General features: G+C 37.4%; 3 protein-coding genes across 4 annotated transcripts; 1 reads left to right on the top strand and 2 right to left on the bottom strand.

Moving 5' to 3' along the window:
• Positions 1 to 8537: 8537 nt before the first annotated feature.
• Positions 8538 to 9482, bottom strand: EMB3137 (Ribosomal protein S13/S18 family). The gene is made up of 3 exons (XM_079035944.1): positions 9306 to 9482; positions 9013 to 9237; positions 8538 to 8856 (listed from the first exon to the last, which is right to left on the bottom strand). The coding sequence occupies exons 1-3, from the start codon at positions 9426 to 9428 to the stop codon at positions 8689 to 8691; spliced, it is 516 nt and encodes a 171-aa protein (XP_078892070.1). The 5' UTR covers positions 9429 to 9482; the 3' UTR covers positions 8538 to 8688.
• A 41093-nt stretch (positions 9483 to 50575) lies between these two features.
• Positions 50576 to 55833, top strand: LOC145098299 (protein CHUP1, chloroplastic-like). The gene is made up of 7 exons (XM_079035940.1): positions 50576 to 51667; positions 51746 to 52606; positions 53509 to 53640; positions 53757 to 53938; positions 54027 to 54138; positions 55259 to 55402; positions 55512 to 55833. Exons 1-7 carry the CDS (start codon positions 50891 to 50893, stop codon positions 55590 to 55592), a joined length of 2289 nt encoding a protein of 762 aa, XP_078892066.1. The 5' UTR covers positions 50576 to 50890; the 3' UTR covers positions 55593 to 55833.
• Positions 55834 to 56342: 509 nt separating this feature from the next.
• On the bottom strand, positions 56343 to 59417 carry LOC145070823 (putative receptor-like protein kinase At5g39000). 2 transcript variants are annotated; one of them, XM_079017789.1, is made up of 4 exons: positions 58288 to 59417; positions 57754 to 57831; positions 57448 to 57655; positions 56343 to 56633 (listed from the first exon to the last, which is right to left on the bottom strand). In XM_079017789.1, exons 1-4 carry the CDS (start codon positions 59218 to 59220, stop codon positions 56623 to 56625), a joined length of 1230 nt encoding a protein of 409 aa, XP_078873915.1. In that variant the 5' UTR covers positions 59221 to 59417; the 3' UTR covers positions 56343 to 56622. The 2 variants fall into 2 exon arrangements, with proteins under 2 accessions (XP_078873915.1, XP_078873908.1); XM_079017782.1 differs by lacking the exon at positions 56343 to 56633 and having other exon boundaries at positions 56979 to 57655.
• Positions 59418 to 72089: the final 12672 nt, after the last annotated feature.

The raw sequence follows: 72089 nt of genomic DNA, 5'->3' as shown, positions 1-72089 counted from the left end.
CCCTTGCGCCGTCAGTGAAGATGAGCAGATGCTCTCCTTCATAGTTGCGTTGTTGATGTTATTCACATCATCCCTTCTCCCCTTTCATTTCAGTGCTAGAACTTAGTCACGTCCAACCGTTTGCCGTTGTTGCTGCTGTAAGAGTCATTGTTGTCGTCGATGGTGCTCCTGTTGCCATCACTATGCACCATCGGGGGTGGCTATCATCCCAAAACGATTTTCTGACGCCGCCTTGATCCACCAGGTGGGTGGTTGGCTTCCTTTTCAGAGCAAAGAAGTGAAGTTGTGCGTGCTTCAGTTGGTATGTGTGGGTGTGTATAGTTAAAGTTCTCGGAAACGGCATCACCACCACCATAAGGTGGTGGCTGCCACCAAGCGCCACCGCCGGCGACCACGGTGTGGCTGTGTAGGTGTGTGTTAGAGTAGTTAGTGTGTGTATGTGTGTTTATTTTTTGATTAAAAACTTGTAATTGTAATTAGTAGAAAATGTAATGAAAAGTACCATAACCACCACTGTAAGGTGGTGGCTACCTCTGCGTGCCACCATTGAGCAACACTACTCGAGGTGGTAGTGGGTGGTGCCCCACTAGCGAACCCTAATGGGCTTAGAGATTAGTTTTGGGCCTATTGGGCCATGTTTAGTTGGACACCCCTAATTGTGAGTATTTGGGCCTTGGACTTATTTGGACCCACTTTTTGAGCCATTTTGATTGGATTGTGTATTAAGCCCAATTATCACATATCACTTATTTAGTAGAGTAAAGGACTTAATGGGTTAAGTGAGAAACACATACCCCTAATTGTCATTTTATGTGAAACCCTAATTTCACTTGCACTTTGAGTTGGGCCTTCCTATTAGGCCTTGATGATTATGAGATGTTGGGCTATGAGAATGTCAAGTGTTGGACCAAGAATGAATGATTGGGCCTTTGATCAAGACCATGTAGAGACTTGGGCCCAATTGGGAAAATTGGGCCATAGAGGGGCCATAGTTGGGCCTTTGTCCATTATTAGACTTTTGGGCCTTGGGCTTGAGTCAAGCTAAGATAGGGGCAAGCCCAAGTGTTATGTGTTCCGGGGCAAGCCGATGTATGCTAGTTTATATGTTATATGTTATATGTTATATGTGCCGGGCTTCGGTCCGATGTCGGGGCAAGCCCGATGCAGATTATGTGATTATGTTATGTGATATATGTTATGTTGTGTATGTGTCGGGGTAAGCTTGATGTCGGGGTGAGCCCGATGCCTGATGCGGTCGGATGCCGGGATGAGCCCGATGCCAGGCAAGAGTCCGATATCGGGTAAGTCGATGCCAGGATTCGTCCTGATGCAGTTGGGAGTAGTCCTAGAGTTATATTTATGTTATGTGTTTATGTTATATGCATTGTGGATATGTTTATATGTGTACCAGATTACATCTGATGTCGGGCAAGGCCCGATGCAGTGGGCTAGGCCCAAGTTATGTGATTATGTGTATGGTATGTGGTAGGTTGGGGAGACTCACTAAGCATCGTGCTTACAGTTTTTAGTTTTGGTTTCATGTATTCAGTTTTCAAAAGAGGTGTAACACCGTAATTTTCAAAACAATTTTTCGCATTTTATAAAAACATAATTCATTCATTATTCATGAAAACATCATTGTTTAAAACTCAATTCATAACATATATTGATCCCAAGATCTCATAACATAAAAATCCCGTGTGTGTACTGATCAAGTCGGCGCCTTCCCGCGGTCCTCACTCGTACCTGAAACACATAACACTAAACACTGTAAGCACGAAGCTTAGTGAGTTTCCCAAAATACCACACATAACACATATTAGCCTCTTGAGGCTATAACTCTGTGGATCCGTGGACCCTACTCTGTGAACCTTCCGGTTCTAACTCTGTGAACCTTTCGGTTCTAACTCTATAAACATGCACAACATAAATCACATAGAAATAATGCAGTACAACATATAACATACAAAGCACACAAATACTTTGTCACATAACTCTGGTTACCTACTCAAGGTAAAGTATAGTGAGAAGACTCACCTCGGATATCTCAGTAAATCTCTGACTCGGTAAACTTTGGTCTAGCCCCTGCCTATTCACATGAAATAAATACTCTAATTAATACAACCCTCAGGGCTAGGCTAATCTATCTCTCTCTCTCTCTATATATATATATATATATATATATATATATATATATATATATATATATACATCCTCTAGGAAGGGTAAAAGACTATCCTACCCTTCCGATGACTCTAAGGTCCAAACATTGACTAACCCTAAAAGTCAACGAAGTCAACTGTCAACCTTGACCAAACTCGCCGAGTACACAACTGTGACTCGGCGAGTCCACACGTGTTCTTCACTCTCCTAGTCCTCATTCGACTCACTGAGTCAACCTCAACTCTGCAAATCATCACTGATCACAATCTGTGAAATGTCCCGACCCAACTCGCCGAGTTCGGCTCCTGACTCGGCGAGTACCATCGTGTACCTTGTCCTCTAGATTCCCTTTGACTCACCGAGTCGCTTCCCCAACTCAGTGAGTCACCAACTGTGTGATTATCGGGAAAACCCTCGCCCTACTCGTCGAGTCGGCTAATGGACTCGACGATTTCATGTTATGCTCAAGCTGAACTGACCTCCTGAGGTCAGATCTGCTTCTCTAAACCATAGGTCCAGCTTCCCAAAGCATTATAATCACGTAAAGCTAACATCTTGGTGCTTATGCAAAGGCTCAAAGGCCTTATTTGAAGATATGACCTCTAGAATGACATCCTAAGCTCATAACCACCATTACCACCCATAAAGCTCAAGGGAAAAGGGCCTCTGGATCTCTTTGGGTCCAGATCTACAGCACCAACACGAGAAGGGACCAATTACTCCATATAACCATCCTCTAAAGGGGCTAAAAAGCCCTAACTCTAAAAATTACACCATAAACTGAAGAAGGGTCGAATGAATACCTCAAAATGAAGTCTCTGAGCCCTAGAATCACTGGATTAGCACCCTCTTCAGCCTCCTCTTGTCTTGGTCCTCTTCTATTTGCAAACACACTAACAAATGATCAAGAAATGACTCCTTTCCTCTCACAAACGCTCTAGCTCACTTAGGGTTTCTCTCTCGGGTCTGGTAGCCGCAAATGACTGCCATAAGGCCCCTTAAATAGGCCCCAAACCCGAGGAATTAAGGTTTCATTAAACAGCGTGGACTCGCCGAGTCCAGACGCGAACCCGCATACAAAAACCACGACCCTACTCGGCGAGTTTAGACTCTAAACTCGCCGAGTCTCCTCACAACACCCAATAATAAAAGAATGAAAATAATATCTGGGAATCCGGATGTTACAAGAGGAGCTCGGGAAGATTGCAATGCACACACCATTTGTTCAGCCTGAGATGTTTATACTTTGATATATTTGACAGATGTTATGTTATTCTTGAGATACACCATTTATGATTTTTATATGTTGAAAGATAATTATGGTTTTATTAATGAGTTAAAAACGAAATTTTTGGCTTGTATTTTTAGGATGTTACACAAATTATTTGTAAAAAAATTTAAAAAAAAAATCTACTTATAGGAAAATTCATGAAACCATCGATGAGAAATCATCCTTAAAATGAGTTAACTACAAAAACACTATATACATGAAACTATCTATGTGAAAAATCAAATAGATGATTTAGAAGTAGAAAACACAAAATTAGGATCCATCATTATAATCCTTAAACATATAAGAATCAAATCGGTTGAACAAGATTATTTGTTATTGTCTTTTAATTCATTGTGCAACTAAAAATTATTGATCACAAAAGGAGTATCGAATCAGTTGAATAAGATTATGTTGTGCTTTATTAACAAAGTTAATAGCAACAGTCAATTTCAAGTGACATTGATATCATAAGAATTTTGTTTTTTCTAAAGTTAATTTACATATTTATATTAAATAATGTAGCCTTATGAAATTTGTCTGATTATTAACATATTTTCACATTTTAAATATTTGTCTGCAGGCACTTGAGAACAAATTGATATTGATTTAAGTATATTGGTTTAATCTAATTTTTTATTTGAGAACGGTAGTTTAGTAATATCATTTGATATTTTGGATTTTTAATAAATTTTACCATATTAAATTAGTTTAACCCTAATTAAAATATAGTTTGAATATAGATATGAATTTTATAGTTTTATGTGGATATATATATATATATATATATATATATATATATATATATATATATATATATATATATATATATATAGGGATGAGCATATGGACCGGGGAACCGGTACCAGAACCGAAACCGGCACCGGCACCGGAACCCGATGGAACCGGTCGGGCCGGGACCGGGACGTTATTTTTGTGGATTTTTGGAACCGGGAACCGGTAGGAACCGGAACCGGAAGAACCGGCAAAAACCGGTAGAACCAGCAAAAACCGGAACCGTATGATGCTATTTTTTGAGGATCGGTTCCAACATTTGAAGACACGACAAGAACCGGTAGGAACCGGGAACTGGTAGAACCGCCGGGCCGGTTCGGTTCTTGATTTTGGCCGAAGCCGGTTCCCGGTTCCGGTCCGGTTCGGGCCGGTTCGGTCCTTTTGCTCATCCCTATATATATATATATATATATATATATATATATATATATATATATATATATATATATATATATATATATATATATATATATATAATTTGTAAGGACATAAAGTAATATTTAAAGTTTCTAAGAATATGAGTGAAGTTATGTCATTTTTATTTTACCAAGAAAACTGCTACATACTTGAAAATTGGAGAGTTCATGTATGCTCCAAAAAGAAGCCGTGCATACCTTTTTAGGCATGTAGTCTTCTGAAAAACAAATAGTCTGGAAATGAAATGTGTGCAATATATATATATATATATATATATATATATATATATATATATATATATATATATAGTTCATGTTCGTTCGTTTAACAAATTACATTGTTTATGTTCGTTCGTTTATGTTCGTAAACAAGTTAAACAAACAAAGATAGAAAAAAAAAACATAAATGAACATAAATAAACATATAATCTAGAATGTAATCAAATACGATTAAACATATATGAATATAAAATAAACATATATGAACGAACATAAACAAACATAAACGAACGTTCACGAACATAAATGAACGAACGAGACTAGTGTTCATGTTCGTTCGTTTAACTAAACGAGCGAGAATTTATATTTGTGTTCTATCATTTATTAAATAAGTGAACATAAACGGATTTCCTGCAGAAGGGTTCATGAACAGTTTGTTGAACGTTTTGGTTCGTTTATATATATATATATATATATATATATATATATATATATATATATATATATATATATATATATATATATATATATATATATATATATATATATATATACTAGCCGTCTACCCGCGCAAAGTGGCGGGCGACGAATAATTTGATCTCTTTAGAGTTAAAACCATTTTGCGTTCACTTCGAGAAATGAATATTAAATAACATTTATTTTTCAAGAGCATTACCATACCATATTAAGGGAGTGTTTGGCTAAGCTTTTTTAAAACAACTTATTAGGTTACACATCACTATAAGTTAAAAAAGTGTTTGGATTAAAATAACTTATTCCGGTAGGGAACCTCTAATACGTCGTTTTTTAATTCATAAGTTACCCTACACTTACTTATTAACTTATAAGCTAATAAACTAATAAGCAATAAGTTTTTTTTGTCAAACACCTCCTAAATGGTTATTACTTCCATTTATACATACCCAAACCACTTGTACTGTTTATCGTCCTCTTTTTTTTCATTTTCCTTAATTCCTTTACTAATTTAATGTCCTACTAAGTAAAATGCTAAAATATATAAATAATAGTTTATAAAAATAAACCTTTAGAATATCAGGTGTTGTGATTCAAAAGTCGATAAATAGGCCTTTGAGAAGGCCAAAATACTCAGGTGTCAACTTGTTCATTGTGATTTTAAACCAAGTTTGGTCACAAATTAAAATATTTTCAACGATGGTATGTAATTCAAGGATTCATATTGATTTAGGTTCTCGAAACCTTAAAATATTGAACAAAATCTATATAGAACCTTATAATAAGGACAATAATCACCGTAATCAGGAAGTCCATGTGATGAAACTTGATAGTATAAGGACCAATGATGAAAAAGGTTTCATTTTTAGACTAAACAAGATGAAAAATATACAAACTACCTTAATCATGTCAAATCTTGTGTTTAACCGTTCTTTATTGCAAAAGTAAGATGTCAAAATATACAAACTAATGATAATACAATGCTCTAACTGGCCCTCTTGGTTGAGTTCTTTGAACCTGCAAAGCCAACACATTAAAGAAACATAGTAAAAACCTTTTTAGGAACAAACCTGATATAATAAAGCCTTCACCCAATATATTTATAAGATAAAAATACAAAAAGTTAAAAATGATGAAATCAATTACAAGTAAGGATTAAAATAAAAACATGTTAAGAAAGAGCCATCTGCAAGAGGGATATTTGAATCAACATGTATTTTCTGATGGTTTCAAATTTTGAATTATCCGAAATTCAGGGAAGGAGATATAATTTGTTAAGAAATTTAAGGATTCAAAACACAGGTTAAAATTTAATATTATTTTATTGATGACTACTTGTACTATTAGCTTAATGATTTTAACGTCTTAAAAAAATAATATTATTTTTAGAAATAGTGGGATTTCTTTTATAAGATAGTAAAGATATACACACAATGCAAAAAAAAAGTGGTTATGAAGCTCTTGAAAAAAGCAAAATTGATGTCCTATTGACGATCAATTTCATAGATTTCATAGATTGAGGGTTGAATGATGGCTAATTCAAAAATTGAGTGTTAATTTCATATATTAATGACGTTTGATTGTCAATTTCAGATATTAGCGTCGATTGCCGGTCAATTTCATTGATTAATGGTTATGCCAAGTGCTTAAGAATGAAACAAAAATACAAAATAAAAAAATGCTACAAATGAATCATATGAAACAAAGAGGCGGAGACGCAGCTTTTTAAGGAATAGATTTACCATTTCTATAATTTAGTTTTTTGTGCTTTATATTTTGAATGACAATAAATGTTCATTTTATACACTTACCATGAATTACGAGTCGAGAATGTAAGTTCTTGGATGAAAAGACTGGGGGAAATGTATGAAACCATTTGCCTTGGGTATATTTGTTTGTCTAAAAAGGCAATTGCAAATGTAGAAGGGTGTAAAGTGTCGATTTGTTCATAATAACGTGGTTAAAATATGAAAGCGGAAAAGTTTACTATTGATAAGGACGATGGTTTTTAATAAACGTATATAGTATATTTTCAACAACATAACGATATTTAATCACACATCATTAATAACGCAAAATGCAAGTTGTTCACCTATGTCCAACCAAAGAACTACGAGCCCTAGCATATCCTTTTTATTTTATTTTTTGATAAATACAATTTAACCAACAAATTATCTCATAAATTTAAAAAATAATGCGTTTGATACTACAAAATGCTTATAAAAAATGTTAGTAGATATTTTGTTCTCATATATTTTGTGACGTAAAAGTATTAAACGTAAAACTTACTCGGTCGTTTGATCCACAATATTTTCCAAGGAAAAAATAAAATTGAAGCTGCAACCAGATCACTGAGCTTATTTTTAAAAACTTCAAATATATATTTTATTAATTATAATAAAAAATTCAATATTTTATACATCATTTTATAACTTTTACATGTTTCAACAACATTATCATCTACTTTATGGAAAAACATCATTTTTTTATATGTTGATTGTTTTTTAAATTATCACTAGTAACTAATTTTTCAGCTAGCAGCTAGTTTTCAAACTAGCTAATAATATTTCGGCTAACAGTCTGTTTTTAGTTATCAGTTAGTTTTTCAGCTATTTCGACTAGTTTCCAAGTTTCGACTAGCAGCCAGTTTTTCTGTTATCAGTTAGTTTTTCAGCTATTTCTAATTCATAGTGTAAAATATAAGGACAATATTGATAATGGTAGTTAAATTTCACAATTGTTCTACCGAGTTCATTCACACTTTTCTCAAGACGTTTAAACAATCAATTTTCAATTTTGTTTCATTGTAGTCGAGTTTTTAATTGCGGGTTAAAAATCATAACATCACTAAACACTAACCCATTTATATCGGTTAAAAATCAAATAGCGATTGCAATGGTATAGCGATTTTTTTATATTATGTAGAAATTTATATATCAAAGTATTAATATTATATATAATTAATATCATATAAAAACATAACATAAGTATTAATACTATTTTAATACTATCTATATACTATTAGAGTATCAATACGATATAGAATTAATTCGCATAAATGCCACATGGATACAATTCACAGCTTTACATACTAACATTCACACTTCACAATCAATAATTCTCAATCAAAATTCACAATGAAGATCATAAGCTCATAATACGAGCGATTGAACTAATTCAAACATTTAAGATATTAAGCATTGAAGTTGTAATTTTGTTTCATTGCAATTCTGAATTTAATCATCGAACCCAAAATGTAGTACAAAAAACAAGGTTAATTAATCTAACATTAAACAATAATCTTGATGTAAACATGAACAATGAACAAAGTCACAAACCAGAGATTTGAGTCTAACGAGGGGCTTTCTTTTTGCCAGCAATTGCAATCTTTTTGCCCTTCAAAGTTCTGCAATTGTTCTTCGTTCGCTGTCCTCTACAAGGGAGTCCCTGAATGTGGCGTACACCTCTGTAGCACTGAATTTCTTTCAATCTCCTAATTGCTAGCGCATTGAATCGCCTCTGTGAAATCAAAATCAGACGAAAACCACATTCAATCATACAAATTGGGGATTAAGAAGTTGAATTTTGGAAGGATTATGTTTGAAACCCTAAAATCGGATGGAATGAGAAGAGAAATTATGGATGAAATTAAATGAGAAAGGAATTCGAGCATACCAGGTCTCCTTCAATCATGTACTTAGAAACTTCATCACGAAGAATAATCAGCTCTTCTTCCGATAAATCTTTTGTGATTTTGTTGTCCATTTTGAGGTCGTTGAGGATCTCAAGAGCTCTGGTACGCCCAATTCCATGAATGTACTGTAGCGAATACTGAACTCTCTTGTTGTTCGGTATCTCAACTCCTCCAACACGAGCGCATCTTATGCTCAACCCACCAACCTGCAAATTTACGATTCATTCGTTAACAAATCGAAAGAAAACCCAGTTTTATCGACATTCGTTGTTACCTTTGGAGGATTGAAAGTTGAGAATGATAGAGAGTTTGAAGCGGATTTGGATTTGAAGGAAGATGAGGTTGTGCAGATAAGAGAGAGTGAAGGTGCGACGGGTGTTGCTAGCGCTTGAGCCATTGCTGATGTACGTCGAGGACTGTCTATGGTGTGGTGAACGGGAAAGGCTTACCCAAATGTTCTCTTATCCTATTCGTTGGAAGCAACTTTCAAATTTCATCCCTGAATTGTTTGTATATTAGCGAATTTAATCCCTGCCTTTTGGTTTTAGAGAAAACTGCAAATTTGGTCCATGGTTAGTAAAAATACAGTATTTTAGTCCAAAAAAGTTTGGTTGTTTTTTGTTTATTTTGGAAAAGTTCTTTTTGAGCACTAAGGTCTATTGATACAAAAATATTGCATCTTAATGTTTTCGTGAATTGTTTGTTTTTTAGAAAACCATAGATGTTAAAACGTCTACACGTCTTCTTTTCTAGAAAGACATGTACCAAAGTCTACAGACTGAAAGACATTTCCTGTAGACATTCTAGGTCATAAATAAGGATTAAATTGTTTTATATGATTCAAGATGCTTCGCTTTTTTCTTTTATATTTCTGAACGACTATATTTTAATTATTTTGATATATAACAATATTTTATTACTTTATAATCCAAATATAGAATATCATAAACCAATTATGTTATTTGATGACATTGCATGAATTAAGCATCTATTTATCATATAATGTATGTAATAGGGTATAGTCTAGCCTAAATCTACACATATACCCTCGCTATGTCGAACCAGGTGTATACCAGACTATGTATATACCAGACTACTAAACAAAATGTATACCGAACAAGGCATGAGTATCAAACCATATAAAGTCACGACTAAAGTACAAGATGACGTCACAACAGTATCATAGTACATTGAACTCAAAGTAATATATCTTATGCCAAAGATATCTGACTGATGGATCCTTTTACCAACAAGAGACAATTGTTAAACAACTAGTAAGTACACAAGAGTGTACCTTCGGGTATATGACCATTAATGCAACAAGATAACATACATGGTCGATACATGAATAGGTCGCAACCTCCTATCATTAACTATAAATAAGTGACAATAACCACTTTATAAGGTACGTGATCATATACACATATTTTTATTGAGTCTCATTCGACCGACGACATACTTTCTTAAGGTCATCATTGATTTTATCATCAGAGTGTTGGTATGGGATCTCCCTATGGCGACTCAGCTTATGAAGTTGTTTGTCGTCTCCAATTTAATTAATCATAAAGGGACCGTGAACTCTCACAACCGATGGAAGTTGAACCCAAGGGCGCAACAAGTGGCGCTATCTGTGGGACCTCACGTCAAATAGCCAACAAAGAAAATCAAATCGTTGATGCGAGCCCCATCGCGAGAATATGAAACCTCAAAGGAACTGAAGGAAACGCCACATATTACAACGGTAATAAAAACAAGAATATGACATTGGAAAGGTCAGGAGGAGAAGGAAGAGAGATAAGTCAAAAGAATTTAGAATATGAAGAATTAGAAATGCGGGAATTTGAGGCTTTCAAAAAATTTAGAGACATGAGAAAGAGGAAAATGGAAAGAAATGAATGAAAGATCCAGATAGAGAAAGAATGGGATTTGTTCTCTATTCACACCAGTCAGACGAATGATTCGAACAAGACGGGGATAAAAGACAAAAGGAATGAAGAGAAATTAAGCAAAAAGGAAGTAATCTCTGGCCCTTCATGCTCTAAAAAAACAAAGAAGAATTCTCATAAAGATCGGGAAGTGCCACTAGAGATAGTAGAGGCAAAGTAGTACAACCAAGCCTTCAAAATTTTGAATTTCCATTTACCCTTTATGGGTGATATCAACAAAGCACCCATTCAAAAAGGACTATAGGGACCTAGTGTGCCACCATACAATGGAAAAGGGGACCCACACGACCATGTCTTGAATTTCTAATGGGCTATCAAGATGCTTCCAATGGACCCGAAAGTTATGGAGTTTATATTACGCATGAACTTTGGATAGATCTGCTAGATACTGGTTAGCTTTATTCAGCAAAGGAGGTTCCAACAACAGACGTATGCGATATTTACATGTTGAAAACATGAAGGAGAATCCAACAAAGCCTACTTCGAGCGATTCAATGAAATCAGTTGAAAGATGCCAACGAGAGATGACCTCAAGATCATAGCGACATTTACCTACAGATTCTTGGAAGGAGATTTGTTTCGCAAGTTAGTAGGCAGAGAATGAGAGAATACAGAAGAAATGATACACAAAGTCAATTACTTCCTAAGGCAAGATGCAGAAAGTGTAAAAAAAAAAAACAAAACTTGAAGGAAAAACTGATGGGTTTTATACAAACAATCATATGTGTGCATGCAACCCTAGATTGGATCTATGTTTTCTCTATTAGACATACAAGAATTAAACACAAAATAGAAAACCCTAATATGCATCTAATATTTCGAATATACATAAGATAGATTAGAACACATACCTTTGTTTCTATATAGTAATAACAACCAATTCTCGAAGATCCTTGCAAGTACCACAAGCGTAGTACCTCGAATGGCTTACAAACATACTAAGGCAAGAGGATGAATATGAGAGAGGAGAGAGGAGTCACATGCTCAAAAATTCAACTCTTCTAGGGTTTCAATGAGGTTCCCGAATTCAAGAGCCAAAGGGCTCTATTTATAGTTGAGGCTAGCTAGGGTTTTAAGGTGGAAACCCTAATTCCTTAGCTTAGGGCCTAAGCAAGTCCATGGGCCCCTTCCTTAGGGCTTGGACGAAAATCTCTAGAACCTTCTAGGGATTTTCGGTCCTCCCTAATAAGGGTGATCCAATGGCCCAAACCATAACTATCAAATAATTACAAACCAGCCCCTTCACTTTTAATCAGTTCCTTTAATTCCAAATTAATTTCTGATTAAATACTAATTAATAATATGATTTCTAATTAATATATTATTCTTATAATATATTAATAAAACATTTTATGAACCAATTTATTATTCTAAATAATAAAATCAGCCTCTCTCTCTCTCTAATAGTTATCCTGTCTAGTTGCCTGATGTGTGTGAAACGAACTAGTTTTAATCCTACCAACTTAAACACAAAGACGAACACACGAAAGGCAGTGTACCTATCGATTAGCAGTTTAGTTCAGGTAAGTAGGGTATCGAACACAGGGAACGGTAAACAATTAAAAGAAATGCTAATATTATATAAATAAAACAAGTAATAGAAAGGGGGTTTCTCTAGTTTTGGAAGACTAGAAACTTAAACAATTAACTAAAACTTAAACTAAGAAACTAAGAGCTAAGCAAATAAAAATCAACTAAATTCAATGATAAAGAGGACTTCTGTTTAGGTTCGACTCATTTGTTCCCATGGATGATTTCAATGTATCGGATTAATTCTTCATTGGCTACCGACTAAGATGATTAGTTTCACATTCGCTATTACTAATCCTTAGGAAACAAATTAACTCAAGCAGTGGCCAGTTGTCTAAATTAACGGATTTCCTAGTTATTGATTCGGGTTAAATAAGACTTGTAATGGTTAATTAAATTGGCCCTTCAATTAACCTCTTGCTGATGTTCATCAAACAAGCTCACACATTAACTTACCTATCTTCTAGTTAATTCTAGTTTCACATTCGCTATTCCTAGACATACAACTATGTGGTCACAATAAATCATATGAAATTAATAACTAAGAGATGTTCATACAACTTAATTACTGATTTATTAATAGAAGAATAGTTATTGTTAACACATAAGGTTCTTTAACAAGCTTAATAAAACATAATCACCAATTAAAATTAATCCTAATCAAATAATCAATCCATGTTCACAAATTCATCTACCTAAACAGAAGTTATGAGTTTTAGCTCATGATTACAGCAGAAACAAGCTCAAAAATGAAATCAGTTGGTAAAAACATAGTTCAAACAAGAGATTAGGTAAGAGTAAACTTGATTTTGACTTGATTCTCCTTAAAATTGAATGTAGGTTTGATTCCTTAGCTTCCCACGCTCCAGCAGCACCATTAGTCGACAATTGGCCTCCAAGGGTTCATCTATCTCCTAGGGTATCGATCTGAAAGTCCCTTTATATAGATTTTCACAAAACAGGGGCTACTCAGCGAGTCCAGTGACCTACTCGGCGAGTCCGTCACTTAAAACCCGTGTACGGCAAGTCAGCGCGTCCAGAATCGCGAAAGCTCGAAGTGACTCGTCGCGTTTATGGTCTACTCGTCGAGTCCGTTTGGAATCAGCATTTTCTCAAAACACAAACGTCATCTGAAATTTTGTCTAGTTTTCAGAACATTTTGAATCTCGTCAATCGGATTTACGGTTCATGAGATATGGCCAAAACACTGACGAGGGGTTAAGCTGTCCAGCAACATCCTTCTTTCTTCAAAATCCAAGATCCAAGCTTTCAATCGCTAGTTCCGCTTCCTTTTCCAGCCGAGCATGTCATTGTTGCTGAAAGATGAAATTATAAACTAATTAAGCACCTTTTTTTCATTAAATGAGACAAAAACAACATAAAGTATTAAGATAATGCATGAATTTTATAACTAAATATGCTCATATCATTGCCAGTGTGAAAGAAACCCAAAAGGATCATGCTACTATCAAATCAAGTACATACCAATTATATTTATAGGCTTAGACACCAAATCCAGTAGTGTTCCAATTGTGTGAGTATAAGAACTATAATTGCAAGTATGACTTCAATTTTTGACTAGCAATCGTACCTCTCAAAAGCCGTTGTCGAACTCTGACCCAGTCAGTTACAAGTCCTTAGATAATGGATCATATAATCCTCCATTCTGAAAGATAGCATGTAGACAAAGACATGGAATAGAATCATTCTCAACGTCCAATAGTTTGTTTCCCGATTTCTAATTTGTATGATAACAAACTTAATTAAACACATCAATTCGATCTTGACTGGGCCCGGAACATAAGTCAACACAAAATTATCGAGGGGCCCAAGATATTGCTTTTACCCCTTGGGATAAAAGGAACAGATAAAATTTGACTTATATGCTTGTACTATTTACTTATTAAATCGTACACAACAATACGTTTTATAACATCAAGTTACTGATGCATTTACGCATTATCAATGCACAACCAACTCGTAAAGAACAACTCATATGTCTTGGTTTAAAGATTATACGATATTATCGTTTCACAATTACTCGTGATAAATTCCATGTAGTAATTCAAATGAGCGTGGATTTAATCCAATACTTAAATCTCATTTCAAGAGTACTCATGAACGTTGCAACAAACATTTGTTATGTATAAACACTTAGACAATCTACAAGCCAATTCATAACAGTCTTAATTCAATACATACATCCAAAGTATGATTGACTATGGATGTTTTGGATAATCCAAATATTCAGGAAGTAAAACATGCGAAAGTGAAACACAAAATAAACAATTGACAAGAGACAGTAAACAATACTTATAAATAAATATCCATTATTTAATCATCAAATGTCAATTACATTTACATTCTTACAAGTTTCTAAAAGTTTATCTAATCACTAAAACTAATATCATCCTTCAGGCCAATGCTCCTTGCATGTTGAAGGTGCTTAATCCTACTCAGACTATTTGTGAAGGGATCTGCATGATTCTCTTCAGATGATACCCTCTTGACGATGAGGAGTCCTTCTTCTACCCGATGTCTCCTTTATGGCTGGTACAACTCCAAGGTCTCCAATGAAGTTCTTCAACCATATAGCCTCCTTCGATGCTTCGCTAGCAGCTATGTACTCTGATTCACACGTTGAATCAGCCATGGTCTCTTGCTTGGAACTTTTCCAAGTCACAACTCCTCCATTCAGGGTAAACACCTATCCGGACTAGGAGAGGAAGTTATCTCCGTCGTTCTGAAAGTTGGCATCATTATACCCTGCGACTCTTAAGTCATCACTGCCACCAAGCACAAGGACCCAATCGTTAGTCCTTCGTAGATACTTAAGAATGTTCTTGACTGCTATCCAGTGAGCTCTACCTGGATTCCCTTGATATCGACTTACCATGCTTAAAGCAAAAGCCACATCAGGGCGATTACATGTCATAGTGTACATGATTCGAGCCAACGGCAGAACAATATGGCACTCGACTGATTTCCATTATCTTTAAATCAGTACTTGGACTCTAAGTATTACTCAGTTTGGTATTACTCTGGATAGGTAACTCCATTTTCTTGGAATTCTCCATGCTAAAACATTTTAGCACTTTATCCAAGTAAGTACTTTGACTAAGTCCAATTAGTCTTTGACTCCCATTCCTCAAGATCCTTATTCCCAGAATATAGGCAACCTCTCTTAGATCCTTCATAGTGAAACACTTTCCAAGACAGGACTTAACCTCTTGCAACGTTGGAATGTCGTTTCCTATGAGTAGTATATCATCAACATACAACACTAGAAAGCTAACTATACTCCCACTAGCTTGGACATATACATAGGACTCATCCTCACTCCTAGAGAAACCAAACTCTTTGACTTTCTCATCGAAGAAAAGATTCCATCTACGAGATGCTTGCTTCAATCCATTAATGGATTCTCAAGCTTACACACTCTATTGGGGTATTTAGCATCCACAAAACCCTTTGGCTGACACATGTAAACATCCACAGCCAGCTTCCCATTAGGGAAGGCGGTTTTGACATCCATCTTCCAGATTTCATAATCATGAAATGCAGTTATGGCTAAGATAACCCTATTAGACTTGATCTTGGCTACTAGTGAGAAGGTCTCATCATAGTCAACCCCTAGGGTTTGAGTAAATCCATTCACAACTAGTCGTGCCTTGAACGTGTGCACCTTACCATCCATGTCCGTCTTCTTCTTGAAGATCCATTTGCACCCAATTGTCTTATGACCTAGTACATTGTCAACCAAGTTCCAAACTTGATTGTTATATTTGGACTGAATCTTGTTGTCCATTGCCTCTTTCCACTTGGCAGACTCAGGGTCTTCCATGGCTTCCTTGTACTTAGTAGGTTCATCCAAATTTATCGGTGTACTATCACTGATAAATGTATCACCTTCTGCAGTTATATGGAAACCATACAACACAGGTGGAACGCTAACTCAACTAGAAAGTCTAAGAGGTAATGACTGGTCAACTAGTTTAACATGTTTTTCTTCCTCTGGTTGAGTGCTAGTTTAATAGGTTTTGTCATCCAAATTATCCTCCCATTATCCCCTTGTCATATGAGTTCTCTCTCGCGAAAGACTCCCCTTCGTGCTACAAAGACCACATTCTCACTAGGTCTAAAGAACAAGTATCCAAAGCACTTATGTGGGTAGCCGATGAAAATACACCGCTCACTTCGAGGTTCAAGCTTGTCGTGAGTCTCTCGTCCAACGAAAGCTTCACAACCCCAAACCTTGATATGTGCCGATGAAGGAATCTTCCATGTCCACATAATATGAGGTGTTTTGGCAACCTTCTTCGTTGGAACTAGAATAAAGGATATTGGCGGCAGTCTCAAAGGCGTACCCCCAAAATGTGATTGGTAGTGAAGCTCGACTCATCATGGAACGAACCATGTCCAACAAGGTTCAATTATGCCTCTCAGTCACACCATTAATTTGTGGTGTCCTAAGAGGTGTTAATTGTGAAACAATTCTACATTCCTTAAGATAGTCATGGAACTCGATACTAAGAAACTCATCACCTCTATCAGATCTGAGCATCTTGATCTTCTTGCCCAATTGATTCTCCACTTCTTTCTTAAACTCTTTGAACGTTTCAAAGGTCTCTGACTTATGTTTGATTAAGTAGATATATCCATATCTGCTATAATAATTGATAAAAGTCACATAGAAGCAATTTGCATCCCTTGTGGTGGATCTGAAGGGCCCACACACATGTAACATCCCCCTCTGGCACGTATCACAATATTGTCCGTTTTGGGCTCCCGGCGCGAAAACTTCCCAGGGGGTCACCCATCCCTGAATTGCTCCCGCCCGGGCACGCTTAACTACAGAGTTCTTATGGGATCTGCTGCCCTCACGACTTTAAAACGCGTTGTAACAAGGAAGGTATCAATACCCCCTTAATAGGAAATGTTTTGTTCTCCTTCCAAGACGATGTGGGATCAGGTGTACCCCACTTTCACCCCCTATTATGGGTTCGACGTCCTCGTCGAACACATAGACCTATGCCCTAGCTCTGATACCAACTTATAACATCTCAAAATTCTGGACCAAAAATTTCATTTTTAATATAACTAAAACATCATTGTAACTTTGTTCACACATTGAGAAGTATTTTAAATAAAACATTTATTAGAGCTCATTCCCAGAAATCACACATTGCGGAAAACATAGGTGTGTGCGATGCGATCGTCCCAAGCTCCTTTATCTGAAAAATGGATGTACCTGAAACCAAAACTAAAAACTGTAAGCACGACGCTTAGTGAGTTCCCCAAATACCACATACCATACATATCAACATGATGCCTAGCATATATGGGTGCTGACCTACCCCTTCGGTCTCTTTCAACCGAATATTGTCTAGCATATAAACATATAAGTTACATACTGTCATACATAACCATGAGCCATACATATCATTCATATATCATAATCAAATAAGATGTTGTGTGCTAATACATAGTCTTGTCATTATGCCACGGGCCGCCATGTGGTAGGAAGACCCGGGGGTTAGCCACGTGCTGCCACATGCTTGGCAAGAAAGACCATGTGGCGGCCCGTGGGATAATGTCAAGACTATGTATTGGCACATAGCATCTTATTTGATTATGATATATGAATGATATGTATGGCTCATGGTTATGTATGACAGTATGTGATTTATGTGTTTATATGCTAGACAGTATCCGGTTGAAAGAGACAGAAGGGATAGGCCAGCACCCAGATATGCTAAGAAGTATGTTGATATGTATGGTATGTGGTATTTGGGGAACTCACTAAGCTTCGTGCTTACGACTTTCAGCTTTTGTTTCAGGTACTAATGAGCTCGAGGTGAATGCAGCGCATCACACTATGTTTTCCGCACTATATGATCTTTGGGATTAATACTCTGATAATTGTTTATTCATAATGTTTTTCAATGTTTTGATCAAGGTTACTAAGTGGTTTTTAATTAATCAAAAATGAAATTTTTGGTCTTGAATTTTGGGATGTTACAAGTTGGTATCAGAGCAACCTCTTCAGTGATAGACCACTTCCCTTGATATCCCAAACACCAAGACTGAAACCATCGAATCCTGATGATGGTAGACAACCACCTTGCACCATGATCGTAGACAAGGAGATAACTCATACATACTCTTACCTGAGACCGAGTCAAGAACAACCATAATACATATAGAATCGAAAAGAGCAATTGATACATACCTGCAACATTGCTTGCTGTAATCTGGATCTCTCATGAATGTCACTGCAAAGTCTGAATCCTCTCTGCTGGGGCTCCTGTCCTACCCTCTCATCCATCAGTAATCCTCAAAATGTCTGGAGCAAACGTTCTTATTACCCCTCCCCTCATCGTCGGACATTCGGCCTTCTTGTGGCCCACCTAATCGCAGTGAGAACATAACGGGCTTGCCCCCTGCGGGCAGTCGCTGCTGACGTGACCATCCCTGCCACATTTGTAGCAGCCTGGACCCCTAGAAAGACAAACTCCCTGGTGCAGTTTTCCGCACGTGTTGCACTGACTTTGGCCCTACTGGTCTCTCAATCTTAGATTGGGATGTGTGTGTGACAACCCGAAATTTCTATTCTGTACAACCATTCACTTCAATAGAAGTCAAAACAGTTTCTACTAACTTTTGAGGTGTGTAGAGTCAGTTTGAGTGTTCCAAAGCCTAGTACTATAACAAATAACTAGAGAGAGGATACCCTAGGGTTTATTGTGAAAAACTAAAGTCTCAAAACTCCAAGAGTTTGGAGTTTACGGCCTAAACCTTGAGTTTACGACCGTAAACTCCAAAGAGTATAAATATGACACTTAGTCATTTTACTCATTTTTCTCACAATTTCAAAGCTAGAACATCAAATCCTCTCAAGTATCATCTGATTTTCCTTCTTGATCTTCAACCTTGTAAGTGTGTCTTGCCCTAATTAGTTGATATCTTACTTAATCTAGTGATCTTACATGATTTCATCCGTGAAATCATTCCATTTGTGTAGATCTTCAAGTGTTCTTAGTTTCACCAAGAACACACATAGTGTTCTTGGACCTTAAACACCCAATAAAGCTTCTAGATTGTAAGTACACTTATCCTAGCTTGTTATACTCTCGAGTTGGACTTGTTTACACTTAGAAATCACAAAGAAAAACAAGATAAAAGGTGTTTACGACCAAGACATGTTCTTGGGCCGTAAACCCTTATAAGTGGGGCAAAATGCACCCTAGTCCCTTCTTTGGCCTTGGACACTAGTCTAGAGCACATCCTTGAAGTGTTTAGGACCTTAAACATCAAAGAAAACATGTCCACATAGAGTTTACGGCCGTAAACTCATAAGGAAATGGTCCTTAGGCCGTAAACTCAATAAAGGGGTGATATTGTGCCCCTAATACTTCCTAAGCCTTGGACTTGATCAATGGATGCTTAATCTTGACTTATAAGACCTCAAAACACCCAATGGCACTTAGTACCATGAGTTTACGACCGTAAACTCATGGGAGAATTAACCTTAGGCCGTAAACTCCATAAGGAGTGGTCCTTGGGCCATAAACTCCAATGACATGCCATACAACCCTTAGATGCAACCCTTCGGTACCTATAGCACTTGAATCAAAGTGTTTCCATGTCCTAGGGTGTCTTAACTTGGTTAATTAGTTGTTAAATGACTAATTGGATACATATGTGTTTCATTATATGTTAACTAGGACCATTGTGTGTGTTCAAGTCTCCACTTGACACCTAGCACCTTGTCTAACACTTTCGTACAATCCACTCACAACAGGTGAGTTCATACCCCTTAATTAACCTTTTAAATGTTTTTAGATGGGTTAAAATGCTTATATGGGGGGGAATACAAGTTGAATCATGATAATTATTATATCAATCACATGTGATTAATAACTATCAAACTATGGATTTACTACACTTTTAGCTATTTTACCAAGTATACTACTTCAAAATGATTTCTCAAAACATCTTTTCATACTAAACTCTTTATCAAACTGTATTTCATACTATATCTTTCCTTTCAAACTCTGTTACAATTGTGTTTCAAACAAAGGATTTATTATAATTTAAAATGTTCTTATCAAACAAACTGCTTTCAAATCATTTTATAAACTGACATCAAGTCATAAATTCTTATTTATTAAACTTTTCAAAGGTTTTACCAAAACTTCTTTTATACTTTTATATTGTCAATTGCATGCCTATATATGTATAGTTATATAAGTAATGTTTAAAGGACTTAGGACTGCTAGCTCGCTTTAATTCCTTTTCCTTGTTTGGATGTGGCCTTAGGTTATCGGTTGTTTGTCCGAATGTCGTCTAAATATTAGTTATATATTATGTATACATATATAGTCATAAAAGTTCTATCAGTCAGTTCAGTACCTTTGGGTAGCAAAGGCATACTTTCGGTTATTCACATACATTACTAGTAACCATAATAGGTATAGTTAGGAGATACTATTTACTATTCCTGGTACAATTGTTAAAAGCATGTCTAGATATGTATAGTTATATAAATAATGTTTGAAGGACTTAGAACTTCTAACTCGCCTTATTTCCTTTTCCTTGTTTGGATGTGTACTTAAGGTATCGGTTAGTTGTCCGAAGGTCGTCTAAATCTTACTTATATATATTATGTATTCATATGTAGATATAAAGGTTCTAATCACTCAGTTTAGTACCTTTGGTTAGCAAAGGTATACGTTCATATATTCATATATATATATATATATATATATATATATATATATATATATATATATATATATATATATATATATATATATATATATAAATTCCTAGTAAGCTATTATAGGTATAGTTTTGGGTATATATATGATTTCGTAACATAAATGTGGATTTCAACCTAGCAATTCGTTACGGAAGTCACCTTTAGTTTCCCAGAATCTCTTCTAAGGAGAACTTTTAGTATGGGGGCTACTTTCAGCGGGTCTTGTTAGAAGACTACTTACTTACTTTCAAAGGGTCTCGTGAGAAGACTACTTACATACTTACAGCGGGTCTCGTTAGAAGACTACTTACTTACTTTCAGCGGGTCTCATGAGAAGACTACTTACTTTCAGCGGGTCTCGTTAGAAGACTATTTACTTACTTTCATTCGGGTCTTGGTAGAAGACTACTTTTTATACTAGTAGGAAATATGGGATTTTCTAGGATTTCATACTTATACAAACATTTCCTCATAACAATTACAAGTCTTTGATTACAAGTTTTATTTACAAATAATGACATTAAATACTTATGAATTCACCAGCTTTATGTTGATACTCGCTTTCAAAATAACTTGTATTCTCAGGTCACCCATAGACAGGTACGATGACCAGGTTTTGTGAAGACGGAGCAGTCAAGACTCGTCTTTTATTTTGAATATTCATTATATTGTTTTATTCTATGAAAGAACACACTTGTATTAAAAATTATACTATTAATGCAATGGATGATGTTGTTGCTTGTTTACTACTTTGCATTGTTGTGATACTTTACATGACGTCCTCCACCCCAGAATGTTTCCGCCGTTCTTGGTTTTGGGGTGTGACAGTGTGTGTGATGCCTAAATGATGAGTTTCAGGAAATTAATATCGAAATTTTGTAAGTTTCAACTGATTGATCTGCGTTGAGCCAAAAGAGGATTACTTCCATGGTGGTACTGAATGGGAATCAAAGTGAGTTTGGGAAGCCATCAGGGCAGCAGCTAGGGAGTTCGAACAGCGAGCTTCAGCATTCGAGGTGAGTCTCCTCATTACATGTATGGGTATAAGGCACCAATGTCGACCCATTTAGTTTATGTATGGTAGGAAGACCTAGGGGATAGCCCTAGGCATTATGTATGAAAGACCAGGAGGCAGCTCCTGGCACACAATATGTTATTATGTATAATAGGAAGACCCGGGCGTTAGCCCTAGGCAATATGTATGAAAGACCAGGAGGTGGTTCCTGACACACTATATGCTAATTAGCTAAGTAGAGTAGTATGTATGCTAGTTGTCTTTGTATTTGCTTTGCATGGAAGACCCAGAGGTGGCTCTTGGCACTTGTCAGTAAGACCCAGGGGTGGCCCCCAGCTTGGCAAGGAAGACCACGTGGCGGCCCATGGCATAATGGCAAGACTATGTATTGGCACATAGCATCTTATTTGATTATGATATATGAATGATATGTATGGCTCATGGTTATGTATGACAATATGTGACTTATGTGTTTATATGCTAGACAGTATCTAGTTGAAAGAGACGGAAGGGATAGGCTAGCACCCAGATATGCTAGGAAGTATGTTGATATGTATGGTATGTGGTATTTGGGGAACTCAATAAGCTTCATGCTTACGAATTTCAGCTTTTATTTCAGATACTAATGTTTTTAAAGGAAGGAGCTCGAGGCGAATGCAGCGCATCACATTATGTTTTCCGCACTATATGATCTTTGGGATAAAAACTCTGATAATTGTTTATTTGGAATGCTTTTCAATGTTTTGAGCAAGGTTACTAACTGGTTTTTAATTAATCAAAAATGAAGTTTTTGGTCTTGAATTTTGGGATGTTACAAGTTGGTATCATAGCAACCTCTTCAGTGATAGACCACTTCCCTTGAAATCCTAAACACCAAGACTGAAACCATCAAATCCTGACGATGGTAGATAACCACCTTGCGGACCCTGATCGCAGACCATCACATGATGCTCCTGAACTGATCTCAGCCATAACCGAGATAACATTGAACACTTCGAACCAGAAAAAGAGAAACAACCTTACACTAGCTATTACTAATTCCGGTATGCAATTAGCATATGACATTTTCAAAATTACATTCTGAATACAAGCAGGGAGATAACTCATACATACTCTTACCAGAGACCAAGGCAAGAACAACCATAATACATAAAGAATCGAAAAGAGCAATTGATACATACCTGCAACATTGCTTGTTGTAATATGGATCTCTCATGCATGTCACTGCAAAGTCTGAATCCTCTCTGCTGGGGCTCCTGCCCTACCCTCTCGTGCATCAGTAATCCTCAAAATGTCCGGAGCAAACGTTCTTATTTCCCATCCCCTCATCATCGGACAGTCGACCTTCTTGTGGCCCACCTAATCGCAGTGAGAACATAACGGGCTTGCCCCCTGCAGGCAGTCCCTGCTGATGTGACCATCCTTGCCACACTTGTAGCAGCCTGGACCCCTGGAACGACAAACTCCCTCGTGTAGTTTTCCATATGTGTTGCACTGACTTTGGCCCTACCGGTCTCCCAATCTTAGATTGGGATGTGTGTGTGTGTGATGCTTAAATGATGAGTTTCAAGAAATTAATATCGAAATTTTGTAAGTTTCAAGTGATTGATCTGCATTGAGCCAAAAGAAGGTTACTTCCACGGTGGTACTGAATGGAAATCAAAGTGAGTTTGGGAAGCCATTAGGGCAGCAACTAGGGAGTTCGGACAGCGAGCTTCAGCATTCGAGGTGAGTCTCCTCATTGCATGTATGGGGTGTGAGGCACCAATGTCGGCTCATTTAGTTTATGTATGGTAGGAAGAAATGGGGGTTAACCCTAGGCATTATGTATGAAAGACCAAGAGGCGGCTCCTGGCACAGAATATGTTATTATGTATAGTAGGAAGACCCGGGGTTAGCCCTAGGCAATGGGTATGAAAGAACAGGAGGTGGCTCCTGGCACACTATATTCTAATTAGCTAAGTAGAGTAGTATGTATGCTAGTTGTGTTTGTGTTTGCTTTGCATGGAATACCCGGAGGTGGGTCCTGGCACTTGTTTGTAAGACCCAGGGGTGGCCCCCGGCATGGCAAGGAAGACCACGTGGCGGCCCGTGGCATAATAGCAAGATTATGTATTGGCACATAGCATCTTATTTGATTATGATATATGAATGATATGTATGGCTCATGGTTATGTATGACAGTATGTGACTTACGTGTTTATATGCTAGACATTATCTGGTTTAAAGAGACGGATGGGATAGGCCAACACCCAGATATGCTAGGAAGTATGTTGATATGTATGGTATGTGGTATTTGGGGAACTCCCTAAGCTTCGAGATTATGACTTTCAGCTTTTGTTTCAGCCAAAGTTTTTAAAGGAAGGAGCTTGAGGCGAATGCAGGGCATCACACTATGTTTTCCACACTATATGATCTTTGGGGTTAAAACTATGATAAATTTTTATTTAGAATGCTTTTCAATGTTTTGAGCAAGGTTACTAAGTGGTTTTTAATTAATCAAAAATGAAATTTTTGGTTTTGAATTTTAGGATGTTACAAGTTGGTATCAAAGCAACCTCTTCAATGATAGACCACTTCCCTTGATATCCCAAACACCAAGACTGAAACCATCGAATCCTGACGATGGTACCTAACCACCTTGTGGACCCTGATCGCAGACCATCACATGATGCTCCTGAACTGATCTCGGCCATAACCGAGAAAAGATTGAACACTTCGAACCAGAAAAAGAGAAATGACCTTACACTAGCTATTAATAATTCCGGTATGCAATCAGCATATAACATTTTCAAAAATACAATCTGAATACAAGCAAGGATATAACTCATACATACTCTTACCTGAGACCGAGGCAAGAACAACCATAATACAGATAGAATCGAAAAGAGCAATTGATACATACCTGCAACATTGTTTGCTGTAATCTGGATCTCTCATGAATGTCACTGCAAAGTCTGAATCCTCTCTGCTGGGGCTCCTGTCCTACCCTCTCATCCATCAGTAATCCTGAAAATGTCCGGAGCAAACGTTCTTATTACCCCTCCCCTCATCGTCGGACATTCGGCCTTCTTGTGGCCCACCTAATCGCAGTGAGAACATAACAGGCTTGCCCCCTGCGGGCAGTCGCTGCTGACGTGACCATCCCTGCCACATTTGTAGCAGCCTGGACCCCTAGAAAGACAAACTCCCTGGTGCAGTTTTACGCACGTGTTGCACTGACTTCAGCCCTACCGGTCTCCCAATCTTAGATCGGGATGTGTGTGTGATGCTTAGATGATGAGTTTTAGGAAATTAATATCGAAATTTTGTAAGTTTCAAGAGATTGATCTACATTGAACCAAAAGAGGGTTACTTCCATGGTGGTACTGAATGGAATTCAAAGTGAGTTTGGGAAGCCGTCAGGGCAACAACTAGGGAGTTCGGACAGCGAGCTTCAGCATTCAAGGTGAGTCTCCTCATTGCATGTATGGGGTGTGAGGCACCAATGTCGGCTCATTTAGTTTATGTATGGTAGGAAGAAATGGGGGTTAACCCTAGGCCTTATGTATGAAAGACCAAGAGGCGGCTCCTGGCACAGAATATGTTATTATGTATAGTAGGAAGACCCGGGGTTAGCCCTAGGCAATGGGTATGAAAGAACAGGAGGTGGCTCCTGGCACACTATATTCTAATTAGCTAAGTAGAGTAGTATGTATGCTAGTTGTGTTTGTGTTTGCTTTGCATGGAAGACCTGGAGGTGAATCCTGGCACTTGTCTGTAAGGCCCAGGGGTGGCCCCCGGTTTGGCAAGGAAGACCACGTGGCGGCCCATGGCATAATGGCAAGACTATGTATTGGCACATAGCATCTTATTTGATTATGATATATGAATGATATGTATGGCTCATGGTTATGTATGACAGTATGTGACTTATGTGTTTATATGCTAGACAATATCCGGTTGAAAGGGACGGAAGGGATAGGCCAACACCCAGATATGCTAGGAAGTATGTTGATATGTATGGTATGTGGTATTTGGGGAACTCACTAAGCTTCGTGCTTACGACTTTCAGCTTTTGTTTCAGGTAGTAATGTTTTTAAAGGATGGAACTCGAGGTGAATGCAACACATCACACTATGTTTTCCGCACTATATGGTCTTTGGGATTAAAACTCTGATAATTGTTTATTTGGAATGCTTTTCAATGTTTTGAGCAAGGTTACTAACTGGTTTTTAATTAATCAAAAATGAAGTTTTTGGTCTTGAATTTTGGGATGTTACAAGTTGGTATCATAGCAACCTCTTCAGTGATAGACCACTTCCCTTGATATCCTAAACACCAAGACTGAAACCATCAAATCCTGACGATGGTAGATAACCACCTTGCGGACCCTGGTCGCTGACGATCACATGATGCTCTTGAACTGATCTCAGCCATAACCGAGATAACATTAAACACTTCGAACCAGAAAAAGAGAAACGACCTTACACTAGCTATTAATAATTCCAGTATGCAATTAGCATATGACATTTTCAAAAATACAATCCGAATACAAGCAAGGAAATAACTCATACATACTCTTACCTGAGACCGAGGCAAGAACAACCATAATACATATAGAATCGAAAAGAGCAATTAATATATACCTACAACATTGCTTGTTGTAATCTGGATCTCTCATGCATGTCACTGCAAAGTCTGAATCCTCTCTGCTGGGGCTCCTGCCCTACCCTCTCGTCCATCTGTAATCCTCAAAAATGTCCGGAGAAAACGTTCTTATTTCCCATCCCCTCATCTTCGGACATTTGGCCTTCTTGTGGCCCACCTAATCGCTGTGAGAACATAACGGGCTTGCCCCCTTTGGACAGTCCTTGTTGACGTGACCACGCCTGCCACACTTGTAGCAGTCAGGACCCCTAGAACGACAAACTCCCTCGTGCAGTTTTCCACACGTGTTGCACTGACTTCAGCCCTACCGGTCTCCCAATCTTAAATTGGGATGTGTGTGTGTGTGTGATGCTTAGATGATGAGTTTTAGGAAATTAATATCGAAATTTTGTAAGTTTCAAGCGATTGATCTGCATTGAGCCAAAAGAGGGTTGCTTCCATGGTGGTACTGAATGGAAATCAATGTGAGTTTGGGAAGCCGTCAAGGCAGCAGCTAGGAAGTTCGGACAGCGAGCTTCGGCATTCGAGGTGAGTCTCCTCATTGCATGTATGGGTGTAAGGCACCAATGTCGGCCCATTTAGTTTATGTATGGTAGGAACACCCAGGGGTTTGCCCTAGGAATTATGTATGAAATTCCAAGACGCGGTTCCTGGCAAACAATATGTTATTATGTATAGTAGGAAGACCCGGGGGTTAGCCCTAGGCAATTTGTCTGAAAGACAAGAAGGTGGCTCCTGGCACACTATATGCTAATTAGCTAAGTAAAGTAGTATGTATGCTAGTTGTATTTGTGTTTGCTTTGCATGGAATACCCGGAGGTGGCTCCTGGAATTTGTCTGTAAGACCCAGGGGTGGCCCTCGGCTGGGCAAGGAAGACCACGTGGCGGCCCGTGGCATAATGGCAAGACTATGTATTGGCACATAGCATCTTATTTGATTATGATATATGAATGATATGTATGGCTCATGGTTATGTATGACAGTATGTGACTTATGTGTTTATATGTTAGACAGTATCCGATTGAAAGAGACGGAAGGGATAGGCCAACACCCAGATATGCTTGGAAGTATGTTGATATGTGTGGTATTTGGGGAGCTCACTAAGCTTCGTGATTACGTCTTTCAGATTTTGTTTCAGGTAATATTGTTTTTAAAGGAAGGAGATCGAGGCGAATGTCGTGCATCACACTATGTTTTCCACACTATATGATCTTTGGGGTTAAAACTATGATAAATTTTTATTTAGAATGCTTTTCAATGTTTTGAGCAAGGTTACTAATTGGTTTTTAATTAATCAAAAATGAAATTTTTGGTTTTGAATTTTAGGATGTTACAAGTTGGTATCAAAGCAACCTCTTCAGTGATAGACCACTTCCCTTGATATCCCAAACACTAAGACCGAAACCATCGAATCCTGACGATGGTAGATAACCACCTTGCGGACCCTGATCGCAGACCATCACATGATGCTCCTGAACTGATCTCGGCCATAACCGAGAAAAGATTGAACACTTCGAACCAGAAAAAGAGAAATGACCTTACACTAGCTATTAATAATTCCGGTATGCAATCAGCATATAACATTTTCAAAAATACAATCTGAATACAAGCAAGGATATAACTCATACATACTCTTACCTGAGACCGAGGCAAGAACAACCATAATACAGATAGAATCGAAAAGAGCAATTGATACATACCTGCAACATTGTTTGCTGTAATCTGGATCTCTCATGAATGTCACTGCAAAGTCTGAATCCTCTCTGCTGGGGCTCCTGTCCTACCCTCTCATCCATCAGTAATCCTGAAAATGTCCGGAGCAAACGTTCTTATTACCCCTCCCCTCATCGTCGGACATTCGGCCTTCTTGTGGCCCACCTAATCGCAGTGAGAACATAACAGGCTTGCCCCCTGCGGGCAGTCGCTGCTGACGTGACCATCCCTGCCACATTTGTAGCAGCCTGGACCCCTAGAAAGACAAACTCCCTGGTGCAGTTTTACGCACGTGTTGCACTGACTTCAGCCCTACCGGTCTCCCAATCTTAGATCGGGATGTGTGTGTGATGCTTAGATGATGAGTTTTAGGAAATTAATATCGAAATTTTGTAAGTTTCAAGAGATTGATCTGCATTGAGCCAAAAGAGGGTTGCTTCCATGGTGGTACTGAATGGAATTCAAAGTGAGTTTGGGAAGCCGTCAGGGCAACAACTAGGGAGTTCGGACAACGAGCTTCAACATTCGAGGTGAGTCTCCTCATTGCATGTATGGGTGTAAGGCACCAATATCAGCCCATTTAGTTTATGCATGGTAGGAAGACTTGGGGGTTAGCCCTAGGCATGATGCATGAAAGACCAAGAGGTGGCTCCTGGAAGACAATATGTTATTATGTATAGTAGGAAGACCCGAGGGTTAGCCCTAGGCAATATGTATTAAAGACGAGGAGGTGGCTCCTGGCACACTATATGCTAATTAGCTAAGTATAGTAGTATGTATGCTAGTTGTCTTTGTGTTTGCTTTGCATGGAAGACCTGGAGGTGGCTCCTGGCACTTGTCTGTAAGACCCAAGGGTGGCCCCCGGTTTGGCAAGGAAGACCACGTGGCGGCCCATGGCATAATGGCAAGACTATGTATTGGCACATAACATCTTATTTGATTATGATATATGAATGATATGTATGGCTCATGGTTATGTATGACAGTATGTGACTTATGTGTTTATATGCTAGACAATATCCGGTTGAAAGGGACGGAAGGGATAGGCCAACACCCAGATATGCTAGGAAGTATGTTGATATGTATGGTATGTGGTATTTGGGGAACTCACTAAGCTTCGTGCTTACGGATTTCAACTTTTGTTTTAGGTACTAATGTTTTTAAAGGAAGGATCTCGAGGCGAATGCAGGACATCACACTATGTTTTCCGCAATATGTGATTTCTAGGAAGGAACTCTGATAAATGTTTTATTTAAAATACTTCTCAATGTGTGAAAAAAGTTACAATGATGTTTTAGTTATATTAAAAATGAAATTTTTGGTCCTGAATTTTGGGATGTTAAACCACTTTTATGTGGATGAGATCTAAGAATGCCTCACCTCTTTCATAAGTACCAGTGAAAGGTGATTTAGTCATCTTTCCAAGCAAACAAGACTCGCACGTGTCATCTGACCTTAGATCAAATGACTCCAACACTCCATTATTTTGGAGTTGGGAAATGCGCTTCTTGTTGACTTGTCCAAGACGACAATGCCCCAAACATGTCTTGTCTAAACCATTAGACGAATCAATATGCAAGACATTATTTCCTAAGTCGTCTACAACCATCACAATTTCGTATACACCATCACAAGGCAATGCTTCAAAATAAAAAATACCATTATAATAAGCATTTATAGAACCACTTCCATTACTAAATGAATATCTAAAACCTTGTCTGTACAAACCATGAAAAGAAATAACATTACTCGTCATTTCTGACAAATAGCAACGATTATTCAAATCTAAACACAATCCACTACTAATCTCTAAAGAATAAATGTTGATCTTGGTAACAGGTGACGATCTCCTACTTCCCATTATCAAGTTCATCTTCCAAACTCCACATTCCTACTTTCTTTTAGTCCCTGCAAGTCAGAGCAAATGTGAAAACCACATCCTCTATCAAGGACCCAAGAATTTGAATGCGATGAATTTTTAGACATAATTGTATAAATACCTATCGAGGTGGGCTTTATCTTCCTATCCTTGATATCTTGCAAGTATTTCAAGCAACTTCTCTTCCAATGCCCCTTTTCATGACAGTAGAAATGCGTTGCTTCTTTTGGATCTGAGGAAGGAGGGGTAGAATTGGTTTTTCCTTTGGATCCACTTGAAGAAGATCCATCATGAGACTTTCCCTTCCAATTCTTTGAGAGAGATTTCCTCTTTTTCCCCTTCCCATGTCCAATAGCCAGGACTGGCGCAGCAGCAGGAGTGGATTCAACACTTTTTCTTTTCAATCCACTTTCAGCAGTTCTTAACAAACCTTGAAGTTTGCTCAAGGTGACTTCCTCCTTGCTCAGATGATAAGTCATTTTGAACTGATCATAGTAGGGAGGCAAAGAGTGAAAGACTATGTCTATATCCAACTCTTCATCAAAGTTGACATTCAACTTGAGCAAACGATCCACATACCTCTACATCCTTTGCAGGTGGGTCTTGATGGACTTTCCATCCTTCATCTTGGTTGTTATGAATGAGGTGACTATCTCATACCTCTCTTGACGTTCTCTTTGATGGTACTTCTCCATCAAGTCCTGGCACATCTCGTAAGGCCAACAGTTTGTCATAGAACCACTCAGCTCAAGAGTCATAGTGGTCACCATAATACACGACACTTTGGTCGCGTCCTTTTTGTGAGCCCTATACTCAACTTTTTGTTCAGGAGAGGCTTTGGATTCATCTATCTCGAACAACTCTTTGTCGAGAACGTATTCCTTTTCTTCGTATCGCAAGGCCATTCTGATGTTTTTGATCCAATCGTTGAAGTTTGATCCATCGAGCATGACCCTAGCACAAATATTCAAGAGAGAAAAGGAGCTCGAGGAGTTGTTGTTGGAGGAGTTTGATCCAGTAGCGTTGTTTGGTCCAAACATCTGAAAATGAAGAACAAGTTTTGATTAGATAGGAAATCCTTAATATAACACCCAAATGAAATATCAAGGCTATGACCCAACACAATAATTCTCAATTCAGAAAAGGGATGCCGTAATCCAATTGTAAATTATTTGAAGGTAGGTAAATGACGATTTACCAATTTCACCACGAAAAGGAATTAGGTTTTTGAATTGAAATTCCTAAATCTTTTGAGATTCATTGAACTATTCAATGGCATGTTTAATCTTAATTATGTCCTTCAAGTTTGTGATTGGGATACCGAGGATCACAAACAAGGTGTGAATAACCATGCAAATTAACGTGGTAGTCTCAATGTCGTTTACCACCTAATCAATGTGTTGGTTAACCACACACGCTCCATTTATCAATAGTAATTTACGAGTTACCCATCGCCACACATGTTAGTCCAAGTTAGTGTGTCGGTTAACTACACACGCTCCACTAATGACTTGATAAAGTGCAATGTGCAATTTCATGGATTAGCATCAAATTCACAGTTTCCTTAAGTAACTAACATTGGGAATTTATAAAAAAAATTAGTTACTTTATATTTTTCATTATACTTATTAATGAGGATTTAATGTCCTATCCTACCCGTTCGGCTAATGACCCTCCACCAGTCACGGAAGCGGTGGGTGAGACTGGACACCCATTCAATCGCTATTTTATAGACAATTTCCTTATACCCCCCCCCCCCCCCTTATAGACCAGCTTCAAAAATGAGTCCTACTAACGGTAAGATCGACTTTTCTTATACATATATAATATTAAACTTTTAATTATATATATATATATATATATATATATATATATATATATATATATATATATATATATATTATAAGGGTGTATTTTAAACATTTCAAAATACTAAGGTTTTTAATCTAATTTAAAATTTTGAAAATTAATACCTTTTAATTCAAAATTTTAAATATTAAAAATATTGATTTAATAATTATCCAAAATTAAACAATTAATTTAAATTATTAAATCACATAAGGATTATCCATTAAATTAAATAATTAATTTAACCTAATCCCTTTATCCCCTAGATTTCGAAATTTTAGGAAAGGATATTACAAAATCATCAATTATCCATTTAAACAATTAAGAGATAATACCTACCCAAAACCCTAGATTTTCGACATCTAATCTTGGGAGGAAGGTATTTTCGAAAATTCTAGGGTTAGCCAACCCTAAAAACCAAAAATATGGAGGCTAGAGGAAAGGGTTCAAAAGACCCTAACGAAATTTCGAAACTAGGGTTTAGAAACCGTAATTTTGAAAAATCCAATCCCTAGGGTTTAATTACCATAATCCCTAATTTGTCAAGTTCAATCTATTGTATCAAATCTAATTGAAAACAAAACCATTAGCTCTGATACCACTGATGGGTTTTATACAATCAATCCTATATGTGCATGCAACCCTAGATTAGATCTATGTTTTCTCTATTAGATATACAAATAGTGAACACAAAATAGAAAACCCTAATATGCATCTAATATTTTGAAATCTAAATAAGAAAGATTAGAACACATACCTTTGTTGTTATATAGTAATAACAACCAATTCTTGAAGATCCTTGCTTTTGAGAACAAGTACCACACGCGTAGTACCTCTAATGGCTCACAAACACAATAGGGCAAGATGATGAATATGAGAGAGGAGAGAGGAGTCACTTGCTCAGAAATTTGGCTCTTCCAGGGTTTCAATGATGTGCCCGAATTCAAGAGCCAAAGGGTTCTATTTATAGTTGAGGCTAGCTAGGGTTTTAAGGTGGAAACCCTAATTCCTTAGTTTAGGGCCTAAGCAAGTCCATGGACCCCTTCCTTACGGCTTGGACGAAAATCTCTAGAACCTTATAGGGATTTTTGGTCCTCCCTAATAAGTGTGATCCAATGGCCCAAAACCACAACTATCAAATAATTACAAAACAGCCCTTACACTTTTAATCAGTTCCTTTAATCCTAAAATTAATTTCAAATTAATATATGATTAAATACTAATTAATAATATGATTTCTAATTAATATATTATTCTTATAATATATTAATAAATCATTTTTATGCACTAATTTATTATTCTAAATAATAAACTCAACCTCTCTCTCAAATAGTCATCATGTCTAGTTATCAGTGTGAAGGCAACCCAAAAGGACCATGCTACTTTCAAATCAAGTACATACCAATTATAGTTATTGGCTTAGACACCTAATCCAAAAAAAATAGTTGAAAGAGGAGGGAGGTAAGAAGAACGAACCAAACAAAATCACATGTTGTTTGATGGTAAAAACCCTCAGTTCAGTCAAAATCGAAGACTTCCATACAGGGGTAGAGGCAGACAACATGGCTGATACCAACCATATTGACAGGAGACATATAAAGCATATACTCCCAAAAGTTCATATAAAGAAAGTAATACTGACCAAAGCCGGAATTACCTTTGGGACCCGAACAGGTACTGTGAGTTCCATAAAAAGTTGGTTCATGCAACGGAAGATTGTATGTAGCGTCCTGAAACTTATAGGGTAATAAAAATTCATTTTTAGCATATATTCAAACATTCATTATCCTTTATTAAAAAATTTAGAGGTATTTCAAAATAAAACAGTTATTAGAGTTCATTCACAAAATCACAAATTACGGAAAACACGGGTGTCAGTGTTGCGATCAAATCGGGCCCTTCCCTTTCGAACCAAAAGTACTTGAAACCATAAACCACAAACTATAAGAAAAAAGATTAGTGGGTTCCGCAAATACCACATACCATACATATCATACAAGTCGTACATATCAAACATACAATAGGAGGTGTTATGTGCCAACTATAGTCTTTGTTAGGGTGCAAAGTCATGCTTGGATGTAATTTGTTTAGGCTTTCCTCTTTGTATGTGTAAATGGGTTGAGTCTTTTCCTATAAATAGGAAGTGAGTGACTCCCATTATGTAGGAGTCCATTTGGATTGTTAGACTAGAGAGAGAAATTGTATACAAGCCCATTTGTATAATCTTTCTAGATCTAATAAGAGCTTACAAAGATTTATTTACTCCTTGTGTTCTTGAATTTGTATGATGAATCACTAGATCTTTTCTAATTTCGCACATGCCATCATAATCAACACCACTACAATTGGTATCAGAGCGGGTGTTCTTGATTTTCATCAAGAATTGATCCTTGATGGCTATTTTGATTTGGTGATTCTTATTGTTCATTGATCTTCGTGTTTAGAGAGTGTTTTTGTGTTCTTGAAGTCGAATTTTTCCTTGATTTGATCCATAATTCGACTTTCTCTCTCTAGAATACTTGTTTGTATCACTTTCTCTTTCTAGAAAACTCATTCAAAATCACTTTCTCTTTCTAGAAAATTTCAAGTTCTTGTAATCATGGAGCAATGGTTGGTTCGAAATGAAAGTTTTCTATACGTATACACTTCTTTTGAATGCATTCTTTATCAATTGACTGTTGGATCGCAAAGTGAAGATGCACTTATGTCAAATGGAGAAAGGGTTAGAAAGGGAGATTTCATTGGTTATCCAATTTATCAAAACAAAGATTTGTTTGATCGATTGATTACAACATATCAAGAAAGACGAAGAAATAAGAGGAATGGTGAAGTCATAAAAGGAATTCATCTTGCTACTTCTAAACCGGGAAGAAATAGACTTGAATATTATGCAAATTGTCGTGAAGCTCAAGAACATGTTCTTGATGATGTTCATCGTGTTCATGATGTTCAAGGAAAAGAAGTTCAAAACAATGGAGTTCAATGTGATGTTCTTGATGTTCAAGAAAAAGGAGTTCAAGTTGATTCTCATGATGAAAAAGTTTTTTGCTCAATTGGAGTTCAAACCGATGATATTTTGTGTTCTTGTGATTCGTTTGAAGAAATGATTCTTTATCGGAAGCCGGTGGTTCAAGAAATTCACAAATATCAAACTCCAAAAGATTTGATTCAAACTCAAAATGTTCATGTTGTTGAAAGTGGGTTTGTTCTTGAAGTCAAGTCTTCAAGACGCAAAAAGATGAGAAAGAAAAAGAAGAAGAAGATGAATCGGAAGAACAAGCGGGTTTACTCACAAAAATTGTCAAATGTTGTGAAGACAAAATCCGTGAAGCAAATTTGGGTTCCAAAGCAACAATCTCCAAATGTTGAATTGAATTTGAAGTCAAAACCAAAAAGTGTTGGTGGTTCTTTTGAAGATGTTCTTGGATCGACGAAGAACACGAAGAACGAGTTGTACATCTCGCATGGTGGGTGGTACAATGTTCGATTTGGAGATTTTCTCATTCCGACAAAAGAACCAAGATCTTCCAAATTTGATTTGTTCGTTGAAAATGGATCTCGATTCGTCAAAAAGGTATCACAAATTCTCAAATGGATTCCAAAACGTCCATGATTTTGATTCGTATTTTGCGTTTTTCATTTTTGATCGCCTTGATTCATTGGATCTATTTCGTTTCAAACCCCATTGTTGATCCAATTATTCTTGTTTAAGATCAAAATTCCAAAAATCAAAATCATATTTCCAAATTTTTTTTTCTTTTCAAACTGATTTGTAATCAATGTTCATATGATTCGATTCGTAAGCCCAATTTTCATTCTTGTTACTGTTCATGGATGAGCCCAAACAAAAAAACAAAATTTCGATCTTCTACTGTTCTTCAGTCCAAAAATTCGAGCCCAAACTGGTTTTAGTCACTGTTCATTGATCGGATTATTGAGCCCAAATAGAATATGAACCCTGTTCGTCAGCTGAGTCCAATTCAAAATCTGGTCTCAATTATTTCTTTCGCATAGTTACATCGATGAATAGATGAGGATCAAACGAAAAATCGATATTGAAATTGTAACGAAGAACAGTCAAATCAAAGAGAAAGTCAAAATACGGTTCTTATGAATCTACAATCGAAATCGAATTGATCGTATTTGGTTAGAGTCGATTGTCTTGAGATTAGAGTCGATGTCACTTATGAAATCAAAATGTTATTTGACTGTGAATCATTGAAGTTGACGTACATTATCTTGAGGTCAAAATTGCGCTGATTTAAGTCGATTTCGAGTCGAGTTCGTTGTGTATGATTGGATTTGAAATCGACATGATGATACTTGTTCGCATACTGTAAACCTATTTTGGAGTCAAACTTAAAACTAAGTCAATATTGAGAAATCGAGTTCAAAAGTTGTGATTAAATGTTGAATCGATCAAGAGTAGCTTGGAATTGAAATTTTGACTTGTGTTCGTTTGAGTCAAACTAATTTCGATGCTTAGAATATGATGTTGATTGGGAATTGAGTCTATGAAAGATCGCTTGATATCAGATGGAGTTTTGGGGACGAACAGGTTTTTGGAGTCACAAAGGATTGATATCGATATAACGAAGACTTGAGAAATTTGATTTCAAACGAAATCAGTATGTTGAAATCGAATGGTTGATTTTGAGTCTGTTGCTGAGATTGTTGTTCGCATCTTTATGCAATAGATTCGTTAATGGAAATCGAATGGGTTTGATTGTGGTGGATGGTTCGATTTTGAATCCTTACAGGGTGATGGTCGATACTTGTGATTTTGATTGATGATTTGGAGTCGGTGATTTAAACGAAGATTTTGATGCTTCGTTAAATCGGTGACGATTTTGGTTTCAATCAGACAGATGAACTCTTGAGCTTAGATTAAATGTTCGAAGGTTGTTACCAAGAGTCAATAATCGGGATCGATTTCGTGCCTGTTTATGTGTTCGTTCGTGTTTACAAGGAAGCTTGATTTTGGGTTGGTGATTGAAAAACGAAAGAGTGAAATTTTGTAATTTGGATGATTTGCTTTTTAGCTTTAGTTGTCGGTGTTGAAGAACTGGAAGAACTGGGTTCGCATTTGTGTGAATCAAAATCAGATTCGCATTGGGTGTGAATGGAGTTCGCATTTGATGTTTTGTTCAATTTTGGAGTCAAAATGCGAAGTCATCTCATCCATGATTCGCATTCATGTTTGATGTGCTAAGAAATTGACTGAACGTGCGAAGCGTATACTGTGAAATATTCGTGAATTGAGGAAGAAAACAGAAGTTTCGAAAACAGTCCCTGCAGTTTCGCATTTTTGGCAACAAATACCCAACTTCGCAAATGGGAAATATAAGTTGAGAAATTGCAGAATTTTCAGTTTTGGTCCCTGCAGTTTGTGCGAATTTACGCTTTATGCCCGGTTTCGCAAATGGGATAGAGTTTCGCATATTTGACTGTTTTTGGCGCAACGGGTCCCTGCAAGTTTCAGAAAATGACAATATCTACCCGGATTTTGAAAAATCTTGCAACTTTCACCCGAAAAGTCAAAAATTTTCATAAATTGGAAATTTTTTGTGGCTTTTTCGTGATTGTTTTTCCATGCAAGATTTTTGGTGATTCATTTTTGGTACACATCAAGGGGGAGTATTGTGAAGACTATTCCTCGGGTGCTTCTCATCCTTAGTGGGTTTTATAATCATTTTTTGATTATAAAAAGGGGGAGAATGATGGATATTCGAAGCTTCTCGGGTTTTTTGAATATTCATTTGCGGATTTGAAGACCGATGTTACTTCGAGGGGGAGTTTGGTCTTGATCGCGCTAGCTCGTTGGAGATTAAAGCCGGACATCCAATCCTAACTTTGAGGGGGAGAATGTTAGGGTGCAAAGTCATGCTTGGATGTAATGTGTTTAGGCTTTCCTCTTTGTATGTGTAAATGGGTTGAGTCTTTTCCTATAAATAGGAAGTGAGTGACTCCCATTATGTAGGAGTCCATTTGGAGTGTTAGACTAGAGAAAGAAATTGTATACAAACCCATTTGTATAATCTTTCTAGATCTAATAAGAGCTTACAAAGATTTATTTACTCCTTGTGTTCTTGAATTTGTATGATGAATCACTAGATCTTTTCTAATTCCGCACATGCCATCATAATCAACACCACTACAGTCTTGCCATTATGCCACGAGACATATCATGGTCTTTCTTGCCAAGCAGGGGTCTAAAACCCTAGGTCTTATAGACAAGTTCTAGGAGCCACCTCGTGCTCTTCCATGCAAGAATCAGAAAGACAACTAGCATAAAATCTACAACTACTTAACCAATTAACTGCCAATAATTCAGACTTTGGTCTTGCATACAGATTACCAAGGGCAACCTCCTGGTCTTTCATTGTAACATCCTCAAAATATGGTCCCAAAAATTTCATTTTTAAAATACATAAAATAATACTTTCAAATATCATTTATACATATCAATAAAACCAATGTATCTAGAATCATGAAAATCTGAGTGAAATGTCATAAGCAGAATCCTAATGGTACGTGCAATACAGTCAGCCCGTGCTCTTTCCTTTACTACTGGAAGTACCTGAAACATAAACTGAAATCCATAAGCACAAAGCCTAGTGAGTTCCCCAATATACTTCATACCATACATAAAATAATCATATAGTGGGCCCACCCTGTCATCGGTCCCTGCCCGACACCGGACCCCGTTCGGCATCGGGCCTCGCCCAGCATCGGGCCCCGCCTAACATCGAACCCTGCTCGGAAATAGATTGGGCCCCCACCCAGCATACATATAACACACACACACACACACACATATATATATATATATATCAAATAATCACATATTCATGCAATAATCACAAAGATACATAGCATACAAATGGTCAGCAGGCTCCGCCCGACATCGGACCCTAGTCCGGCAACATATAAACACATACACATGCAAGAGTCACGAAGACAAATAGCATACTAACATAACATAAACATGGGACAAAATTGGTGCCTTCGACCTGCAAAACCCAGTGAGGAAACTCACCTCGATAAGATGAATGCAACGAATGATCCTTGACTGCTGGTCCTACAACTTCTCGAGCTGTTAATTGCCACATAAAACTAATTAACATTTAGGATCTACATCATATCCTAAAGTCTCTACTTGGGGTAAAAAGACCATTTTACCCCTAACCTAGATTGGTCTAAGAATGATACCCAAACCACAATCTAATGGGCCCAAATTTTAAATAATCCATCAAGGTCCAATCATGGCCTAATTTCCAGTTGGGCCCAATTCCTTCTTATGGACCTTAGCTCAAGGCCTAATAATATTTCTAGCCCAAAACTCCCAAAACCAGAACTTCCAACAAAACCTTAACCTTTTAAGCCCAAAATGTTGCCCAAAACCTTAAGACCATATTCGAAATGTCACTAGACTGAGTACGCGGGGCGTACTTAGATAGTACGCCCAACACACCTGTCCAGATCCACCACCTTCTAGATTTAGCTCTTAACCCAGTAAGACTTTGCTTCCAAAATGCAGATCTGATCTCCTTGAGCTGAGTTGACATGTAAAGTTGCTAACGTTACATCCATGCATGGCCATAGGAAGCTTAAAAGCTCAATAAGGACTTAATAAGAGACTTAATGGGCACATGGAGCTTTAAAATACTTAAAGTAGGAACCTTTATGCCAAAGGATCCCATAATAACCTTAAATATGAAAAAATAAGTCTTTGAGACGTCCTAAATTCATCATTCATCCAAACCATGGTTAAAACATAACAATTTAACCCACAAAGGGATCTAACCAACTAATGATCAAGATGGGAGCTTGATACCTCAAACTTCTTGCAAAATGGGTAGAGAAATCGGATCCAAGACTTCCTCTCTAAGCTTAGCAACTTCAAGATCTTCTAGTTCCTTCACAAAGCACAAAAATAAGCACCAACTCTCTTCAAAAGCTCAAAAGCTTGACGATGGAGGCTAGAATCAAATTTAGGGTTTTAGGAGGTTTAGATGTTGGAAATGAGGCCAAACCTAGAGAATAAGGTGGCTTATATAGGGTGAATGACCCGTAATTAGGGTTTCACTAAAGTCCACGTACACCCCGCATACACATGCATATGCCCAACATACGCGACCTAAGTCCCCGTCTCACACTACCCAGTACGCTAAGTGTACCAAATGGTACGCCCCGTGTACTGGCTTCTCAACCAGTACACTAAGCGTAACTAGTGGTATGCCCCGCATGCTACTTTAGGGTCCATAAATGAAATATTTCAATAGTGTAAGGGTAATAAGTTACATAGAAAGGCACATATGTTACAATTCTTCCCCACTTGAATTAGACTTCATCTTCGAAGTCTGTTGTGCCAAACAACTCCGGGTAATGATCCCTCATCTCATCTTCGGGCTCCCATGTCCATTTCGAACCCTTACGGTGCTGCCATTTCACCTTTACCAACTTCACCACCTTGTTCCTTAAGGTTTTCGTTTTTCGATCTAGAATCACCATCGGTATCTGTAGCACCTGGTTCCTGGTATGTAAATCTTATTGAGTATTTTTCCTTCTTTTTAGCCTTGGACTCGGCGAGTCATAGGTCCGACTCGCCGAGTAAGGACGGGACCCGGGACATGTTTAAGTTGGCGACTCGGCGAGTCCATATTCCGGACTCGGCGAGTCACTGTTGTTGGATGAAACCCTAAGTTTCAGGGGTTGCACCCTATTTAAATGACGTTTTGTGCCTCATATCAGCTCCCATTGTGTCCAGAACACTCCCTCTCGAAGCTCTAACTCCTCTTTTGGTAATTTGGGTGATTTTGGTGCATTTCTTTGAAGTTTTGGAGAGAAGAAGAAGGTAGATCAAGAGGAGAGGAAGAAGATCCATAATCTTTGTGCCATTTCAGAACTTCTAGAGGTATTGGACTCGAAACCCTCTTTGTCCCTTCATTATTATCTCGTTGAGAGCTTGTGATAGCCATTTCAAGGCTTCTTCTAGTCTTGACCTTTGTGTAATGAGCTTATAGTGTTGAGGGACTTCGGATCTAGGCATGTTTGGGCTCTAAGGGCTCGGATCTGTAGCCTTTATGGACCCTCATTGCTTGAAGACCTTGGATCTACCATTTTAAGTACATTTTGAACCCTAAAATCCGTATTGGTGAATATCTACACGTAAAGTTGGAAACTTTACGTGTGATTCGTGTTCTAGGAGTCCAGATCTGTGAATGGCATGGACTAGAATCGAGCAAATCTGTGTATTTAGTGGGTGCATGGCAACGACTCGGCGAGTCGTTCATGTGACTCGGTGAGTCTGTCCGCGAGTCTCCGAGTTTGTCCCCTTTTGTAGTGTCGAGTGTGAGCAGTGAGTCACAAGGTGTGAGTCGGTGAGTTGGAATATGAACTCACCCATGGAAGGACTCAGCGAGTTATTGCCTGACTCGTCGAGTCCAAGGCAATCTTCATAGATCAAGAACAGACTCGGCGAGTTGTTCATACAACTCGGCGAGTCTCAGCATGAGTGTTCATCGGATGAAGATGAACTCGGCGAGTTGTTCATACAACTCGGCGAGTAGGATGAAGGACTGGAACCTCAAGTTTAGAAGGAGAACTCGTCGAGTCAGCGCCCAACTCGACGAGTAGCGACGAGATTCAGGTCAGACGATTTGCTAGGGACTCGGCGAGTTGGCAAGACAACTCGGCGAGTCGAGTCAACTGAAAGTTGACTCTGACTTTGTTTAATGACATGATCAGGGGTAAAATGGTCATTTTACCCAAAGGACAGTTAGCAGTGATTGATTGAGTATGTTGTGGGAATTGCAGCCGGAGGATTTCCGGAACAGCAGCAGCAGTAGGCAGCCAGTTCCTGATCAGATCAGCAGCTACTTTGAGGTGAGTTACCTTCCAGTAGCGGTGGGTCTACGGCCACAATGCTGGCCCACTAGTAGGAGTTGTTGTTAGATGGTTGTCTTTGTGATATCATTTTGGTTTGCTACTACATGATATGTTATGTACTAGCATGATCTGTTTTATGTGATAGAACGAGGATCGGTTGTTAGGACCGAAGGGTAGTGCAGACACCCCAGAATTTGTCTGACAGTATATGATGATATGTTTGCATGCTGGCTTGTTATGTTATATGCGATAGAGGTAGTAGGAGGGGACTAGTCCCCGATGATCGGTTGTCAGGACCGACAGGTAGTCAGCACCCCAGAATGGCTTGACACGGGTAGGACGGCACCCCATAATGGCCGCACGGGTAGTCGGCGCCCCAGAATGGCCGTACCGAGTAGTCAGGCACCTCAGAATAGTCTGGCAGTATTTGTGTTATGTGTTTGCATGGTATGTGGTAGGCTGGGGGAACTCACTAAGCTTTGTGCTTACGGTTTTCAGTTTTGGTTTCAGGTACCTACTCAGCTAGGGGAAAGGAGCCAGCGCAGTAGCAGCACGTCACACACACACACTCTCTTGTTTCCGCAGTTACGAGTTTATTCTAGGATTGATACTCTGATATTTGATTGATCGAATGTTGTGGTTTTCAACTTGGTTTTCGATGTGAAATGGTTTAATCAAACAATGTTTTAACTATTAATGCTTTCATGTAATGTTTTATAACGAAATTTTTGGACGTGAAAATTGGGTCGTTACAGTATCTCAATATAATTCAGGTGGTAATCCACCTGAATGTCCTCCCAAGGCACCTCTGTGGAGTCATCCGCTAGACACTTCCGCAGCTGAGAGACATAAAATGTGTTGTGAATTTGACTGAGCTCGGCTAGTAGATCAAGACGATAAGCAACCCGGCCCACTTGGACCAGAATTCTGAAGGGGCCAATATACCTAGGGCACAACTTTCCCCGCTTCCTGAACCAGGTGACACCTTTCTAGGGCGACACCTTCAGAAGAACTATATCCCCCAGTTGGAACTCCAATTCCGATCGGCGCCTGTCAGCATAACTTTTCCGCCAACTCTGAGTTGTCTGAAGTCTGTTCCGAACCTGCTGAATCAACTCAGTGGTCTTGAGTACCGCCTCCGTACTCCCAATGACTCGCTGACCAACATCGCCCCAACAGATCGGGGTCCTGCATTTCCTCCTATAGAGCATCTTGAAAGGTGTTCGATCAATGCTAGTGTGATAACTATTGTTATACAAAAATTCTGCTAACGGAAGATATGTATACCAACTCTCGCCAAATTCTAATACTCATGCACACAACATATCCTCAAGAGTCTGAATGGTCCGCTCACTTTGCCCATCGGTCTGCGGATGAAATGTCGTACTGAAATGGAGACAAGTGCCCATCTCGTCATGAAACTTCTTCCAAAACTTGGAAGTAAAATGAACATCCCTGTCCGAAAACACTGATACTGACACCCTATAATGTGCTACTACCTCTCAGACATAAATCTTAGCCAGCTTCTCCGTGGATATACTCTCCTGGATCAGAATAAAATACATGCTCTTGGTCAAACGATCCACGATTCCCCAGATAGAATCCACTCCGCGTGTGGTCCTGGGAAGCTTCGTGATGAAATCCATGGTGATGTCTTCAAATTATTGCATTTTCTTGTAGAACTCGACGAGTTGGAAGCCTCAACTCGTTGTGTCGAATGGACTTTGGCCGCGTAGTTTAATGAACCAACTCGACGAGTTGGGATGGCTCAACTTGACTAGTTGGCGGCTGAGTATAACACTCTAATTTTTAGGGTGTTTTACCCTATTTAAGGACCTTAAGTCCCTTGGCTGGCCTCCTTACCAACCTCCTTTGTCCATAAATCCTAAATCTCGAGCTTGACCTTCCATATTTGAGTATGTGAGCTTGGAGAGTGGCTTAAGTGTCCATTTTTGGTGTATTTTGAAGAAGTTAAGAAGTGGGAGTTGCTTGGATTGGAGAAGAAGCTTTCAATCCAGAATCTATAGCTCAATTGCCAAGTTTTTGAGGTATCAAGTTCTCTACTTGCTTAGTAGTTAATTAGATCTCTTCTTAGGTCAAATAGTGTGCTTTTAGCCATGTTTGGGTGTATATGGAGGTGTAGGGCATCCCAAGTGTTTATCCTTTCAGATCTACGATCTACATGAGTTCTTTTAGCATAAAGGTGCCAACTTTATGGTCTTAAGGGCTTCATGCATCTATGAAGCTCTTCTTTTGGCCCCTTTGAGCTTTTGAGCCTCTCCTAGCATGCATGAGTGTAAATTTGGAAGCTTTACATGACCATGCAGCCTTCAAGGACCAGATCTATATTTTAGGGTTTTTTCTTGGTGATTAAGTGATTATTGATTATGCCCTTAACCTTTTTAAGCCTAGAGTTTGGGTTTTAAGCCCATTTGGATGGTCCCTAGGGGTAAAGTTGGAAACTTTACCCTTCTAGACGTTATTTCAGATAAGATCTAAGTGGTGAAGCTATTAGTTTCGATTATGTCGGCTTAATGGATTCAGATGCTTGGTTCCTAATGAACTCGACGAGTTTTTGGGTGAACTCGACGAGTTGGATCAATTTTCCTCGATTCTTGCAGTCTGATGGATAAACTCGACGAGTTTATGGTTGAACTCGGTGAGTTGGGTCAACTCAGATTGTTGACTTTGACTTTGATTTTAGTCTTTGACCAAGTTTGACCTATAAGGGGCTTCTAGGCTTTTGTGCTAAACTTAAGGAAAAATTTTATGTTTAAGGGTTGACTATAGTCGATATTCGGAGCCGGGATCCGTTCTGCTACCTTTCTGTATTCGAGGCGAGTCTCCTCACTGTTCTATGGGTCGACGACACCAATGGCGGCCCATGTTTATGTTATGTAGATAGTATGTTAGTTATCTTCATGACTCTTGCATGTGCTTGTTTATATGTTTTCCTTGAAAAGGCCCGATGCCAGGCGGGGCTTGATGGATATTTTATGCTATGCACCACTGTGAATATTTCATTTGTATGTGTTATCTGATGTATGCTATTGTATATTGGCCGGAGCCCTTTACCGAGCTCAGCTCGATGTCGGGTGAGGCCCGATGCCAGACGGAGTCCGAGGTTGGGCGGGGCCCACTTTGTGTTTATTGTATGGTTGTTATGTGGTATCTTGGGGGAACTCACTAAGCTTTGTGCTTACGGTTTTCAGTTTATCTTTCAGGTACTTCTGGTTCCAAGGGAAAGAGCTCGAGTTGACTGCATCGCACACACCATTAAGATTCTGTTATGATGTTACTCTAATTTATAACAAATTGATACATTGGTTTATTTCAAATGTTTGGATGTTATGGGAAAATGATATTTTATCTATTATTAAAATTGAAATATTTGGGACCATATTTTTGGATGTTTCATACCAAACTTGATTTTCATACATGGACTTGATCTCGATGTCCATTGCTTCTTTCCATTTGGCTGACTTAGGGCCTGCCATTGCTTCTTGTAGTTAGCAGGTTCATCTAAATTTACCAGTGTACTATCATTGATAAATGTATCACAATATATAGTTCTATGGAACCCATAAATCTTAGGTGGCATGCTACTCTACTGGAACGCCTAAGAGGTAATGAGTTGTCAATTGGTTCAACTGGAATCTCTTCCTTTGGTTGAACCCTAGCATTTTCAGAAGTTTCTTCATCGTTTGACTCTTGAATCTCTTCAAGATCAATCGTACTTCCATTTTACTCTTTGCATATGAGCTCTCTCTCACAAAAGACTCCCATTCGTGCTACAAAGACCACATTCTCACTAGGTCTGTAGAAGAAATATCCAAAGGACTTCTGTGGATACCCGATGAAAACACATGTCTTTTTGCGAGGTTCAAGCTTGTATTGGGTCTCTTGTCTAACGAAAGCTTCACAACCTCAAACCTTGATATTTGCTAATGAAGGAACATTCCCCGTCCACATTGCGTGAGGTGTTTTGGTAACCTTCTTAATTGGGACACGATTAAGAATGTGGCGACAGTCTCTAAGACATACCCTGAGAATGTCATTGGAAGAGAAGCTTAACTCATCATGGAACGAACCATGTCCAACAAGGTTCGATTGCGTCTCTCAGCCACACCATTAAGTTGTGGTGTCCTAGGAGGTGTTAACTATGAAACTATTCCACGTTCCTTGAGGTAGTTGTGGAACTCGATACTAAGATACTCTACGTCTCTATCTGATCGGAGCATCTTTATCTTCCTTCCCAATTGATTCTCGACTTGCTGCTTAAACTCTTTGAACTTTTCAAAGGTTTCTGACTTGTGCTTGATTAAGTAGATATAGCCATATCTGTTATAATCATCAGTAAAATTCATGCAGAATCGATTAGCATCCCTTGTGGATGATCTGAAGGGTCCACACATATCTGTGCATATGAGATCCAACAATCCTTCACCTCTTTCACAAGACCCAGTGAAATGTGATATTGTCATCTTACCTAATAGACAAGATTCTCATGTATCATCTGACCTTACGTCAAATGATTCCAACACTCCATCCTTTTGGAGTTGGGCAATGCGTTTCTCGTTAACATGTCCAAGATGACAATGCCACAAGCACGCTATGTATATACCATTAGATGAATTAATTTGAAAAACATTATTACCTAAATTGTCTACACATATCACAGTTTCATACACACCATGACAAGGTAAATCTTGAAAAGGAAAACACCATTTTTATAAGAAGAAATAGAACCATTCTCATCATTAAAAGAATATCTAAACCTTGTTTAAACAATACCTGAAAAGATGTTTCGTGTCATTTCCGACGAGTCGCAACAATTTATTAAATCTAATCCTAACCTATTACTAAGCACTAGGCCATAAACTCCAATTTTGGTTACAAGTAAAGATTGCCTATTTCCCATGATCAAGTTCATCCTTCCATTTTCTACATCCTCACTTCTTCTTAGTCCTTGAAAATTAGAACAAATGTGAAATCCACATCCCATATCAAGGACCCAAGAACAAGAATATGATGAGTTGTTAGATATGATAATGTATATACTTGCTAAAGTTGGCTTTACTTTGCTATCCTTAATATATTGCAGATACTTTGGTCAACTTCTTTTCCAATTCCCTTTATTATTGCAACAAAAGCAAGTGGCCTCTTTAGGATCAGAGATATGGGGAGCATCAGAACTGGATTTTCCTTTGGATCCACTGCTTGATAACCCAACTTGAGACTCTCATTTCCAATTTTATTTTGGAGGAACTTTCCTCTTTTTACCTTTCCTTTGCTCAACGGCCAGAACTGAAGTAGAAGCAAGAGTGGAGACAATACTTTTTCCCTTCATTCCCGCTTCAACTGTTCGTAGGAGGTTTTGCGATTGAGACAAAGTTTTCTCTTTGTTTTCCAAATGATAAGTCAAGATGAACTGATCATAACAACTAGACAATGAGTGCAAGACTATAAAATAGCCAATTCCTCATCAAAGTTCACATTGAGCTTAACTAAACGATCCATGTATCGTTGCATCCTCAACACACGACAACTAATTGATTCTCTATCTTTCATCTTGCTAGTAATAAGGGACTTTACCACCTTGTACTTCTCTTAACGAGCTCGTTGATGGTACTTTCCATCAAGTCCTTGTTCATCTCGTATGGCCAGTAATCCTTATAAAACCTTTGCAACTCAGGAGTCATTGTGGCTATCATGATACAAGCAACTTTTGTCGCATCATTATAATGTTTCTTATATTCAGATAGTTCTTCAGGAGTGGCTTGTTCTTCATCCATTTCAATGAGTTACTTTTTGAGGACGCATTCCTTATCCTCAAAATCAAGAGTCATCTTTATGTTGCACATCCAATCATTGTAGTTGGTGCCATTTAGTGTCACCCTTAAGCAGATGTTAAGTAACGAGAAGTTGTTGTTGTTGGAGGAGGAACCAGAAGCATCAATTGGAGTAAACATTTATAAAAGAAGGATAATTATTAGTTAGATAAGAATAATCCTCAATATAACACCTAAAAAGAAATATCAAGGCTAAGATCCAACTAAATAATTCACAACTTAGAAAAGGGATATCGTAGTCTAATTGTAAATTATGTAAATATAGGTAAATGATGATTTACCAATTTCACCATAAGAAACGAAATTTTGAACGAATTAAGGCTAATGAAATTCCTAGATCTTTTGAGATTCATTGAAACTATTCAATGACATGTTTAATCTCAATTATGCTCTTTCATTTGTGACTGGGATACCGATGATCACAAACAAGATGTGAAATTATGAAATAGCATTTCCGAAAGCATCTCATCATCATAAATAGTTAGAATATGGGATAATGACTTCAAAGTGTAATATACTTTTCGATTTGTACACAATTGGTCATTGAGTTTTTTTGTTCACATTTACCCCCTTCAACTTGTTTAACTGTACACATTTAGTCTTTATGACTGACTACTTTAGTTAAGCCGAAAAAATGACTTAAAAAGGTAATATGTTTCTCATTTTGTACACATTTAGTCCTCAATATTTTTTTTTGCACATTTAGTCCTTAATATTTTTTTTGTTGCAAAATAAGTCCTTATTATTTTTGTACACATTCAATACTTATGACCAAATTTTTTTAGTTTTTCTCACGACAGATTATACGGGACTATCATTAATAAAGTGTTTCAGGCTGTTCATGCTTATGGCCACCGCGGCATCGAATGCTTGGTTGCTTAGTTCTTGTGGTTTGGCTCAAGTCTTGTGTTCTGAATGTTGTAACTTATCCATACGATCATAGATTTTAACAATCTTTGTATCTACACATTCGTATTTGAGTCTATTACAGTTTTCGTTTAGATTATTTCCGTTAAAAACGATATATTCTTAATTATGATTTAAAAAAACGTTCATACATACATTCATAAAGAACACATGAATATAAAGACCGTAAGTAAAAATGTATTACTTTTTAACGAAAGTAATCTAAATGAAAGTTGTAGTAGACTCAAATATGAATGCGTTGATATAAAGATCGTTAAAATATGTGATCATTTGAAAAAGTTTTGACGTTCAGAACACAAAACCTAAGTCAAACCACAAGAATTAAGCAACCAAGCAGCCGAGGCAATGGTGACCATAAGCATGAACATCCTTGAACACCTTGTTAATGATTGTCCCGCGTATGTTGTGGGAAAACCTAAAAAACTGGTCATAAGTACTGAATGTGTAAAAAAACAACAATGACTTATTTTGTAACAAAAAAAAATATATTAAGGACTAAATGTAAAAAAAATATTTAGGACTAAATCTATACAAAATAAGAAATATATTACCCTTTTAAGTTATTTTTTCGGCTTACCTGAAGTAGCCGGTTATAAGGACTAAATGTGTACAGTTAAACAAGTTGAAATGGTAATATGAAAAATAAAAATTCAGTAACTAAATATGTACAAATCAAAAAAGTATATTATCCTTTTAAATCATTATCCCTTACAATGATACATTGTTCTAAATTTTGAACACTCTATATGTCTAGAAAAATTTTAAAATTGTTAGAAACAACTATTAGGAAAAAAAGATTCTTTCAAATTAAACAAACATGATCATTTTAGTGAATCCTCTCCTAATAAATAAATTATTTTTTACCACTTTTATATTCTCATTCAATTTATTAAATGTCATTTTGTGATTATTTTGAATTAATTTTTTTCACATGTTATTTTTTGAGTTTTTCTATTTTATTAAATTATAAATAATATTTTAATGTAATAATTACAATAAATGTAGCAATAAATGAATATTAATTTCATTAATAAACTTACTTTTTAATTTCAAAATTCCTAAAAGTAAAGTTCATTAGTTTTTTTCTGTATTTAAATTATTTTTTTAATTTAAAATATAAAAAACATTTATATTATAATAATTCATTATTTTTTCTTATTTTCTTATAAATTCAAAATTCTCAAATGTTTTGATATTTATATTTAACTTTTTTTTTTTAAATTAATTAATGTAATACATAAGCTATTATTACAAAATAAACATTATTCAATAAACATTTTTTAATAACTACATCCAATACATAATTCAATATAAAAACACTTCAAAATCGAATTAATTTAAGTTTTGAATCCTACAACTTTTAACCCTTACATGACAAAAGAGGAACAAATTTTAACCAACAACTTCTTTAATATCTTGTCTTTATTATGAAAAAAAATACAAAAATATCGCCATTTGTCAAGACACCCCCTCGTCCTTTTTGAATTGTATATCATGTCCTTTTCAAGAATGAGTCCTCAACAGTGTCAGCAATGGCAGTAGAACACTCCACCCCTGCTCACCCAAAATCAGATTAGGGCCCACACCCTAGAATTTGATCGTTGCATTCAAAAAAGGTATTGCGTCTTCCAACCCCTCTACACATTCGAAATTCAAATATTCAAATGCACAAAGCAGAAACATCGTCAGACAACTCGCCCCTTTTCTCGCCGTCTCCGCTCCCCCCAAACACTTCCCAATGCAATTCGCCGATTTGTTCTTAATCTTCTGAGTTCTGAAATCTGAATCAATCCATCTCTAGAAGTTTCGGTGTTTGGTAAATCGATCACTCGATTTTTTTCAGATGGGGGAGACGAAGTTATCATCGGATAGCAGATTGAAGCCATCATCGAGGTTCGCTGATGAGAATCAACCACCATCGAAGTGTAAAAACAACAACCCATCATCGAATTTGAAACCCAGATCGATATGGGGTTCTAACATTGTGAAAGGTTTTTCAGCTGATAAGAAAACCAGGTCGCAACAAGTCACGAAGAAATCGCAACAACAGCCACTCACCATCCCGACGAACTCCAAAAACCCTTTTGCTTCTAATCGAGCAAAACGGTCTCTGATCGGAGATTTGTCGTGTTCTGTTACAGCCACACAAGTTCATCCACAAGGGATTCATCACAACTGTGACCAGAACCAGAACCAGCGGCTGTATAAATCTTCGTCTTCTTCAGGGTCTCGAGATCTGTTCGCTGAGCTTGATCAGCTCAGAAGCTTGCTCCAAGCATCTAAAGACAGAGAAGCTAAGTTGCAAGCTGAGTTGTCTGATTTCAAGAGGAAAAACCTCAAGGCTTTGGAGCTCGAAAGGGTGGTTGAATCAAAGACGAGTGAAATCGATTCTCTGAAAAGCAAAATCGATTTGCTAGAATCAGAAAACGCCAGTCTCTCTGAACAGTTGAATTCTCATCAGTTACAAGAAAATCTAGCGAAGGGAGTCGTGAACAATGTCGAGGTAGATGTTCTTAAATTAAGAAGACTAAATGCTGAGCTTCATCTTCAAAAGAGAAACCTCTGTTGCAGGATTTCATCAATGGAGTCTCAGTTAGCTTCCCTAGCAAAAGATTCCGAGGTGCGTAACTTCTTACATCATTAAATTTCTAACAATCTAATTTTTGGTTTGACTTGGTTATCTCTTAACGATTGACAGAATGAATTTATCCAAAAGATCAAATCCGAAGCATCCATATTACGACAAACAAACGAAGATTTATGCAAACAAGTTGAAGATCTACAGGTAAGTCGATTAAACGAAGTCGAGGAGCTTGTTTATCTTAGATGGGTCAATTCCTGTCTCAAAAACGAGCTTCAAAATTCGACTTTTTTGACTTCTGATATATCATCAAGCCCAGCTTCTGTCGAATGGCTTAATCCTTCTGTATCAAGTGATGAAACTTCCGAACATGGTAGCACTCAAAAGATATTAAATTCGATTAAAAAGTGGAAAAAATGGCCTGTTTTAGATGAAGAATCACAAGTCTCCGAACCCATGAATTACAAACTCAACCTCGGATGGTTAGAAGGAAGAAGACACTCAATCAGTGGCGCAAATTGTTGTCAAGAAGAACTGGTTGTGAATAAAAGAAGACAATCAGATGGTTTTATCATATCTTCAATGGAAATGGAGGAAGTAGATTCAAGTGTTATTCAAGTGAGAGAAGCTACAAAGCTGAAAACATTAATGGATGTTGAAAAAAGAGCTCTTAGGGTTCCTAATCCTCCTCCTAGACCTTCTACCTTCACTGAAAAGGAGCATAAAGAGGTAAAGTGTCAAATCCCACCACCACCACCACCGCCACCTCCACCACCACCTCCGAAGTTCACAGGGCGGAGTAACGGTGGTGGGGTTGTTCAAAGGGCTCCACAAGTGGTTGAGTTTTATCATTCTCTTATGAAAAGAGATTCCAGAAAAGATTCTTTAAATGATGGGATTTGTGATGCTTCTGAGGTTAATAATGTTAGAAATAGTATGATTGGTGAAATTGAAAATCGGTCTTCTCATTTACTTGCTGTAAGTTCCTTTTCATCTATAATTTATCATCTCTAGATTTACATTTTGCACAAATGATTCTCTGATTGGATTGGAATAACCCTTTTGTATAAATGTTTGGGTTAATTTCATAAAAACCTCAACTTTATTTTTTTTTGCCTGAAAAAGATTCTTTGATTGGATTAGAATAAACCCTTTTGTATAAATGTTTGAGTTAATTTCATAAAAACCTTGTATTTTGTGTTAGTTTCAGCATTATTTTTTGCCTGAAAAAGAATATATATATATATATATATATATATATATATATATATATATATATATATATATATCCCGAAAAACCCTCAACTTTGTCTTCTTTTTGTTTTCAGAAAAAAATAGGTCAACTTTCTATTTGTTTCCAAATAAACCCTCAATTTTTTTAGTTTTTTTCAAAAAAAAGCCCTCAACTTTGTCTTTGCTTTTGAAAAATCCCTCAACATTCTTACTGATTCCAAATAAACCCTCAACCTTTTTAGTTTTTTCAAAAAAACCCTCAACTTTGTCTTTGCTTCCGAAAAAATCCCTCAACATTCTTACCGATTCCAAATAAACCCTCAACTTTTTGGTTTTTCTGGTTTTTCTCAAAAAAATCCTCAACTTTGTCTTTGCTTCCGAAAAAATCCGTCAACATTCTTATTGATTTCAAATAAACCCTCAACCTTTTTAGTTTTTCTCGAAAAAACCCTCACATCTTACAATTTCTTTGAAAAAAATAACTAAAAGGGTCAGATCGAAAAAATGAAAAAAATACAAGGTCTTTAATTTGAAGTTTAATCAAGAAAAAGCAAAAAAAGTTTAAGGTCTTTTATGAGATTAACCCTAAATGTTTCTTTGATTGATGTGTGTACTTCATAACATAATGTTTTTTTTTTAATGTTTAGATAAAGGAAGATGTTGAGACACAAGGAGAATTTGTGAACTCATTAATAAGAGAAGTCAATGATGCTGTTTATCCAGATATAGAAGATGTGGTGGCTTTTGTGAAGTGGCTTGATGATGAACTTTGCTTTCTTGTAAGTCTATTGGCTCTTAGATCTTGTAATCACTAAAAAAAAGAACAAAATTCTATAAATTTCTTGAAATTTTTGCCTTCTTTAACCGATGATTGATTGTTTATGATTGTTAAAAGGTGGATGAGAGGGCTGTTTTGAAACACTTTGATTGGCCAGAAAAGAAAGCAGACACATTAAGAGAAGCAGCATTTGCGTATCGAGATCTAAAGAAATTGGAACATGAAATTTCAAATTATAAAGACAATTTCCACATACCATGTGACATGGCATTGAAAAAAATGGTGTCTTTATCTGAAAAGTAAGACATATTCACCATTTTTTAATAAGCTCATTTTGTTACAAATCTTTATCTTTGAAATTAAAATTATTTGGTGTATATTTTGTAGAATGGAGCGTATTGTGTATAATCTTCTTCGAACAAGAGATGTATTGATGCGTAATTGCAAAGAGTTTCATATTCCCACAGATTGGATGCTTGATACAGGAATATTAAATAAGGTTTGCTCTCTTTTTACTTTTTTTTTTCCAATATATTTAGTGTACTTAATTTTTTACAAATAATAGCAACATATGTACATTTTTTATTGGTAAGATCAATATGTGGCTCATAATAGCAACATACTAACAACTTTTGTTTATAATGACAATATATAACAAATAAGTATGTTGTTATTTTTGGCTACATCATGCTAATATTGGTAAAAATATATAAGTATATTGCTATCTAGGGTAAACAAAGGATTAATCTCGTCAAAGACCGTATATCTTGTTTTTTTTTTTTTTTTTTTTTTTTTTTTTTTTTTTTTTCGGATTAAACGTCCATTTTATTTTTTTCCTGAAAAAGACCTTGCACTTTTTCACTTTTTCCAATCTGGCCCTTCTAGTTTTTTTCCCAAAAAACTTGTAAAATGTGAGGGTTTTTTCGAGAAAAACTAAAAAAAGTTGAGTGTTTATTTGGAAATAGTTTGAAGGTGGAAGGTTTTTTTCAGAAAAAAACAAAAAAATACAAGGTCTTTTTCAAAAAAATAGAATAACATCCAGATTAGAGTAAATTACACGAATGGTCCATATGGTTTGGGGTAATTTGCGTGCTTGGTCCCTAACTTATTTTTTTAACAAGGTAGGTCCCTACTATTTGTTTTTGTTACGTGCTTGGTCCCTGTCTTACCTAAAAACACTATTACTTAAATAGGGAAAAATGGTGACAGGTACCAAGTGCATAACAAAAACAAGGGCAAAATAGTCTTTTTAGGTAAGACACAGGGACCAAGTGCGTAACAAAAACAAACAGTAAGGACCTTCCGAGTTAAAAAATAAGTTAGGAACCAAACGTGCAAATTATCATAGGGACCATTCGTGTAATTTACTCTAAAGATTAAGTTTAATTCGGAAGAAACACAAAATATAACGTCTATTATGATATTAACCCTAAAAAAATATAGGTTTGATGCTATTATGGGTAAAAATAAAGCACATTGCCTATACCGGTGGTCTGTTTGTTGCATAGAACATAACAGGACAGGACAGGTTGTACTGTGTTTGACATGTATTAGATTGCTATTGAGATTGATGTCAGTGAGACAAATTTTTTAATTTTTGGTCTTCATTTTCGTGGCAGATTAAGTTGGGATCGGTTAAGTTGGCGAAGCAGTACATGAGAAGAGTTGCTACAGAGCTTCAAATCAAGGGAACATCAGATAAAGATTCTTCAATGGATTATATGTTGCTTCAAGGAGTCAGATTTGCTTTTCGTATCCATCAGGTTTCTCATATATATATTTTTTACATATATATTACAACAACGAAAATTATATGAATTTCACATGATATGAAATATTATTTGAATATCATTCTTGTCTACTTTTTTGTAGTTTGCTGGTGGATTTGATGTGGATACAATGCATGCATTTGAGGAGCTTCGTAATGTGGCTCTGGTTTTAAACAAAAAGTAAAATGAAAAGAGGATTTTTGAGGGAGGGAATATGGATTTTTGTATAGAGTATGATTTAAGATGGTAGTTTTGGTATGAAGAAAAAATGAGGTGCAATCATTATCTTATATTTTTCTAAGTAACTACAAAATTATATATGTGTTAGGGGTTCAAGATTAGTTTGACCCTTACTTTTGATATTTTGTGTTTGCATTGCTTAAAAATTAAAACATATATATATAATATATCTTCTTTATCGGATACATCTTTAGATCGGATTAGAATATTGCATATGTTTATATTGTGTGTTAATATAAGGTATTAGATGATACGTTTGAATTAAAGATTGATATATGATAGAATTATATATTTTCAGTGTGTAACCACATATGCACTTCAAATAACCACGTCTCACGAATCTCAGCTTTTGAACTTGTGTAAATACTATTTCCTAACATAAAGCACCAATGATAAAACATTGGCAAGTATATGCTTAGCTAGAAATTTTTATGGTGACTTTCATAAGGCCTTACATTTTGATTTTTGTACGACCTAATTTTTTTTTCTTCAAAAAAAAAACCAACATTAAATATATTTTTTGATTTGTACATATTTCGTTATTGAGTTTTTTTTTATCCACATTTAATCATTTAATGTTTTTTTTTGTCCACATTTAGTAGTTAATGTTTTTGTACACATTTAGTCATCAAAAATGCAATTAATCACAAATGCTTATGGAAATCAACATTAAAATAGAAAGAAAGGAAGAAATGAGGAAGGAAACACGAACCTGGGAGAAGGAAATCGACAGCAGCAACAATGTCGGTGGCCGGAGAGGGGAAGTTTCCGGTGGCTGGCGGTATCTCTTCAACTATGGGCTGTTAGAATCGTTTGAGGAAGGGAGAATCGTCAGAGCAAATGATCGAGAAAATGGAACAAAATGAGAGCAAATCGAAGCAGAAAGAGGAAGTGATTGGGAGTAATCTGCGTTGATCTTTAGCGGCGACACCCAATAGCAGCGGCAAATGAATTAATACCGGCGACACTAATCTTTAGCGACGACCTACGAAGAGGGAAAATAAGGCGCATTTTTTTAACCTTTAGCGGCAACAATTTAGGTCTGTAGCGGCGACATTTTGTCGCCAGTATTGGTTTTGTGCGTTCCATGAGTTTCTCATCCATTGGATTAGAAAAACGATCTCACGGTTGGCATTCAACAGAACATGAAAATGCAGATTTAGGTAGGTAAATATTACCGGTGACACCGATAACGGTAACAGAACCTTTAGTGACAACTTTTCGATTTGTCGTCGCTATTGGTGGCACCGGTATTTCTTGTAGTGAATGGAAAAAAAAAATACTATGAAAATGGAACTCTTGTATTAGGTTACATAGGAGAAGAGAAAGATGAAGAATCAATAAAACTTGACATCCAAATGGATATATTAAATATCCTTACAGAGTTTCCAAATGATACCCTAAAACCCTTATAATCAGGAAACATTTGTCTTTAAATAATTAAATATTATTAGGTGTTGTAATCAAATAATAACTCCTTAAACAGGTGTTATTTACGGGAACCTACCTATAAAAATAAAATAAGCATGCAATTCGACTACCAAGGTTCTCATTATGAACTTTGGCAAGCTGAGCATCTTCATCATATATCGTAAATTTTTTTTTTTTTTAGCTTTTCTTCAGAATTTCAATGACTATATCCTTGTCTTTGTCTTTGTAAGATCCAGCAGTTGTTTCGGGTGGAGGAGTTGGACTGGATTCACCAATCACAATGCCTTTAAGTACATTTTTTGTTGGAGGTGCTTGTTGAGGAGGTGGTACTTTTGGAATGACATACTGAATAGGAGTTGGGTTAGTACCTGTTTGAATTCGAGTAAATGGTTTTGTTGGCCTCTTAATCTTTGGAACTTTGATCAATGGTTGGTTTTTGAGATCATCTTTAATCTTTTTCCTTCTAACTTGGTTCAAAGCTTGAATTTTTTCAGCATCTACTCTTATTATCTTGGAAGATTCATTGATAGGAATATGATCATTAGAACCAGAACTATCATCTAGATTGATCTTATCCTGATGAAAAAATGAACCATAAATTCACATTTCAGAAAAAAGCATGTTGACGTAATCCATATAGATAAACATGGTGGTATATATATACAATTACGTACCATCTCCTTCTGTACATATTCTTTGTTGACAGGAATCATGTGATCCTGTTGCCCAAGGTTGTTCTGTACATCCGGAATCTAACATAAGACAAGAAACATTAGCAATAAGCACATTAAATAATGTACTAATTAAATCAATACATTTCTAATTTCCCAAATAATCACTTGAAAATTACATCATAAGTCATAACATTTTTTGTTAGAAAAGGATGGCAACAGGTTAATTAATTACTTTTTTTAGTAAATTATATCATAACATCCAGATATCAAGCTAAATACGTAATACCACGTGACATGATATTAAAAGAAGGTAGTTTGGATCTGAGACTTTAAACATCTTGTAAACGATGATAAATGCATTGGACCAACATTTTTCCTATCATCTCTTAATTGGCGTCAAATGATTTGCTTAAAAAGAAAACAATACTCACCACATACAAGAATACTACAATTTTTTTATAGTCGATGACATTTTTAATTATTCTTGAATATAAAACTAGATTTCCTTGAAAATAATTATGTGAAAAGACTTACTTGGATATACGACAACGCTTCCTCAAGCCTAGCAATGACTGTGTCCATTGTAGGGCGTTCCATTAGATTGAAACTGATGCACTGATATGAGATTTCTTTAAACGTTTCGAAAGAACGGCTATCAATTTCATCCTTTATATAGGGATCAATCAACTTGTCGAGGCTGGTGTGATAGTATCGCCTGACAAAATTTATGAGAGATTGTGGCTTATCATCTCCAATGTTTCGTCTACTATAAACCAGCATCCCACTCAGCATTTCAAAAAGCACCACACCAAATGAGTAAACGTCCGATTCTTTATGGAGGATGCCGCTTTCATGGTAAGTGGGATCCAAATAAAACTGGGTACCTGCAACCTTTGTATAGATTTGGGTTTCTGGCTGATTTCTGAGACCCAATTTTGACAAACCAAAATCACAAATTTTTGCAACCAAATTCTCATCTAACAATATATTTGCACTCTTAATGTCTCTGTGGATCACTCTGTTGTGCTCTCCAAGACCCGAGTGAAGGTAACCGAGTCCTCTTGCCGCTCCTATGGAAATCTGTAATCGTTGTATCCATGTTATGCAACGCCTCCTATTTGGATCTTCAAGGTGATGATCGAGGCTTCCATTAGTAGCATACTCATAAATGATAATCATCTCTTTGCCTTCATCACAGTAACCAAAAAAACGGATGATATTTTTATGTTGGAATCTGGAGATCATCTCAAGCTCATTGCGGAACTCATGCTCTCCTTGGTAGCTATCTTGATCTAGGCGTTTGATAGCAGTTATGCAGTTTTGCCCTTGTGTGGAGAGTTGTCCTTGGTAGACCTTGCCGAATCCACCTCCTCCAATACATCTATGCGGACTGAAGTCATCGGTGGCATGCTTGATCTCTTCCAGTGGAATTAGATACTTTTTGAGGTCTAACCCTGAAGATGACATGGTCTTTTGATATCAGCCGACGATGTATGGAAAAGATAGGGTAATGGACGGAGGAACAGAGCAGGGGCTGGATTTGTTGTGTGATGGACTGATGGTGATAGCTGGTGGTGATGACGGTGGTTGTTATAGTCGGACTGCTGGAGGATACAAAGATAATGTAATAATCTGATTCAAGGTTCTGATTACAATCTGTATGTAGGCTCTTAAGGGATATCACATACTAAAGGTAATCCTAGTATTATATATAGTCTTACCGGTAGGATCACACTATTGCTGTAATGGAGTTTGCTTAGAGGAGCTTACCTAGTACGCACGTGGCTTATTAATTAGAAACTCGAATTCCTTAGAAAGTAGGTGGTGTTTGTTTCTTTTGCCATGTCTAGCTGAGTAAATACGTTTAAGAAAAAAAGAATATTGTTGTTTATACAACAAAGGGCCATAGAATGTCTTTTTAAAATCTTTTTACAAAATACAAATTAAAAAATTAGCTCAAGGACGCTAATCCTAATGTGGTATTTTTTTTCCTACCACCGCCGTCACCGCCAACGCCACCACCACCTCCTCCACTACCACCACCACCACCACCACCACCACCGCTACTCACTGCCACTCCCAACTCCGTCACCACCACCACCCACAGCCACTCCAACGTACGCCACCACCCACCACCTTTGGCACCAACGCTACCTCCGCCACCCACCCCCACTTCTACCTCCGCCACCTACCGCCACTCCTACCTTGGCCATCACCCCTCCACCGACTGCAATACCAACACTACACGAAATCAGTAAAATAGTGGCCACGCCATTAGCGGCGATTTGCAACTTTAGTGGTGACATGTAACTTTCGCGTTACATGTCGCTACTAAAGGTGTGCGTCGCCGCTAATAGCCTCACAACTAAAGGTAAAAAACTGCGACCTGCGTCACATGAATTGGTTAACCTGTGTGCATTGATATGGGCCTAATCAAACGACTAGGAATGAATATCACTTAAACTATTAGCGGCGATGTCAATGGTGACGACAATCGTCGCCGCTAATGCTAAAAAAAACGGTATAATTTCTCTCTAGATGGTGTCGCTACTAAAACCCTAGTGTCCCAGCTAAAACCCTTGCATCGCTGCTAATAGTCTTCGCCGCTAAAGGTGTGTGTAGATATACCCTTCCTTTATCCACAGTTTCTATATTCTGTCGATTTTACCCATTTGTTTTTCTCTCCTGATTTTCGACAATCAAATCGATCGAAACCCATGCACTCTCTATCACCGGCGACAGAAGGTGTAACACCGGCGATACAACACAACTACCAGATTTTTTGCCAAGACAATGCTTCTCCTCTTTTTTTGATTTCTTTTCCCTCCAATGACTATCTATTGAGTTGATTGCTTGATTTTGTGTATTAAGCTTTGTTGACCTCTAAGCTCGGGTTGTCATCACCACAACCACAACTTTTGGATTTTCTGTCACCACAACACCACCACCATTTTGATTTCGTTCCACCACATGTTCTATTCTACTTCACGAAGTAATTTAATCTAGTCCTTCATATTGTATGCATTATGTATGTATGTGTGTATGATGTATGTATACGGAATACAATGTGTAAATGCATGTAATGTATGTATATATGTATGTATAAATGTATATGTTTACATTGAAAACATAAAAAATTGTATGTTATAATGAAATAGTACAATGCTATAATGGAAAAATGAAGAAAAGCAGGATTCTATAATGTATATGAAAAATGTGTAGGATATATGTTTAGGTGTATTTGTATGTACATGTATGTATATATATTGATTGGAACATCACTTAACTTTTAAGGGCTTATTTGGTAACTATAAAGCTATAATGAAAAAAATGAAAAAAAGTAAGATCTTATAGTGTATATGCAATATGTGTAGGATGTATGTTTAAGTGCATTTCTATGTATATTTATGTATGTATTGATTAGGACATCACTTAACTTTTAAGGGCTTATTTGGAAAGTACAATGTTATATTGGAAAAAAAATGGAAAAAATTAGGATGCTATAACGAATATAAAATATGTGTAGGATGTATATCTAAGTGCATTTGTATGTATATGTACTTATGTATTGATTGGAACATCATTTAACTTTTATGGGCTTTTTTGGAATGTACAATGCTATAAAGGAAAAAATGAAAAAAAAAGTAGGATACCATAATGAGAAAATATGATTATATATATATATATATATATATATATATATATATATATATATATATATATATATATATATATATATATATATATATATACTTGGGAGCTAAGGGGAAATGTCGTCGAAATTTTATTAAACAGGCAATCATGTAATACACATTTACGTATGAGATAAGGTATTCAAAAAGTGGGTTTTGAAGCCTACCCCTACGAACAGTATATCAATATTTGATTATTTGTTCTCGTGTCGGGGATATTTTTAGAATCATCTACTATATGAATACTTTATCTGATTTTTGTTTCCTGTAGAGTAAACTGTAACATCCCGAGTTCAGAGTGCAAAGTTCAGGGTTCAAAGTGAAAATGTGAATGGTCAACTCGACGAGTCCATGGGTAGACTCGGCGAGTAGGGTCGCGATTCTGGTCACATGTCTAGTGTCCAACTCGGCGAGTCGGTGGCTGGACTCGACGAATTGGTGCTGTGTGGAGAAAACCCTAATCCCAGGGATTAGGCCCTATATAAAGAACATAATACCCTCTCCTCAGCCTCTTTGCTCTCCCTTGAAGTCCAGAAACCCTAATATTTGTTGTGAGAGAATTAGAGAACATTTGGATCTTGAAGAGGTGTTTGTTGAAGAGATCTTTGAAGATTAAGAGGCTTGGAGCAAGGGGCTTTTCAAGGTTTTGACTTATTCTTCTGTTGGAGCCTTCTTTTGAGGTAATGATTCGTTGCTTGAGCTGTTATCCATCTAGATCTATCATTTGTGGGATTTTTGGGTGTATATCTAGTGCTATGTTGAGTTTGGAGGTTAGATCTGAGGTTGCTACCTCAGATCTAGAGTAGTGATGATCCAAAAGAGCATAAAGTCCCTGTTCAAGAGCTGTTGATGAAGTCTTTTAGCCCCAAACCTTAGCCCAAGAGTGTATTATGCTTAGATCTCCTTGGATTCACGTAAAGTTTGCCACTTTACGTGATGGATGGCTTGTATAAGAGTAGATCTATGGATTGGAGACCCTGCATGGCTTGGAAAGCCTCTATATGGGTTAAGAGCTAGTGGTACTCGGCGAGTCACATGGGTGCACTCGGCGAGTTGCATGAAGATAGGCAGAAACTTGGCGAGTTGGAAGAACAACTCGGCGAGTTGGTTGAAGATAGCCTTGGACTCGACGAGTCTGTTCTTGGACTCGGCGAGTTTGATCGTGAGGTCCTAACCTTTTCCAGGCTAAGCTGAGAATTGGTGAGTCAAAGGATGACTCAGTGAGTTGAGTACGGTTTGACTCAGAGTTGTGGGACTCGACGAGTCTTGGGACGACTCGACGAGTTGAGTCGTGTTATGGGAGTTTCAGAGCCTAGGGACTCGACGAGTCAGCGGGTTGACTCGGCGAGTAGAGTCAGTCAGGAGGGTTGGCTTTGACCAATAGTTGACCAGTTGACTTCCAGGGGTATTTTGGTTGTTAATGGTTTTTATTTGGTTTCGGTGATTCAGTGGTGGAGTTCGTGACGGTGTTCGGAGCAGCATGATCTTGTTTTGTTAGTCAGCAGTAGCAGGTGAGTCTTCTCACTATACGTTACCTTGAGTGGTAGTTATGTGTGACCGGAGGGTCTTATGTGCTTACATTAAGTATTATGTTATAAGACCGGACCGGAGGGTCCAACGATATAGACCGGACCGGAGGGTCCAACGATACAGACAGGACCGGAGGGTCCAATGATACGGAACTGGAGGGTTCCGTTGAGACACACCTACCGGAGGGTGATATTGTAGCCTTGAGTGGCGTATGTGTTGAATGTGGTATTTTGGGGAAATCACTAAGCTTCGTGCTTACCGTGTTATGTGTTTCAGGTTCTTCAGATTCGTGGGAAGGCGGCGGCTCGATTGTACACACACACAAGAGCAAAGAGTGATGAATACAGATCCTGGAATTTCATAATGTTCTGAAAACCTTGTTGATGATTTTTAAACAAAAAAAATGTTTATATGGAATAATGTGCATTTTTATGAAATAAAAATGAGTAAAATAAATTTAAAATTTTTCGGTGTTACAAGTTGGTATCAGAGCCTTGGTTTGAGGGATTCGGGTGCACCTTCGGGTATGTCCGGACTCAAACTGAGGATTGAGAAAAAGGTTTTCAAAAGAAATGAGTTTTCTAAAAATGAGTAAGAGAATTTATAAGAGAAAGAGACAACGAGCAGTGTGTACAATCAGCCGGCACCCGAACGGTGATTTCCCAAAAATACCCTTACATTGTGTGTTACGAGTAATATGTGAAATGTTATATATGCTAGAGAGTAGGCTAGGTATTTCATATTTTAGCGCTAGAGTGGCCTGATTTGTGATGCCTTAGCCTAGGAGTTACTGTTATTTGTAAATTGCTTTTGTGTATGTGCGGATTATGAGTATCCTGCAGGAATCCTATTTAGAGAAGGATTTGAGCAGAGGAGTAATCTAGGAGAGATACCTAGATGAGCATTTGAGGAGCCTTCTGAGAAGGTAGTCGGATACCCGCGAGGGGTGGAGTTGCTTGAGCTTGGTGACGTCTTTTACGAGTGTAGCAAGCGGAGTTGTAACCTAGAGTGGTGATACGTGTTGATAATGGACTACTCGATGCTCGAATGCTGCTTGATTCGTGCTTTGTGGAATTCTCGGTGATGGGAGTCGGCTACTAAGTAAATATGACGATATTCAGGAGGTAGACGGCTGGCATCACTAGGAGTTCTTCAGCAGCTGATGGCAGGAAGGTGTGGGAACCTAGGAAGAGCCTGGGAAGTGATCTTTGTTAGATGAGTAGGCAGATAATGGAGAGTATTCAAAGGAAGAGCGGCCAACAGAGCGGAAATTGTAAGTGAGGAGGTTGAGCAACTACTTAGGAGATCTGGAATGATTTATGTGGAAAGTATGGGTAGAGGTGGCAGGTAGTATGGGCCCGTACTACTGAAAGCAGAGGACCCATACTCGATACATGGAAAGTTCCTGAGATTCTAAGTAGCAGATGAGAGGGATCGTATGGTTTGAGTACCATGATCAGTGGCAGATGAGAGGGGATTGTATGGTTTGAGTACCATGATCAGTGGCAGATGAGAGGGGATTGTATGGTTTGAGTACCATGCTTGGAAGCAGGTTGGGAAGTGATGTCATGGTCCGAGTACCATGGTATGTAGCGGATTGAGAGAAGATAACATGGTTCGTTAACCATGAGTTATAGCAGGCAGAGAGATAGCAACATGGTTCGAGTACCATGGCTACGATGATTAGTGTTATTGGTCGTACCAGTTATGTCATTGTGTTGATTATACCGAGATCAAGTATGAGAGAGTATGTGGCTTAAGGGCCAATTTGAATGAGTTCGAGGGAGTATGCTTGAAAGAGAAATGGGATTCGTTTTAAGAGGTTTTATTTGTGAGGTGCCAGTGGAAACTGCACGACTTAAGGATAAGTGGGATGATGTTGTTGAAGGAGCGGGGGTCGAGTCAAGCCATCGGCTGATGGATGAGCCATCACCTTTTATGGCGAGAGTTACGTGGTTTCCATTCTTGAGAAGGAGAATGAGCTATCGAGTTTCTGGTTCTAGAAATTGGAGGCCGTGGAGTAGTACTGGTGGTGATCTTTTCAGGGTGTTTGAGCGGTTTGTCTGTGGTGAAATATTTCTTGTACCATAGAGCCAATAGTGGGATCGGAGAGTCTTGGGTGAATCGGGGCAGTTGGGATGTCCAGTTATGGGGCAGTATGAGGTCCTGAATGATTAAAGGAAGTCATGAGGGCTTCGTCTGTGATTCGGAGTATTTGGTATTGCTAGGTCATTGAGCGTTGCGTAGCTCAATCAGAGAATAGATGCGATGTTATTAATGGAAGCAGTCTGTGGATGGATGGAAAGTGCGCCCATTGGCGATGGTTCGAACCCTAAGTGGGGGAGAACCAGGTAATTGCTGAAGGGATTTGAGAATGGTGCAGAGGCAGTTAGAGGACTGGTTACAGTGATTATGTGGCAGATTCATGGGTTCAGGGCTAAATTGGCGGATAGGGAGAGGTTGCAAGTGTTGCAAGATGAGGATCGTTTTCGAGATTTTAATGAAGGGAGGCAGTATTCGTGTATGATGCAGTGAGTGCGAGATCATTGATTGAGATAAAGCATCGTGGGATGTTGTGATGGTGTCCTGAAGAATCGGAATATGCTGTCATTAAGTTCGGATTATTTTGGAATTGTGAGGCGGAGGCAGATAGTGGGTATCAAGTGAATACGGTTCTGGTGAGAACCCTATGGTCAAATGACATCAGGTGAGATTATTCGGGAAGATGGTTTGCAGCAGGGAAAGGTGTGTTCGGATGCTGTCAGAAATAACAGTGCATAGTTTGAGTAGGTGTGTACACCTACGCATGGCCGGTCCGCAGGGCATGGGTTCACTATCAAAAGGTATTCACATTATTGGTGCTAGGCTCTCAAACTCCAAGCAATCAATCACTATCAAAAGGTACGTCATTCTTCTAGTGTTTTATGATTCTAGTTCTTCATGCCATGCTAGTTAGGGTGTAAACCTTGGAAATTATTATTTGCATGTATTTTAGAGAAAACATAGATCCAAGGTTTATTAGGGTTGCATTTACGCTTAGGAGTGTTAGAATTCTCAAAACCCAACAGTGGTATCAGAGCCTAGGCTTGTTTTCTTGAATACTTGATGCAAATTGCTGAAAAATGTCGAAAAACTGCATTCTACACAGCTAACTCGCCGAGTCCTTCATCGTACTCGCCGAGTCCATGTGTATATTCAACCAACTCGCCGAGTCAGTTCATGCACTCGACGAGTTGGCAGGCCTGAGTGCAGATTTTTGAGTTTTAGTGCTGGAATTGGTCTAGAATCATTACCTTAAAATGTTTTGAACTTATAAAACCTGCTTTTGATGTGGTAATGATGATGATGGACCAATTTCAAAGTTATAATCAAAGTTTCAAGTTTATATATGCTTATATTATTTTTGAAAGTTGTTGATTATGAATGTTCATGAACTTATGAGTTTTGATAGATCATAGGAATTATGTGCAAATTGTTTGATAGTCTAATTCTTGATCTTTATGACATTGAATGAACTCCATAACTTGTCCTCAAGTTATGGAATTCCAAAAGTTTTTTCTTTTAAATGTTTTGTAAGAAGTCATAAGTTACACTTTTGAAGAGTTTTTTCCTAATAAATGTTTTTATGGACTCCATAAATTGTCCTCAAGTTATGGATTTCCAAGAGACTCTTCATTAAAAGTTTTAAACACTTAATTAAAACTCATAAGTTATGAATATCCAAAAGGTTTTGAATTGTTCAAAACTTGCCCTCAAGTTTTGGAATTTGTAAAGTCTCACACAAACTTTAATTCCATACCCTAGAGTTTTAATTGTTAAAATTCAACACTTATACTATTTATAACATTAATGGTTAATTTTTATATATATGTATAAGATTAAGTCGTTTTACCGCTAGTAGGCCTCATTCACGAAGCCGGTCTATAAGGGGGGTATAAGGTTGTTGCCTATAAAATGACAACTTAATGGGTGTCCACTCTTACCCACCGCTTCCTTGATCGGTGGAGGGTCGTTAGCCGAACGGGTAGAACAATGACTTTAAATTCTCATTAAAAGTATAATGATTATTATAAAGTAACTAAATATATATATATTTTTAATTCCCAATCTTAGTTACTTTAGGAAAAATGTGAACATGGTGCTAGTCCATGGAATTCACACTTTGTACCTTACCAAGTCGTTGGTGGAGCGTGTGTGGTTAACCGACACACTAACTTGGACTAGTAAGGATCACGAAGGGTGACTTAATGTTTGTCATAGATCAATGGAGCGTGTGTGGTTAACCCACACATTGATTAGGTGATAATATTAAGGGTACCAAGTGAATTAGTATGGTTATTCACACCTTGTTTTGTGATCCTCGGCATCCTAGTCACAAAATTTGAGAGGGCACACTTGAGATTGAAACATGCCATTGAAAAGTTCAATGAATCTTAAAAGATCTAGGAGTTTCAAATCCAATTAAAACCTAATAAATTATTTCGTTTTTTCATGGTGGAAATTAGTGAATCGTCATTCGCCTACCTTCACATATTTTATAGCTTGGATTATGGCATCCCTCTTCCAAGTTATAAAATATTGTGTTGGGTCCTAGCCTTAATATTTCATATTGGGTGTTATATTAAGGATTTTGAATCAACTAACTTGATTTTCTCCCATTGAAGATGTCTGGTTCAGACAACTATGATCTTCCCAAATCGCTTGGAACAAGCTTTCCTCTTAAAGATGATGTCCCTCAACATCTTGCTTCTCTTCCTCCACCCCCTCTATTTATTCTCCCTAACCCACAAGTTTAAGGTCACTCAAGCCTTATTGGCAAGCATAATCTATGTGTGCTCACATCTTGGAGATAAAGTCACATATTGACAAGCCGGGAGAGTTGGGTGTCAAAGTCTTGTGAAAGTTGTATGTTCAATCACTTTCTTGGTAACATAGTGATCCCTTTGGGACTACTATGAGATAGACTATGACATGACCCTTAGTGATCTTATCTATTTGCTTGGTGCTGCGGAATCAACAATGATTTGGAACACTAGTAAAGCAATTTTGTTAGAAGATCAACTTCCCAAACCTTAAATGGACATTGACAATGGTAGCATTGGATATCTAGAAAAGGATTTCTCTTCCCAATGGAAATGGATCGGCCATAGTCAACTCGGTTGACCAAATGGTGAAGAGAAAGGCTAAGTCTGAGACAGTCTCATGTGCCATTACCAAAGGGTCCATATGTTTTATTGCCAAAGGGAGGGACACTGATTGTGAAGCTGCCATATTTACCTGAAAGATCATAAGATTGATCAAGTCAAAAACGTTTGACTCTACTTCAGTTAAAGTCCACTGTCTAACTCTATTAAGTTCCTATTTGGAGATTCTTATTACATAGTGTGAATGGGTCACATGTTGATGTTTTTTAAGAATCAAAGCAAAGATAGGAAGCTTAAAGGAAGTATATGCTGATTCTGATTGCGAAGATGGGTTTCGATCGCATGGTTCGGTGATCAGAATTTTGAGTTGTTGCTTAAGAGTTATGATATATTACTTAGGAATGGATAACAACAAGGTTTTTATATGGATTGTAAGGATAAGTTTTTCTGCGAAGTTTTTAAAATAAACAATAAATAAAAAAAAGGGGTTTTAATTTTATTTATTTTAAAAATATCCTTACAATGGCATTTGTGAAAAATTGTTGCTTATGTGTTTCCAGTAATAGCAATATTGGAAAGTGGATTTGATTCTTTCATTTGTGGTAGTGTCTGAATTTACCAAATGAGGAAAGGTTCTCATCACCCAAGTTTCAATTGGATCGAAACTTGGAATCATACAAGCTGTATTGTATGATAGATGAGAATGTTCATCTTTGGAAAATTAAGACTAATTACTTATGTGAATAAGGATAGGACTAAAGGGGTCGAGTACACATGCTTGTGAACTGGTCAAGTCCACCACAAAGATTGATAAGACTATTCGTCATGATTTGCTAAAGCTTAGTAAATATGGTTATACTTACAAGTTTAAGTATAATTCTGAAGCATTGAAAAGTTTTCGATGTGTTACAGAACGAATGGGAAAGAATCAAATTAGGCAGAACGATAAAAGTTTCTCAGATCTGAAAAGATGGGAGAGTACTTTAGTATCGTGTTTTATGATCATCTTAATGATTAAGATACCATATCACAACTTCATACTCTAAGGACATCTTAGTGCATTGTTATGACTAAGAAGAGGGGTCATGAATTGTTGGAATGGTTAAAATCAAGAAGATGAATCATACTTCGTTCCAAAACAACTCTTAGAGTCATACTCCAAGATTGTAACATTGAGTGACATAAAGTAAGGTTTAAAACACTTATCAAATGTAGTGTAAAATGTTTTCTACTCCTGTACATTTGAAATTGGTAAGTGTGATGTCTTGGACAAGACAAAGACCAACTAAGACCAATTGTGTGAAGTGTTTATCTTGATAAGAATTCGCACTATCCCTTGAATATTTGTTTTGTCAAGGAATGGTCCTTGACTAGGGAAACTTATATGTCAAGATGACAGTGGGAGTCTTAAAGATCCTGAAAGGATTTCAAGATTTAATCAAGAGTAAAACCTGAGTTTTATCACTAGCACACGACTTAAGGTTTTCAACCTATTAAGTTGACATAATTCTTATTTTTGTGTATGTTCCTATTAAGTTGACTATGCATGTGAGTTCTGTTAGTTCTAAACTGTGTGCATAACGGCTTGGAAGCATTGGTGGGCCTTGTGCTACCAAGTGATAAGAAATTAATATTTGACAAGTTCAATCCATGTAAGGCTGAATTTGTCACTAACCTTGTCTTGTGATTATGGTTTTGAAAAATTCACATGGATAGGAACTCATACACCATAAAATCTAAGTGTCATAAGATTTCTCTCCGATTCATGAGAATGATGGTGAGGAAACGCTTTCACTAAGTAGATTTTAAGTAGATAGCAATTGTGATATTTGCATTCTCAAAGTCGTTAGTGGAGCGTGTGTGGTTAACCGGCACACTAACATGGACTTGTGAGAAATGGAAAATGCCTAAGCAATTGAGACTATGATTACGACATCCCATTTCATAGTTCTGGAAATTGTTTAGACACACAAGTGAGCTATCTACGGAAAGGTGTATGAATCTAAATTTTAGAAGTCCAACTGATTTCTGAATACATGTCAAAGCTAGTGGGAGCATATGTGTTATGCTGATAATCATCATGTTAGTGGGAGCATGATAATTGTGATTACTATTATTGCAAGCTAACAATGTTAATTATAGAAAAACAAAAGTTTCAATTCGTGAAGTTGCAGGGGTTGAAAAAGTCGTTTTGCTATAATTAAGGGAGAGGAAATTATACTTCATTTCAAATCTAGAAGCTTAGATTGAGATTTTAATAATCTTTAGTCAAGGACATATATATGAATTTTATGTCTATGTCTGAATGGTTCAACTTAAGGAAATTCTATATATATTGCGTTCTCAAAATTCAATTATGACTACGGCATCCCTCTTCATAGTTAAATTTTGAAAACATGGCAAATAAAAACTATTGTAGCAAGAGACTGGTTTAGTATTGATAAGATATTAAATAAACTTGATGATCGATTAGATCTTTGTAACAGGTAGTACGAAGAACAGAAAACAGTAAACAAGACAAGATCGAATCACAATGTGTCGAATGATTAATTCAAACAATCCTCAGCAGAGCTCGACTAAGAACTTCCGCTGTAGAGGATTTAGGGTTACAAGAACGATAATAATAAACTTCTGAATAATGCTCTGATCTATCGTTACTATCGTTAACCTAAGATGCATGCAAGCACCTATATTTATAATAAAACCCTACTATACTCACGGATGGACAGGCCCATACCGGAGATACAAAAACGGACTAACCACCGAGCCCAATAGACGCAACACTTAATACAAAACACAACCCAACAATCTCCCCCTTTGCGTAAAATTGGAGCGAGACTACTTCTTCTTCTTACTTGGGCCAGCAGCGGGAGTCTTCTTTACAGTATCAAACAGACGTGTGATAAGAGCGAGAATAGTCTGTCTGAACCGAATGTACCATTGTATCATGTCATCGAAGTACTTGACATCATCCGCTGAGTTTTGCTTGCATCTGTGGATGATCCCCAAAACATGCTCTAAGCAAGCAGTAGTGTACAGATGTTTGTCAGCCAAGGCAAAAAGACATTTCTGTCCTTCGTTCCTGGTGAACATGACTGAATTCCTTCTTGAGTCAATTCTACCCATCTGCATTTGGTTCAGATCACTGGCAGAGCCAACAGGAGATATTTTTGGTTTCTTCTTAAATACGCTTGCTATCTCCTGATCCATCAGCGCAACTTCCATGATGTAGCACACCAGCATCCTCTTGAGATGGTCAATGATCGGACCATATTCAGCTTCGTTGGTTAGAAGGATGTTGTGCAAGATTATCCAATCATGGGGATTGAGGTTCGGAAGATCTGCAAGAGAAATGGCATGTTCGGTTTTGGCAGATCCCCGAAGTACCTTGAAACGAATGTTAATGAAGTTCCCTTCAGTATACGACTTCAAGACCCGAAAGTTGATAATCTTCTGAGCGCTCCAAGTCTGATACTGAGGTTGAGCAGCCTTCAGATAGAAATCGATTAAGTCCCGATCAACCTGTGGATGAGGATGAGGGAACTCTGCAACGTTGGAGAAGGCATGAAAGATGAACGCCTTTTGGGTCAGTGGCATGTCAAAATGAGAGTCGACAGTATTGGAACAATCAAAAGAGATTACAGGTTCCAGCCACAAGATACTCGGTGTGTCGATGGATTCTTTAATCATCCTCTCGAGAGTCCAGGCAGGAAAAAGAGTTTTCCTACTCTCAAGAAGGTCGTGGGCTTCCTTCTGTTTTCTTTCTGCTTCTTCAGCTTCTCTAGCCACACGAGCACTGACATCAGCCTCATTGCGTCGACTTCTACGCTTCAACAAGTCGACAATTGTTTCTTTGTCTTCTTCCTCTTCTTCCTCAGTAATATTTTTGCCTTTGTCTTTCACACCTGAACCGGAGGCTTGGCCTACTGGAGGAGGTTCGGTAGTGTGAGTTGCCTTTGAGTAATGAGGT

The sequence above is a fragment of the Lactuca serriola genome, chromosome 1 (assembly GCF_051521515.1).
Source record: "Lactuca serriola cultivar US96UC23 chromosome 1, Lser_US96UC23_V15, whole genome shotgun sequence".
NCBI lineage: Eukaryota > Viridiplantae > Streptophyta > Magnoliopsida > Asterales > Asteraceae > Lactuca > Lactuca serriola.
Note: the sequence above shows the minus strand (reverse complement) of the source record. Positions and strands in the feature narration are given on the sequence as shown.

Bases quoted from the DNA above. Each gene is read 5' to 3' on its own strand.
- EMB3137 (XM_079035944.1), bottom strand. From the start codon at position 9,428: ATGGCTCAAGCGCTAGCAACACCCGTCGCACCTTCACTCTCTCTTATC. The intron at 9,238-9,305 runs GTAACAACGAAT...GTAAATTTGCAG, and splicing joins CAACTTTCAATCCTCCAAAG to GTTGGTGGGTTGAGCATAAG. The intron at 8,857-9,012 runs GTATGCTCGAAT...TTGATTTCACAG, and splicing joins ACATGATTGAAGGAGACCTG to AGGCGATTCAATGCGCTAGC.
- LOC145098299 (XM_079035940.1), top strand. From the start codon at position 50,891: ATGGGGGAGACGAAGTTATCATCGGATAGCAGATTGAAGCCATCATCG. The intron at 52,607-53,508 runs GTAAGTTCCTTT...TTTAATGTTTAG, and splicing joins GGTCTTCTCATTTACTTGCT to ATAAAGGAAGATGTTGAGAC. The intron at 53,641-53,756 runs GTAAGTCTATTG...GATTGTTAAAAG, and splicing joins ATGATGAACTTTGCTTTCTT to GTGGATGAGAGGGCTGTTTT.
- LOC145070823 (XM_079017782.1), bottom strand. From the start codon at position 59,220: ATGTCATCTTCAGGGTTAGACCTCAAAAAGTATCTAATTCCACTGGAA. The intron at 57,832-58,287 runs GTAAGTCTTTTC...GTCTTATGTTAG, and splicing joins AAGCGTTGTCGTATATCCAA to ATTCCGGATGTACAGAACAA. The intron at 57,656-57,753 runs GTACGTAATTGT...TTTTTTCATCAG, and splicing joins AATATGTACAGAAGGAGATG to GATAAGATCAATCTAGATGA.